Here is a 71629-nt window from a genome sequence, read left to right on the forward strand (position 1 = left end):
TATAAACTTACTTAATTACTTATTTGTTTACAGCGTAGTATATTTACATATTCTGTTGTGATGCTGCAAATACGAATTTAATCTGGGGCCTTCGACAATAAAACACTCGTGACTCGCTCTTCTTGAGTGTGCAGGTTTGCAAGACTAATCCCAATCCCAAGTGACATTTCACTCCTGAGGCTCAGTTTAAAATCCCCGCTCAGCTGTTTCCCGCGGGAAAAAAGGGACACAGAACGGAACGACCGCACTCGTAACGCAGGGAGTCTCCTTAATATCATTTACCCTGAACCAATGAACATTTGACCAGGAAATGTTTCTACGGGATAAAACAATAAAAAACAACATTTCCTAAGAAGATATTTATTTTGGTACTAAAACACCAGGTGGTTTTATTTGGTGCTATAACACTTTTGAAGATCACACTCTCCCCTTTCTGTCCCCCGATGGAATAACCCGGTGGGCTTGCTTTGTAAGGGCCACCGCCATTGGTGGAGAGGTGGGAGCGTGGGAGGGGGGCAAGGACGGGATGGAAGGACACATTCTATTGGAGAGTGTGTGACAAGCCGGGTAGCAACCGCAGTCTGATTGGTCGAGTGGAGGAGGCTGCGGAAAGGACTTATCCTATTGGAGGTTGGGTGACGTAGGCCGGGTAGCAACAGCGCCCTGATTGGTGGGGAGGGGAGGGGAGGGGACTGGGCGCGGTGTTGATTTTCGAAATAAAGGCGGCGGCTGGCGCTGGCGGCCTCGGCTCCTGCTCCCGGCTTCATGAGGTGGCGGAGGCCGTGGGGGCCGCGGACAAGCAGGGTGGAGGTGGTCAGCGAACGCGGGCCCCGCTGAAGCCTGAGCCGCCTTTTATTCCCCATCTCTCCTCCTCGACCCGACTCGACTCCGACCCGACTCCGCCGCCGCCGCCGCCATTTTATTGTTTGGCCGAGTTTTATTCCGGGTTTTGATTGTTTTTCGTCGTCGTCATTGTCGGCCATGGAGGAGGGAGTCGGCGTTGGAGACCCCGCTCACGGCGGCCCCGATCTAGGCACGGCCACGGTCGCCAGGCCGCACGGCGGTGATGGAGGCAGCGTCTGCAGCCTCGCCGCTCTGCACAAAGCCAGGCCGTGCAAAGCGCTCTTCCCCGGGGCCGCGCTCGGCATCGCCGTCGCCATCGCCGCGTCCCGCCAAGCGCCCGTGCTCAGCCCCGTCACCAACCTGGCCTTCAACATGGTCAACCTGCGGGGCCTGGGCAGGTGAGGCGATGGGTGTGAGAGAGAGACGGGGGGTGGGACAGGGGGTGAGGAGGAGAAGGGTGGGAGATGTGGAGGGGAGAGGAGGGAGGAGTGGAAGATGTGAGGTGTGGGAAGGTGGAGGGTGAGAAGGATGGGAAAGGTGGAGAGGAGGGGAGAGGGGGGAAAGGTGGAGAGTTGGATGATCAGCCATGATCACATCGTCAGGCCAGGACAAGGGGTCACAGCTTAAGGATAAGGGGGAAATCCTTTAAAACCGAGATGAGAAGAACTTTTTTCACACAGAGAGTGGTGAATCTCTGGAACTCCCTGCCACAGAGGGTAGTCGAGGCCAGTTCATTGGCTATATTTAAGAGGGAGTTAGATGTGGCCCTTGTGGCTAAGGGGATCAGAGGGTACGGAGAGAAGGCAGGTACGGGATACTGAGTTGGATGATCAGCCATGATCATATTGAATGGCGGTGCAGGCTCGAAGGGCCGAATGGCCTACTCCTGCACCTAATTTCTATGTTTCTACGAATGGCGGTGCAGGCTCGAAGAGCCGAATGGCCTACTCCTGCACCTATTGTCAATGTTTCTATGAAAGGTGAAGGGGGGGGTGGGAGGAGGAGTGAGGGTGTGAGGAGTGGGGAAGGTGGCGAGGGGAGTGGAGGAGGAAGGTGTGAGTTGGTATGATGGAGTGGAGGGTGTGAGGGGGAGTGGGAGACGTAGTGGGGGTGAAGGAGGAGAGCAAGGGGCAGGAGGACGAGGGGGGTAAAGGGGTAGGAGGTGAGGGTGAGAGATTGGAGTGGGCAAGGGGATGGATAGGTGGGTGGAGGTCTGTGAGGGAGGGTATGGGATGGGTGGATGGTGTGGAAGGTAAGAGGAGGGTAAGGGGTGGGCAGACGAGGAGGGGAAGAGGTTGGAGGGAGGGTGAGAGTAAGGAAGGGGTAAAAGGAGGGTGAAGGGTAGGAGGGCCAGCAGCATGAATGGTTAAAGGGAGGGTGAAGGAAAGGTAAGGGGTTGAGAGGGTGAGGAATGAGGACTATATGGGATGGGTGAGAGGCGAGGAGAAAGGGGTTGGAGGGTAAGAGATAGGAGAGGGTAAGGGGAGGGTAATGGGTTGGGGGGGAGGGTAGTAGAAGAGGGTAAGGGGTTGGAGGGAGGGTAAGAGATGGGAGAAAGGGTAAGGAGAGGTGGGGGGGGTGAGGAGGGTAAGGGGTTGAGAGGGATGGTAAGAAGGGGTGCTTAAAATAGGTTAATTGAGGGAGGAGGCTTGCACTAGGATTGTCTTGCATTGGATATGGTTATGACCATACGTGGATGGCATGGAGTATGGGCAAAGGCGTGTTGGGGAATGGAGATCATTGCAGGGAGGGAGGGTGGGTACTGATTAGATGGGGGTTAATTGGGCAAGGAGGGTTAGGTCAGGATTATGACCCAGCATGGAGTATGGACAAAGGTGTGTTGGAGAATCGAGATGATTGTTGAGGGGCAGGAGTGAGTTGAATAAGAGGGGTTTTATAGCAAGGAGGGTTGCAATACAGTTGTACATTGGGCAGGGTTGCGACCAGTGCAAAGGTGTGTTAGAGAATTGAGATGATTGTTGGGAGGCAGGGGTCAGCGTTGCTTAAGAGGCGGCAAGGGGGAGGGGGGTTACATTAGAATCTTGGTGCATTGGGAATAAGGGGGAAAGGTTGTGACTGCATGGATGACATGAATTCTGGGCAAAGGTGTGTTGGAGAATGGTTGTGATTGTTGGGAGGAAGGAGTGGATCGATTATAATCATGAATTGTCTTTGCAGACTGGTTAGCACGCAACACAAAGCTTTTCACTGTACCTCGGTACATGTGACAATAATAAGCTAAACTATAAACTGGATTGAGCGTGGTAGTGAGGGGGTAGGGTTGCATTAGAATTGGGAGCAAGAGGAAAGGTCTGGCTGAAGGGATGCGGGGGAATGGTGGTGATTGGGGGAGGGTATGAATGTTGTCAAATTCAATTATAAACCTGGATATAGTGAATTTCTTTGTTTCATTCGGTACAGCAGACTTTAATTTGGAAAATCATAGAGCAGACCACCTAGGCAGTATACAACAAGTTGCCACTTTTCTTTCAAAAAGGTTTATTGAGAGACAAGTGGCTTGCGTTCAGACTGGTGCTTCAGGAACAAGGGGACGGATTGTGAGCATGCATGGTGGTGTGTTGGAGAATGGAGGTGATTGTTGGGGAGGATGTTGGTTAAGACGGGTCTATTGAGGGAGGAGGGCTGCATTAGGATCGTGGTGCATTGGGAAGAGTGACAATACATTGAGGGCATGGGATCTGGGCAAGGGTGTGTTGGATAATCGTGGTGGGGGGGTGAGGAAGGAGAACAATGCCTTTCTTTGGTAATAGTATTTTTCTAACAGATCTTCAATGTGTTGAAATTTTGATGCGTACATGCAGAGGCACTTTTGATTCCAGTTGCTGGGAAATGGGTTGGGTCTATTGAGAATTTGAGGTGGTGGCTGGAGTGTAGGTCTGAGGCTTGGGTCATGTTTCCTGCAGTTTGTGCAAAGTCCACATCAACGCACTGTTTGTTGTAGAGGCACTAATGTGTTTGAATGGAAGCTGGTATCTTGAAATGTTTAATATAAACTGCATGGATAGGACAGGTTTAGAGGAATATGGGCCAAATGTAGGCAAGTGGGACTAGTAGATGGGACATATTGATTGGTGTGGGCAAGTTGGGCCAATGGGGCTGTTTCCACACTATGACTGAATTAAAAAAACGTCTTCAGTTGTAATTTTAATTATAAATGAAAGTGGAGTATAATTTGAGAAGCCTGAATAATTTCTCTTCCCATTTTATTAATCCTAAATTAAGCTACTTTAAATGTTTCTGTTTTGTATTTCCTTAATAGCAATAGTGATACCCCGAAACGCAAACCAAGTGGAACCCCGCTACTGATTAAGACACTCTCCTCTGATTCTGATGCAGGTAGGTGTGAGGAGGGAGATATTGTTCAGAATAATGCTTTGTTTCTAGTTCAATTCCTTGGGTTTACTGTAAATTATTGGAGCAAATGGCTGTAGGTTGTTTGTCTTGTTAAAAAGAGCAAAGAACAGGTGAGGGAAATGCAATCATTCTTTTTTCAGATTCTGTCCTGTTAGTCCTCTTCTGTTTGGGTGGCTATCTTTCAAGGTCAAATCAATTGTGTTTGGAGCAGGTGCTTAACTGTCAGGGATTTTCATTTGCTAAAGAAACTTAACAATCAGCAATATTTCTGTTAAAAAGAGTTGGGTGGTATTTTGGTTTCCTGTAGAGTGCCAAAAGGGAAACAAGTATGCATGCTACTGTGCGAACCAACCCAGAGCTGTGGTAGGCTCAGTTTGATCATCCTCTTCCTCACTGGATGACACTAACTGCTGTAGGTTTGCATTTCCTGGTGTGGCTGTGACGGTAAAGGAGATGAGGTGAAGAATGTCTTTCCTTTAAATGCCCCAACAGCCATGCAGCAAAATGTAACATGCCACTGGGAGATCCATCAGTGATGTTGTTGCACCCTGCTTCTTGCTTCCCCTATTCTGGGTAAAATACGCTGCATTTACTCTATGTTCTTGTACACCTCTATAAGATCACCCCTATCTTCCTGTGCACCAAGGAATAATGTTCTGACTTGCCCAACCTCTCCCTGTAGCTTAGGCCCTCAAGTCCTGAACATCCTCGTAAATCTTTGCACTCTCTCCAGCTAAACAACATTCAACCCATAGCAGGGTAATCTTTCTATTTATTTATCATTGCTCTATATATACTATTTACGTTGAGCTTCATGTGAATTAGGAATTTAATTGCTCCCTTGTGTATAAACTAATCAGAATCTGGATCAAATGAATTGAATGAATAGATCTTTCAACTGGAATTTTGGGCCCCACATCTAAGGAAGGATGTGCTGGCGCTGAAGAGGGTGCAGAGGAGGTTGTGAGAATGATCCCAGGAATGAGTGGGTTAACATGTGATGAGCATTTGATGGCACTAGGCCTGTACTTGGTGGAGTTTAGAAGGAGGGGGGGGGACACCTCATTGAAACTTATTGAATAGTTACTAATAAAGCTTGGATAGAATGGATGTGGAGAGGATGTTTTCACGAGTGAGAGAGTCTAGCACCAGAGGTCATAGCCTCAGAATTAAAGGATGTCCAGGAAGGAAAAGGCTGTGGAGGCATATGGATAATTTTAAGGCAGCGATAGATAGATTCCTGATTAGTATGGGTGTCGGGGGTTAGGGGGAGAAGGCAGGAGAATGGGGTTAAGAGAGAAAGATAGATCAGCAATGATTGAATGGCAGAGTAAACGATGGGCTGAATGGCCTAATTATGCTCCTATCACTTAGGAACATGAATTTGCATCCTTCTGAATACCCAAATTAGGCATTAATGTAATTGCTCTAATTTAAATATTTGTTATGGTTCCAGTTAGACCGTAACAGAAAGTTGTGCGTTGCATCCCCAATCTTACTCAAGAGTGGCATAGCAGTATAGTTGTTCCTCACAGCGCAGGAGACCTGGGTTCGATCCTGACCTCGGGTGCCTTCTTTGCAGAGTTTACATCGTCTCCCTATGACTGGGTTTCCCCCTTCCCACATTCCGAAGATGTATAGATTTGTAGGTAAATTGGGTTTGTAAATTGCTCCAAGTGTATAGGATCCATAGAATCGTTGTGTGGGTGATTGATAGTCGGCGTGGGCTGACGGGCCTGTTTTCCAATTTGCTCTAAACTCCTAAACTTGATACTACAAGGATCAAAAGAATCAGACTGGCATTAAGAGAAGGATTGAACAAATTTAAGTAGCATGTGGTATCTTGAATGGAGCATAAGGATCCTGCTGACAGTTGTGTTATTGTGCTGTGCACTCAGCATGTGCAAGCAGCTGGATTTTACAATGATGCATTGTAAAATTGCAGTGTGGCCTTGCCTTGTTGCTGTGGGTATGCTGGAGCAGGTGGGTTCTGTGGTGCAGTTCTCTATTGTAGCTGCTATTGTTCCTCCTTCTTCCCCCCCACTTCCCCAAAGGGTGAGATAGCAGCTGTGGTCACAGGTGAATGTACAGGGAGCTTATGAATTGCATTTTCAGCTGTTAACTTGTTCCCAGGAGTATGGGGCATGAGCTGCAATCAATGGTGTGCACTATCCCAAATAATTTACTTCCTCTTTTTACTGTAACTTCGCTGTCATTTTATAGTTTTGCCTGATTAATACTTGCACAAAAAGGCAAGATTTTAAAGGGGATTCAGTAAAGATGCAATCTGATTTTGGCTTGAGACAGATGCCTTGGGGCCAAATCTTTGGCATTGTCGAGGCCTTTGATCTTTGCTTGTATTCAAGGCAAGGCTTTTATTAAACTGTAATAACAAGGAACTGCAGGTGCTAGTTTACCAAAGAGCTGGAGTAACTCAGCGGGCCAGGCAGAATCCCTGGAGAACATGGGTCTGATGATTTCCGCCCTGTTCTCCTGAGATGCTACCTGACCCGAGTTACTCTGTCTTTTTGTCTGTCTTTTATTAATTCACCACGGGAATTAATATCCATTAGCAACTCAGCCAAACGTGCCAAAGAAGCTGAGAAAATTTATGATAGACACAAAGCTGGAGTAACTCAGCGGGTCAGGCAGCATCTCTGGAGAAAAGGAATAGGTGACGTTTCAGGTCGAGACCCTTCTTCAGAGTTGTAATTTTCCTTGGAGGCTTCTAAAATGTTTGAGCAAGATGGCTGATGCGTACCTGACAGAGGGCCAATTGTTCAATGGTGCGTTCATTGTCACATGTACCTACATACAGTGATATTCCCTTTTGCATCCAAATCAGTAGAAATCGTGCTATGTGCACAATCAAGCTTGAGTGGAAATATACACTGCAGTGGCGCAGTAGATTTGCTGCCTCACAATGCAGTGAAGAAAGGGAATGGCATGTTGGTCTTTATAACAAGAGGAGTTGAGTATAGGAGCAAAGAGGTCCTTCAGCAGTTGTATAGGGCCCTAGTGAGACCAACCTGGAGTATTGTGTGCAGTTTTGGTCCCCTAATTTGGGGAAGGACATTCTTGCTGTTGAGGGTTTACAAGGTTATTTCCCAGGATGGCGGGACTGTCATATGCTGAGAGAATGGAGCGGCTGGGTTTCTATACTCTGGAGTTTAGAAGGCTAAGAGGGGATCTTATTGAAACATAAGATTAATAAAGATTTGGACACGCTAGAGGCAGGAAACATGTTCCCGATGTTCGGGAGTTTAGGAATAAGGGGTAAGCCATTTAGAATGGATACGAGGAAACACTTTTTCTCACAGTTGTGAGTTTGGAATTCTCTGCCTCAGACGGTGGTGGCGGTTCTCTGGATACTTTCAAGAGAGCTAGAAAGGGCTCTTAAAGATAGCGGAGTCAGGGGATATGGGGAGAAGGCAGGAACGGGGTACTGATTATAATAATAATAATAATTTTATTTATAGAGCACTTTAAAAACAGTCATAGTTGCAACAAAGTGCTGTACATCACTAATCATTGACAAAAATGTTAATACACACCAATAATAACAATTAAAAGATGGAGTAAGTAAAGATATTCAAAATAAAGAAATATTAAAAACACTAAAAACAGGAGCAAAGTCTCATGCATGGTCAAAAGCCAGGGAGTATAAATGAATGGGGATGATCAGCCATGATCACATTGAATGGCCTTCTCCTGCACCTATTGTCTATTGTGCCAGTGACACAGATTTAATCCTGATTGAGGGTGCTGTACACTCCAAAGACGTTTGTAGGTTAATTGGCTTTGGTATTGTAAATTGTCCCTAGAGTGAGGATGGTCATAAGTAATAGAGCAGAATTAGGCCATTTGGCCCATCAAGTGCTCTGCCATTTAATCAAGGTTGATATATCTCTCCCTCCTAACCCCATTCTCCTACCTCTCACCATAACCATATGATCAGCCATGATCATATTGAATGGCGGTGCAGGCTCGAAGGGCTGAATGGCCTACTCCTGCATCTATTTTCTATGTTTCTAACCTCTGACACCCAGATGATGCAAGTGAAGGATGATCGCTGGTCGGCTATTTCCGCACTGTATCTCTAAAGTCAAAAGACCATCGAAATGATACACAACAGTCACCATGTTTCCGGTGCCATCTTGTTTGATTCAAGTCTAAAGTTATTAAAAATGTAGGGCCTTACCTTGGCAATAAAGGCCCATTGTGCTTGGGAATACATCTCACTGTAAATACAAAGGGAATGACTGGTCTTTGATGCTTGTTCTACACAGGGCTTTGTATGGATTCACCGAGCCCGATGGATGAAAAGGAAATCGATGAAACGTAAGACACCTATATAATGTTATTGTAACGTGTACTGATAATGAGGCCCTGAGCAAGCTTGAACAACAGAAGAAAGGATACAAACCCACTGACTCCCACAACCATCTAGACTACAGAAAATAGATGCAGGAGAAGGCCATTTGGCCCTTCGAGCCAGCACAGCCATTCATTGTGATCATGGCTGATCGTCTCCAATCAATAACCCGTGCCTGCCTTCTCCCCATATCCTTTGATTCCACTGGCCCCTAGAGCTCTACCTAACTCTCTCTTAAATCTGTCTAGTGATTTGGCCTCCACTGCCCTCTGTGGCAGGTAATTCCACAAATTCACAACTCTCTTGGTGAAAATGTTTTTTTCTCATGTCACTCAGTCTTAAATGACCTCCCCTTTATTCTAAGACTGTGGCCCCTGGTTCTGGCATCGCCCAACATTGGGAAATTGGACAATGGGGAGGGGAGTTAAACTAGTTAGCAACCGGGAGATGCACTAGGCCTTGGCAGACCAAGTGCAAATGTGCAAAACAGTCGCCATGTCTACGGAGCAACACTGTCTTCCGTAACTTCGCAAAATCTCCAACTTTGTGTCCAGAGAAATGTGCTATTTCTGTCTGTCATCTTTGGAGGTAAATGGACTGATGACATTTCAGGTTGGGACCCCAGCATTTTAGATCCACCAGGACCTGCAGATTCTCTGCTAGTAGTGGGCTTAAGGCGATAAAATGGTGGAGCAGAGACCTGTGTTCTGGAGCCTGATATGATTTGATCACAGCATAGGTTCTCTGTGATTTGGGATATTCTGGTGACCTGATTAGCACTGTCATTTTCGGGGAGGTAAGGGTTGCTATGGACAAAGATCTAGCATACTTTGTCATGGAAGCTGCCAATAACAGTTTGGTCTTTTTAATTGTCTTTTGGATCAGTTGATAACAGCTGCGGTGCAGCAAGGATGTCTTAAAATCTAGTCTGTGTTCTTGGATAACAGCTGTGCCACATATCTCTCTTAGATGTCTATGGATTTGAAGCTTTTATTGCGGAGTTTCTTTTTACCAGCCAGATACTTTGCTGTAGAAAGAAGCCAATTGTTAGCTAAAGCTCACTTGAAAGAAGCCAATAAATCTTGGCGGAGGCTCATAAACCTGTCATGTGGGGTTCGGACTGGACTTTGTCCAGTCCAAAAGAGATCATTGCTCGCAGCGACCTTTGCTTAGAGAAGCTTTGTGTTCAGTTATGCATGAACTGCTGGACGTTAACAGAATGACCTGTTGGATTCGACTTGTAATTGCCTTCTGTTCTGACTTTACTGTCCAGCCTTTAAATCCTCGTGCCTTGGAATAATGTTGTGACCCTCTGCAGATGCATGGCACACTGCTGCTTTGTTTCCCACCTGAAGTCATGCTCAACGCTGACTTGGAAATGCACAATTGTTCCTTCAGATCTGGGTTTAAATTCTGTAATGCTCCCCAGAAGCACTGCGTGTCTTCATTGGCAAGATTGCAGCTGTTCAAAGTGGCAACGCACTACCACCTCCTCAGGGAACATGAACTCTAATACTGGACTATACTGAAAAATAAGGACTCTAAATACTGGCTCAGCTAGCAGCGCTCAATTCCAAAAATGACTGCTTTATTTAAAAAAAAATCATTGTTTTCTCTTAATTCTTAGTAATCTGCGGTAGCTGCAATTGCTGCTTGTGTGGAACCTAACATTGAGTGGCAACGGCAATCTTATGCTATTTGGGTTTTTGTAGCTCCTAACTTAAATTGCCTGAGCAAGTGTTCCATTTTCTGCCGCTCAAATCTCTTCATCCTCCCTTAGCCGTTTGCTTGAACTCGAGGTATAGCTGTTCCTTTTGTTCAGGAACCTCCCATCGCTCCAGCTATTCTGCTGCTTTTTAGGCTTATTCTCCATTTAATTATATCCCTTTGTTGTGGCCTTTGTGAATTTGGTTTCTTACTGCAATGGAATCGACATGGATGTGTTGCATTAACACTACTGTGAAATACGTTTATTTGTGAACTTTACATTTCAATTGCTATATAATATAACTTTTTTTTTTTTTTAAAGCATCCTTTAAACCTCAAGCCAGCATGTTTGCAGTAACACGGGGGCTTTATGTACAGTTCCCTGCCTGAAAACCAGGCATAACATGTTTGGAATTTGCACCCACTGAACCTTTTGCAAAATGCCAGAATCCTTCAAGACTAGTATCTTCAATGTTAATGGAGTAAAGTTCTAAGACCTCCAGTTAATTGTGGGTGGGCGCTATTCCATCTGCGAATTCACCGGGTAGCATGTGTTGAGGAAAGAGCCTGCCCTTTCTGCTTGACCAGCTCCGTTCTGTGTTTGCTTTGTTATGCCACGCTTGTGTCTTCCTGATTGTGGCAATGATTAAATGGCAACAGCTGTGGGAGTCTCCGGATTGCATACGTTGGCTGGGACTATTCTCAGTGACAAAGAGCTGCATTTGCATACAGGTGGTGTGCAGGGAATCGGCAGTCTATCACTATGGAGATGGTAATGGCAATTTTGAACCCTTTCTGAGCTTGGAGTCCTATGTATTACTTTTTGCACAGACTGCCCGTGCTTTTGGCAGCGCTTTAGGGCTCGCATGCTGTTTGTGGGGCAGATGTGATATCGCCAAACAATTGTGCTCGAGATACAGCATTGAATGTCCATTCTGCACCCAGCCAGCATAGTATTTTACCCAGCAACAGTAACATGGGCTGTTAAAGATGACCAATCTTTATCTCTGGAAGTGTGATCCTAAAATGGTATACCTTCCCAATTATCTGCAAGGATATCTGTAATTTGAGTAGTTGAGCCACAGATCTCATTGCCTTTAGCTCTTCCTGGAGTTTTCAAACACTGGCTTCAATTTGGTTATTTGTGCTGGGATTAGTGATGCCTGCCATTCTGTCGTCTGCACTTCTGACTGAAAAATACCTGCTTTTCCAATTTATTTTTCTTTCAATCTCTTTTGTGTTAGCCGTTTAACTTTGATTTCTTGTCCTATTACAGGTTTGAAAAAGCAGTATTGGAATCTGGAAAAGTACTCAAGTAAGTCTATCCCTGCCGGTTGACGTAGCAGGTTTTAATTTGCATGCACCTGTCCAGTTAATGCATCTTTAAACGCCTTGAAGAAGGGTCCCGACCTGAAATGTCACCCATTGACGTTCTCCAGATAAACTGCTTGACCTGCTGAATTACTCCAGCACTGTCATTTTACTGTAAAGCAGCTTCTGCAGTTTTTTTTCGTGTCCACTTTAAATAACGCCTACTCTCTGGTGACATGATCTTTCTTGTTCTGCTCGATTATTTTAATAACCGTTTTGAATTCTGGCGTTTATCTAGAAAAGCTGATAACTTAGCACACAGTTGAGCAGGAGTTCTGTGATAATATTTAATTTATTTTCTCCTTGTCTCCTATTTCACCCTTTTTCCTATTTGGGCATTAAACTTTGAGCAGAAAGTTCAAACCACCTCTATCCATTCACTGCCCTTTAAAAAAATATATAATATAAAAGTTACCCGTTGGATTCCTATTAATCTTTCCCCCCCTCACCTAAACCTATGTTTCATGTGTTCCCCTACTCTGGGCGAGAGACTCTGTTTGTCCGATCTATTCCTCATATGATTTTGTACCTTGAGTCTTTTGAGCATGTATTCAAGAGTGGAACATCACTAATCTTATGGTGATACACAGAACCCAAGTGACTCTTGCCCATTCTGCTTTTTGAGCAATAACAGATCTTCATTTCCTGTTTTTCAGCAGGGGCCCCATAAGACGGATGAACTCCCTTCCGGTGAGTCACCTTTGTGGTTTTAGTACCGTTGTGCAGGCTTAGGTTTCCTGATATATTAAGGGATTGATATCTTTCTGAGCTGCATAATATTAGCATTGAGGAGACTCCCATTATATATGGTGCTTGCACTCCATCTTGGTGTGAACACAGGTGACACATTCATGTGCTGGTTATGCTGTAGACTAGCGGGTCAATCAACCAATTTTCAGTGGTAGTGCCTGGGACATGCTGCCAGGGGGGTTAGTGTAAGCAGGTAAAATAATGGCATTTATGAGGCTTTTAGATAGGCACATGGGTATGCAGGGAATAGAGATGTGGTTCACATGCAGGCAGAGGAGTTTAGCTTAACGGCGTCATGTTTGGCACACACCTTGTGGGTCGAAAAGTCTGTTCCTGTGCTATACTATGTGCTAGTTAGTTTATCGTCGTAATTGTGAGGGAGGTTAATGCCCAGATGAATTTCGAGCAGTAATTCACTGACCCCAACGCCATGTGTTTTATGGCACCATGTTATGGGAAAGATGTTGTCAAGACAGAAACGGTGCAGAGAAGGTTTACGAGGATGTTGTCAGAAATTGAGGGCCTGAGCTACAGGAGTGGGTGAACAGGCAAGGATTCTATCCCTTAGAGTGGAGAAGAATGAGGGATGGTCTTATAGAGGTATACAAAATCATGAGGGGAATAGATCTGGTAGATGCACAGTCTCTTGCCCAGAGTTGGGGAATTGAGAACCGGAGTTCATGGGTTTAAGGTGAGGGGGGAAAGATTTAATAGGAACCCGAGTGGTAACTTTTTTTACCCAAAGGTTGTGGGTATATGCAACGAGTTCCTGGAGGAGGTAGTTGAGGCAGGTATCGCAGCGTTTAAGAAAAATTTAGACAGGTACATATGACAGGTTTAGATGGGTCTGGTCCAAATGCAGGTGGGATTAGTGTAGAAGGTTGACGTAGGCAAGTTGAGCCGAAGGGCCTGATTCCACACTGTATGACTAATATTTCTGATGCTTGGTATATATTTGTGGAGTCGTTAACTTTGCTGCAAGTAATGCCTTTTCTGCATGCAGCTTTATCCAGGGTGTGACAAAGGTTCCTGGGTTTGTTAGATTTTAGACTAATTGTGTTGCATTGGCTGAGAGCAATAAGTCTTGAGCTCCCTGATTCCTCAACACTGCATTGTTGAGTGGAAAAAGAAGTTGCCCTGAGTCAGTCAATCATCTAGCTGCTAAGAATGCTGCAGATTTGGTGAGTCAGTTTTGAAAGGAAGCTGATGTGGTAGGCTGCACACGAGTTTTCTGAACAAGTTGTACTTGATTGCTGAGTCTTGTAGAACTCTTCACTCAGTGTGTTGACCTAGCCATGGGGAATGAGTTAAGAGACCAGAGGGGCAACATTTTCAGAGGGTGGTATGTTTCATTGACGCGAGTTGCCAGAGGAAGTGGTTGAGGCAGCTACTATAATAGTTGAAAGATACTTGGACAGGGCGGCCCAGTGGTAGAGTTGCTGCATTACAGCACCAGAGACCCCAGCTCGATCCCAACTATGAGTGTTGTCGGCATGGAGTTTGTACATTCTTCCTGTGGTCATGTGGGTTTTCTACAGGTGCTCCGTTTTCTCCCACACTCCAAAGACGTACGGGTTTGGGGGTTAATTGGCTGGTAAAATTACAAATTATCTTTAGTGTGTCGGATAGTGCTAGTATGCAGGGTGATCGTTAGTCGGCGCGGACTCGGTGGGCCTAAGGCCTGTTTCTACACTATTTCGTCTAAAGATAAAAGTATTGTAAATGTTGATTAAATGCAAGAAAATGGAACGCGCATAGATGGGGCATGGTGGTCGTCATTGGGCTAATGGGCCTGATTCTGGGCTGCATGACAGTTTTGGATGTAGTGTACTGAGATCAGTGCAAATACTTCACAATTGGTACCACTTTGAGCTGGCTCTTTGAAGCTAGACTTGTGTGGTCTTTGTGCATCAATTCCTCAGCTGTATAGAATCAGAACAATGACTTGCCACTGAGCCGTCTGGTTTTTATCTTACAGATCAGTCTTCTGGGATCAAGTCCCGCACTAAGGTCCAGCCATTGTCGCTCTCCAGATTCTGAAGTGTTTTTCCAAGAAGATGGCAGTCTCCGCTCGAGTAAAGGAAACAAAGAAAATGTAAGTGCATCTGTACATCAAAGAAATCTGGGCTCGGTTTGGGGGGCAAATCAATTGAGATGTGTCTTTAGTTTGCTGCTAAATACTGGACCATTTGGGACTTGCAAATTAAGCCATCATATCTTCACCATTCCTGCAAACCATTTTGGTAACTACTTTTGATTTTAACCAACTGGCTAACATATTAGCCTTAATGTTGAGTTGGGTTAATTGACTTTGGTAAAATTGTAAATTGTCTCTAGGGTATAAGATAGTGCTAGTGTATGGGGATTCCTGCTTGGTGGACTGAATGGCCTGTTTCTGCAATATTAAGTTGAAAGCCATTCAATCATGGCTTCCTGTGGTGTTGGTTTCCCTTCTCTCCGGGTTGCTTCCACATCCCCCAAATGTGTGGGTTTGTAGGTTAATTGACTACTGTAAACTGCCCCCATTGTGCAGATGTGTGCTACAATCTGGTAATGCTGGAGAATAAAATGGGGCTAATGTAAATGGGCTCTTGATGGTCAGTTCAGAATTGGTGAGTTGAAGGCCCTGATTAATGCTGTGACTCCAAATCCGAATGTTAATTTCCATTGAAATCTGCCCTTTTCTGAGTTTATTTCCACCTTGGAGTGATCAATATATTTTTTGCGGTTCTAAATCCTGATGTTTCCCAGATGTTGCTCTCTTGAAACTTGTTCCTCAGCTCCAGGTCTGGTAAAGCTATCATCACTCGATCAGAAAAGTGCTGATCGAGAACATATTTTGAGCAAACTTCAGAAACTCCTCTGGTGCAAATCTCTGCAAATTTGTTCGTTCTTTCCTATACAATGGCACCAGCAATGCAGCCACGTACTTCATATTCCTTTACTCAAAATGGATGTGGCCTGGCCTTGACATCCTGTTTCCAGGTGTAATAGTCTCCTAGTCACTTGCATTTGTTTTGATCACATGACTTCACAGGTTATTAAATGTGTGTATATATACACCCATATAATCCATCTATTGTGGGATGACGTAGAGCTAATGTACAGGTGCTTGATGGTCAGACTGGACTCGGTGGGCCGAATGGGCCGGTTTCCATCTCTAAATCGTATGTATCTTTTTATAGCCATTGGTCTCGGTACACAGTGGGCTGGCGCAGCAGTAGAGTAGCTGCCTTGCAGTGCCAGACACCCAGGTCTGATCCAGACTATGGGTGCTGTCTGTATGGAAGATGACACAAAATGCTGGAGTAACCCGGAGGGTCAGACGGCATCTCTGGAGAAAACGAATAGGTGACATTTCAAGGAGGAACCCTTCTTCAGGCTGTCTGTACAGAGTTTGTACGTTCCCAACGTGGGTTTTCTTTGAGTGCTCCAGTTTCCTTCCACATGTAAGGCGGCACGGCCTTACAGCAGCGGAGACCTGGGTTCGATGCTGACTATGGGTGCACAGAGCTTGTACGTTCTCCCCGTGACCTGCTTGGGGCTTCTCTGAGATTTTGGGTTTCCTCCCACACTCCCAAGACGTACACGTTTGTAGGTTAATTGGCTTGGTATGAATGTAAAATTGTCCCTAGAGTGTGTTGGGCAGTGTTAATGTGCGAGGATCGCAGGTCGGTGTGGACTCGGTGTGTTGAAGGGCCTATATCCACGCTGTATCTAAACTAAATCCCAAAGACGTGCAGGTCTGTAGGTTAATTGGTTTCTGTAAATTGTTGCTAGTGTGTAAGAGTGGAACTAATGTACAGGTGACTGTTGGCTGGTGCAGTCTCGATAGGCCTAAGGGCTTTTTTCGATGCTGTATCTCTAAACTAAACGCATAGAGTTGTTGCACTTCATTTGCTGTGGTCATTTACCCATTCTATCATCATTCCACCCTCCCATCCCTTACATTCTACGGAGTGACCATCTCGAGCAGATAAACAGCAATGACCTGTTGCTCAAACTTCAAAGCCCGACTACAGACTGAGTCTCGTTTGTTTGCTTTTCGCCTCTTTGCAGGAAATATTTGAATTCAAAAAGCCAGGTCGGCCAGTTTCTAGAAACCGGCTCTTTGGTGGAAGCAGACAAGATCAGCGACCCAGTTCTGCACCTGCATTGATGGCAAGTAATTTAGTGCCCTGTGAATTTAAGACTGTTAAAAAATAAAAGACCCTGGTATGTTTTGCATTGAGCTTCTCCCCAGCATGCACATGTAAGTATCGCATTTAGTTGCTCCAGTGGCTATTTGTTGTATTTGCTCTAATCTAGAGACTTTGCGCATATGTCCCTCTGAGCTAGCTTTGTCACCTTTCAAAATACTTGACAGCCCTTGAGCGCATCTCTTATTCCCCAAATATTTCGATAAAAATTGTAAATTGTCCCTAGCGTGTAGGAAAGGTTTAGTGATCATAGGTCAGTGTGAACTTGGTGGGCCGTAGGCACTGCCATTCACTATGATCATGGCTGATCATCCACAATCAGTACCCCATTCCTGCCTTCTCCCCATATCACTTGACTGGTATCTTTAAGAACTCTCTTGAGAGCATCCAGTGAATTGGCATTCACTGCCTTCTGAGGCAGAGAATTCCCCAGATTCACAACTCTGGGTGAAAATGTTTTCCTCGTCTCCATTCTAAATGACCTGCCCCTATACTTAAACTGTGGCCGCAGACCTAAAATGCACAGGTGCTACCTGCCGGGTTGAATGCTTCAAACATTTTCCCGGGCACATCTTATCTCTCCTTTCGACATTATGAAACTATTGGTCTGCTCCACTGCTTGTCAACCATTTCAGCTTGTAACACTTTCTCAGTCATCTCCTGCAGGTGCAATGCCTCACCTCTTCCCTCCCCACCATCCATCCAGGCAGGCAAAAAATCCCTCTTTCAGGTGAAGCTGTGTTTCACTTGCACTTCCAATATAGTACACTGCATTTGGTGTTGACACCATGGTCTCTGCATTGTAGGGACCAAACACCTACTAGAGTACATTGCAGAGATGACCCTAGTTTCCTGTTTTCTGCTGCTTTGATTCTCCTGGCCTTTTGCAATTTTGGAAGCCCAACCATGATTTGAGGCATAGCACCTCAATTATGAGAACATTGCAACCTTAGTTTATAACCAAACTAAATAGTTGTACTCTGCTGTTTATGGTGACTTGCTCTCTGCTTGCCTTGCAACTGGCTAATATTTGCACATTGCTTCTCTTCCTGTGAGCATAGCCAGATGTGAGCTTTTAATACAATGGCTTCACAGCTTCCATTCCTTTGTTCTCCGTTTCCAACTATTCACAATAACTGCAGATGCTGGAATCTTGAGTAAAATGCACAGTGCTGGAGTAACTCAGCTGGTCAGGCAGCATCTCTGGAGAGCATGGCCTGGCGATGTTTCAGGTTGGGGACCTTTCTTCAGTCTGAGTCTGAAGAAGGGTCCCGACCCAAAACTTCACCAAACCATGTTCTCCAAAAATGCTGCCTGACCTGCAGAGTTACTCCGTCAGCATTTTACCATATGTTTCATTTCTTGGATGCTGCCTGAGTGTTTTTATCGTATTGTTTTTGTTTCAGATATCATCAATGTATATGCATTTTGTTATTTGTTTCCAGCAAGCAAGGAAGTTCAACTTTTCTTCCTACTTTCCTATTGACTGACTTAGTGCAAGTTGTGAGTTTATATAGTGCCATCATTGGGAGAGGAATATATGAGTCATGGAGAGGTTTAGATATTAGGAAATCTAGTCACTAGTTTTGATTTTGAATATGAGTTGATGATTAATTTGGGGGAAGTTTTGTCCTAGTTTCTAACTTGGTGAGTGATTCGAGTAGCCGTTTGTATTGGGGAACCTGTTCATAGGCATAATTGATAAAATGTTCTCACCTTTCCTAGCCAATCAAAATCATTTTTTTCTAAGTGTTACCAATGTCTCATAACTTTTTGTTCATTACCCTAAATTTATAGGAAAAAAGAAGAATTGAGTTCTGTATTTCAAATCTCTTTTCAGAATTGTTTATCTCATTCTCGTTCCATCTCCTCTGGTTCCAACTTCCTGTTCTACTTGGAGAAGATGGGTTGGTGACGTTTTGGATCGGGGGACTTCCTGATCTGAAATGCCTGCACCTGAAATGTCACCTATCCATGTTCTCTAGGAATGCTGAGTTAAGCTGGCATGTCTGTTTTTTTGTAAACCTGCATGTGCAGTTCCTAGTTTCTCCAGCTACTGTAGTGACTCAATTATATTTGATTGACTCTGCGCTGAAGTGACTCAGTAGCTCAGGCAGTATTCCTGGAGACAATGGATAGGTGATGTTTATCACATCAATATCGCCAATCCATGTTCTCCAAGTAGAACAGGAACATACAGAACAACTCTATTCTTTACTTTTCCTTCAAATTTATAGAGTAGTGGGCAACGTTTGTAACACTTAGAAAATAATTGATTGATCCATGTATCCATGATGCTGCCTGACCAGCTGAGTTACTCCAGTATTTTGTCTTTCCTTGATAAACCAGCATCTGCAGTTCCTTGTTTCTATTAGTTGAGTGACTTGTGTTCATCTTCCCTCTTGTGAAGAGGTTGATTAAAAAAAAACCCCAATGTTTGTCACATTTGATTCAATGATACTTTGTCTCATATACCCAGATGCAATGAAATTCTTTGTTTTTGTATACAATCTGGTAAAATCATATAGCAGACTTCGCCTGGGCAGTACACAGTCACCTGTTACTGCTGAAAGTATCTTGTTCACCGTAAATGGAACTGTTCTATGTTGCGGATTTTGATCATCAGCTGGAGCTATGTGATTAAGACTCTTCTTTTTTTTCCTGTAGCTCATGTCTAATGTGAGCAGTGACTCTGATATTGGCAGCCCAATCTCTCTGCGCCGATCCTCGCTGACCTCTTCTGGTGATGAAGAAGATGATGGATTTTTGGAGCTGCTTGATGAAGATGTTGAGGTAAATCGCTCAGTTGTTTTTAAGCCACTGATTTTGCTGAATTGTTCTAAGATGGGACCTCTGGTGATAACAGCCCATTTATCCAAACTAGACTTAATAGGAACCCGTTGGTAATATTTTTTTTACAAAGGGTGGTGGGTGTATGGAACTAGTTGCCAGAGAAGGTAGTTGTGGCAGGGACTATTGCAACATTTAAGAAACATTTAAACAGGTACACGGATAGGACAGGTTTAGAGGGATATGGACCAAATGCAGGCAGGTGGGATTAGTATAGATAAGGTCAGTGTGGGCAAGATGGACTAAAGGGCCCGTTTCCACACTTTGACTATATCTAACTAGTCTTTTCAGTTGAATGAAGTTCCATGCAAGGTTTGTCCTTGAGCATGCCAGTGAATGCCAATCTAGTGCCATATTGCACAATGGATGCAGTCTTTTACCTCGTATAGGAGAATCAAGAACCGGGGGTTTCTTTTTCCACTCGGAGGGTGTGCATGGAATGAGCTGCCAGAGGAGGTAGTGCAGGCAGGTACAGTATTTAAGACACTTGGACAGGTGCACGCATAGGGAAGATTTAGAGGGGTATGGGCTGTACATGGACAAATTAGTGTAGCTTAGATGTGGAATGGGTGAGTTGGCTGAAGGGTCTGTTTTCATGCTGTATAACTCTGAGGTACCAATCTTCTGGTACCCTTGGTTCCAAAGCTCTTCTGGAGTATCTGGTTTTGCCGGACCAATAGAATTTGCCGTTTATGGCTAGGGTTCCAGAGCCCTGACCGCAGGTGGCAAATTCGACTAGCCGATCGGTGTGGAAATCCTAATGAAGTCAAGATTGGTTGCCTCAACCAGCCTGGGCACCACATTTTGAGGGGGTACTTCCGTGAGGGGATTTTGTCCAAATTAAATGGGGGGGTGGGGGGGGGAAAGGAGGGGGAGAGAGTATTCTTAATGAGTATTAAATTTTGCAACTGACTGGTTCTGCTGCCTGCCATATTTGCTCATGTGCATTACTGGTGAATTATGAGACTGGTGTTTGTCGTCAGCTCATGACCTTTCAGCCTGTAAATGTACGCAGTTCTGTACTTGATCTGTTTTTGAAGCATGACCTTGTCCCTTTTCTCTTGGCAGAATGAAACCGATGTACCTTCCGGCATGGCGAGTTTGCTGAACGCTCCAATCGTGACCAGAGAGGACTTCACACAGGTTGCGAGTCGCGTGAGTTTGCAGAGCTTGTAACTCAAATGTTGTGAAGCTTCGAAAGATGTGCCTGTAGTTTTGAAGAAATAAAATGCCATTTTTGTTTTAAATACAAGGTCACGCCAAATAGACTGTCCCGTGATATCAACTTCAAGTCTCCTGAGTCGGCCCTTGAAATAAGACCCATCCTGAAGCGACAGGATCGACCCAAAGACGATGAGACGCCCGTGAAGAATAAGCGCAGGAGGAGCCTTGCTGGCACGACTGTGGGGGCTGCAGGTGAAGAGAGAGCGGTAAGGAAACGATAAGTGAGGGACTAGCTTACAGCTGTAATGTGAATGGGCAATTTGAGTGCCTCCAGTCCAGTAGAGGTGTGGTATTTAAAGCTTGTATGCCTTTGTGGCCGGTGCAGTTGTTATGTGAAGAACCAATTTGTGAATTGGTCATTTTGATCTTCATGAGTTCGAGATATAGGACCAGAAGTCTTTGTCATTCAATCTATCTTTCCCTTGACCCCCCCCCCGTACTAATTAAGAATCTTGTCAATCTGCACCGTATAAATACCAAATGACATGGCATCCACAACAATCTGTGGCAATGAATTCCACAAATTCACCATCCTCTGACTAAGGAAGCGTAGTCAGATTTTGTCAATTTTGCTGTAGGGTGGCATGACTTCTGATTCCAGCGAGCAATTTTGGTGTACGGGTGGCATAGTGGCGCAGCAGTGCGCTGGCTTACAGCATCATAGACCCTGGGTTCGATCCTGATTGAGTGCTGTCTGCATGGAGCTTGTACGTTCTCCCTGTGACCACGTGGGTTTTCTCCAGGTGCTCCAGTTTCCTCCCACATTCCAAAGTAGCACATGTTTGTGATTTAATTGGCTTCTGAAAAATTTTCATTCCTGTCAATGCCTACACCATGGAGGCAATTCACAGCAACTAGCTAACCTACCAACCTGCACTACTTTCAGTTATGGGTGAAAACCAGAGTGCCCAGAGGAAGCCCCGGCATTCATGGGGGAACGTGTACACTCCGCACAGACAGGACTGCAAATTGGGATTGAGCTCGCATTGCTGGAGTGGATGCAGTAGCTCTGCTAGCTGTGCCACACAGCTATAATAATAATAATACATTTTATTTATGGGCGCCTTTCAAGAGCCTCAAGGATACCTTACAAAAATTTAGCAGGTAGAGGAAAAATTTAGCATGGTAGAGGAAAAACATGTAAGGGGAATGAAATAAATAGTAGAGACATGACTAGTACACAAAGTAAAGACAATACAATTCAAAACACAATATGAGGCAATTAATGCACAGATGAAAAGGGAGGGGGACGTGGGGCTAAGGATAGGCAGAGGTGAAGAGATGGGTCTTGAGGCGGGACTGGAAGATGGTGAGGGACACGGAATTGCGGATCAGTTGGGGGAGGGAGTTCCAGAGCCTGGGAGCTACCCTGGAGAAGGCTCTGTCCCCAAAACTGCGGAGATTGGACTTGTGGATGGAGAGGAGACCGGCTGATGTGGATCTGAGGGACTGTGAGGGTTGGTAGGGGGAGAGGAGGTCAGTGAGATATGGGAGGGTCAGATGGTGGAGGGCTTTGTAGGTGAGGATCAGGATTTTGTAGGTGATCCTACAATTGACTAAATACAGCTGCCCCCACCTGAAGGATGTTGTGTGGATCATGGTATGCCCAGCCTATCTCTAGATCTACACCTGCACCTAGAGTGATGAGAATTCTCTGTGTTTGCATGCAGAATCTGTCCTCTTCCTCCTTCCTGCTTTTACTCGTGAGTCGGTGACCATTTTCTCATTGCTATTACAGGGTTAAACCTCGTTCATTGTTTAAGTGTGAAATGTTAAATGTAAGGGTATATCGGAGAAAAGTACATTTGTCTGTTTAAAGCTCAAATAGTTTTGTGATTTGGTTAGCTTGATAAGGTAAAGGACACAAAGTGCTGGTGTAACTCTGGGTCAGGCAGCATCTCCAAACATCAGGCACAGCCCTGAAATGTCATAAGTTAACGTCATAGGAGCAGAATTATCCTGCAGCATTCTCCTGCCATCTCCCCATGATCTTTGATGCCCTTCCAAATCAAGCATCTGTCAAACTTTGCTTTCAAAATACATAATTTATCCACATTCTTCAGAGATGCTGCCTGACCTGCTAGATTACTCCAGCATTTTGTCCTTTTGTATACTCACATCTGCATTTCCTTATTTCTACATCTTGATGTAATGGTAACCTGGGCATGCTGTCAATTTCCTAAGTTGACACTCTTATCTTTTCTAGAATCAGCGCACTCTATTGCGATCCAAGTCTTTCTGCGACACCAAAATTGAAAAAGTACTTGCGATTGATGACGGCAGACGCATGATTGGAGACTTCTCAAAGGTATCAAACTAGTAATTTATTTTCCTGTGTCCTGGTGTTTGAGTGCCGTAGGTAATGCCTGTGGTGCCAGTTGAATTGGGTGGCCATCCCTGACCGTTGTTACCGACCATGCCCAACGTACTTGCCTTGACTAAGCAGACATAAGGCTTTCCTCCGCTTCAGAGTATACTCTGAACTGATTTGATTTAGTCAATTTAGAGATACAGCGTGGACACTGGCCCTTCGGCCCACCCAGTCCGCGCCGACCAGCTCAGGTCCCCCCCCCCCCCCACACTCCAAGGACGTACAGGTTTGGAGCTAAATTGGCCTCTGTAAAATTGTAAATTATCTCTAGTGTGTAGGATAGTATTGGTGTATGAGGTGATCTCTGGCCAGCACAGAGCTGCCAACTAGTACGGATTTTCCGTATTTTGTACGGAAATGCGATTAGAATACGGATGGATGATTTTGTGGTGTTAAATACGGAGTTCAGTTCAGCCTGAAGAAGGGTCTCGACCAGAAAAGTCACCCATTTCTTCTCTCCAGAGTCGCTATCTGTCCTGCACCAGGTTTAAACAAAGCGCTGTCAGTTTAACGTGTGGGAATTTAAACGAAGAGCTGTCAGCTGCAGCGCTATGGGTTCTAAAAATAGCGCTACCAGCTGGAGCGCTATGGGCTTTAAACATAGCGCCATGGGCCACAGCGCTATGGGTCACAGACTGTTCATGAAAATTCTCGTATAACAATGAGTCTTTTGAATTCTCTTTCTCAGTGGTAGTTGAGCCTTTGATTATTTTTCAGGCAGTGGTAGAATTCTGGATAAGCCTAGTGGTGAAATGTTACCAGTGGGATTGCAGTTACATTGGGATTGGCCTTGATTTTACAGAATGGTGTGCGCTCAAGGGGGAGAGAGGAAGGGGTGGCGAGGGAGAGGATGGAGAGGGCAGGGAGAGAGCCAGAAGGAGGGAGGAAGGGAATAAGAAGGTGAGGGAGGGTGGGAAGGAAAGGGGGGGAGAGAGAGGGAGGCTTCCAAAATGGCTTCTACATGGTCATCTTGTGCTAAAAGCAGGAAGTAGCCGTTCAAACAGCAGTATACAAAGAGATGGCAATGAATGCACTGTCAAGTAAGGTGCGTAGAAGACATGTCAATTGTTAGCAAAGTTATGCATTCTTGTACTGTTACATGGGTATGACGGCACATTTTTTTTAAAAAACATTTTTTTCAGCAAAATACTGATTTTCAGGTCCTAGTAGACTGAAATACTCTGACAAAACTTGGCAGCTCTGCCAGCTTGGTTGCTGAAGGTCCTGTTTCTGCATTGTATCTCTTAAATCTAAAGAGCTCCCTCGTTCTTCCAAGCTGTTGAGAATACCGTTCCTGCTTTACTAGAATGCTGCTCCATCCCAGGAGCCAGCCTGAATCTTAGTGCTTCTGGTATGACAAATACATACTTTTGAGCAAGGAAGCTAGAACTGTAGTCCACACTCTAGGTGTGGTCTCACCAAGGCCAATACAATTGCAGCAAGACAACTTCAGCACACAACTCCTCTTGTAAAAAAGGTCAACATTTACCATCCTAATTTGTTTCACCCGCAAAGTCCCTTTGGTGACGTATAGATGAATTCAGTTCCTGGAAACATCAATAGTTCTGAATCTTTCCCTTATAGTTTTGTTCACCAGAGTACGACTTCACGAATTAGTCTTATCTATATGTGGCTAGGTCCCCCCTTTAAAGTTAGTCATCTGTGGTTAACAAGTCATTCTGTTGCATTGAACCAATGTGTATGCATGATTAGATTTGCTGTTGCTACGTTAAATGTCAGTGAGCTTGTTGTGCAGCACTTGGCATTTTGGACTGCCCTAAATGGTATGTTTTCTCATGCATTGCAAACCACCAAATTTACCATTGCAAAATCAATCTGCTCAGTACTTCAAGCAGCATCTGTGAAGGAGGGAGGGGAGACAAATGCTCAACATTTTGGATTGAAACACGAAACATTGAACTTGGCTCGGACAAAACTCTGAACTTTAATAGCCCATTATCTGTTTTTTTTGCACATTGCACTGATAGTTTATTTATTCATGTATGTATATATTTATATAATGGTATATGGACACACTGATCTCTTCTGTAGTCATGCCTACTATGTTCTGTTGTGCTGAAGCAAAGCAAGAATTTCATTGTCCTATCAGGGACACATGACAATAAACTCTTGAATCTTGTATCAGGACTATTGCTGTTGCTCAAATTTGCTTAAGCCTGCTGTGAATGAGGCAGTGGCATACAGTGTACATTACTGGCTGGTGAAAGAACGTGAACGAAGGAAGTATTTCCTCACGCTTCAATGGTGCTACGTAAATGTGGTGTGATATTGCATTAGTTACGGATTGGTAGACGTCCTTGAGTAGCTTGGCCAAGTACACTAGTTGATCTGCCGACTAAAATGATCAATGGTTCAAAGGTGTTTTATTGTCACGTGTGTTCTGCACAGTGCAATTTTTGCATCAAACACACATGCATGAGTTGCCATATTTTGGTGCCATTTACAAAAAGTCCCAAGTCCACACGCTCTCTGTGCTGGAGCGGCTCCTGAACCAGGTGAGCCCCATGCCGCTGCAGGGCCTCCTCCATCTGGCCATCACGTCTCCTGGGCGGGTTCCCGACTCTACGAGACCCTTGGGTCCTTTGATTAAAATGTACCAGGATCATTTTGAATGGATGAAATGCACAAGATGCTGTAATAACTTGGTGGGTCTGGCAGTATCTCTGGAGAATGCACAGAGTGTTTAGAGTCAGCACCTTTCCTACTGATTGTGGGCTGGGGGCGGGGAGAAAGCTAGAAGAAAAGTGGGACAGGACAAAGCCTGACAGGTGATGGCTGCATATTTTGAGCTCATCCAGAGTTGAGTGTGTTATTGTCGTATGGCACTGAAACAAAACTATGGAATTATTTCTTGCAGCAGCACATTAGTTTTGTAAATATAGTATTCAGTGGATACTATAATGAACAAAAATACAATTAAAAATATACTCAAAATAGTGCAAAACAAATCCATGTCCCTAGAGCAACCCAGGCTGTAGTTCTGAGTTTGGTTGGAGTAATCACAGGCATGTTCAGAATGTTGTATCTGGATTTTAATTTTGGTTTGCTGTCTAGAATCACCAATTGTTCTAATTTCAAAGACCAGTCTAGTTGTGGCATGTGTTCAGCTTTTGTCGGATTGTGTTAATTGACCACGCCGGTTTCAAGTAACCACATAACGGAAATCGTTGGTTCTTGAGTATAAGTGGTATTAAATAAATATTCAGCTATAAGTCTTAAACTCCTCTGTAGCTGGATACCACTGCGCCCAGTTACCTGACAAATCTCACGCCATCCTGTATTGTCAGAATCCTGGACCTTGCTACACAAGGTACTGAGAGCACCTTCACAACTGAAATCTCTGAAGGCAGCATCTTGAAGCTGGACAAGTGTCTTGCCTATGATGCTTGTTTCCTATAGATTTTGAGAAAATTTCCGCAAACATGCTATTTAAACAAAAACATTCTAGACTTTAGAGATACGGCGTGCACCAACCAATTATCCTCCCGTACACTAGCATTATCTTACACACTAGTGCCAATTTACAATTTTACCTAAGCCATTTAACCTCCAAACCAGTACGTCTTTGGATTGTGGGAGGAAACCAGAGCACCCGGTGAAATCCGACGCCTTCACTGGGAGAAGGTACATGCTCCACACAGACAGCACCCGTTATTGGGATCAAACCTGGACCTCAGGCTCTGTAAGGCAGAAGCCACTGTGCCATCTGATTAATGCTTTTTTTGGGGGTATATCTAAACTTGGATGTGATGGATTATGCTATTTTGGATTCGGATAGATGGACAGGCGACAGTTGTTTGGAGGCCCAATGTGTACCCGCAATGGCTGTAATTGTGCATTGTACAGATCTGTTAATATAACGTATCCCTTTACTCTATTTGTGGCTTTTTGTCTTTCCAGCCATACATATTGTCCACAGTTGAAGGACGGCACCAAGAATTGCAATATATAATGCCAGAAATGGTAAGCCCCTTTTAACTTACTCTAAGGAGTTTTCTCTTTCATTGTAACTACCATTTGCTGCTGGTTTAGGAATATGCGTTCCTGAGATTAAACAATGTTTTATTTCAAGTTTAAAGATAAAAGGAATGCAACACTTTCACTGGGAGCCCTCTATTAAAATATTTGGAACTGGTATATGCTGTGATGAAATGTGCTTCAGAACATCCATATGTCTCCTTTTAAGAAGACCTTTTTCCAAGAGCTCCTAGCTCTTGTTCCATCAATGTCTCAGAACCTAGGCAGTCTATGGTGTGACTGTTCGAGTAAAGACAGCAATGTTGATTTGATCAAAGGCCAAAGTGTTGGCTTGCATTATGCTGAATTTGGGTGTGCTTTTTAAATATTTGAATTCATTGCATTAGTGGTGAATGCTGATGCTGAGCGATGAAGGCAATGTAAACGTGGAACATAAAGCAGTAAAACAGGAACAGGCCCTTCAGTCCACTATGTCTATGCTGAATGTGATGCCAAGCCCAACTCTTATCTGCCTGCACCCAAGCCATATCCCTCCATTCCTTGTATATCCATGTGTTGTCCAAAATACTCAAAGACCGCTATCATATCTGCCTCCACCACATGTATTCCAGGCAGTCACCACCTTGTTTAGAAAAAAAAATGACTGCACTCATCTGCTTTTAAACTGCTCCTCTCACCTTAGATCTATGCCCTCTCATCTTTGATATTTCCATCCTGTGAAAAGGTTCTGACTGTCTATCATATTTATGTCTCCAATAAATATGTATACTCGGCCCTCAACCTACGGCGTTCCAGAGAGAACGATCCAAGACGATCCACCCTCTCGCTGTAGCTAAAAATCCCTAATCCAGGCAAAGTTCTGTTCGATCCCTGCAAGCTTTTCAACTGCTTCACCTCCACCATCGGGGATAGTTTCTTCCTAGCTGATATTGGTCTACAGAACCATTCTACCACTAACGAGAGGTCCTGACCTCTCATCTACCACATTGGAGACTCTTGGGCTATCTTTAATCTCACTTTATTGGACTTTATCAATAGACAATAGGTGCAGGAGTAGACCATTTGGCCCTTCGAGCCAGCACCGCCATTCAATGTGATCATGGCTGATCACCCCCAATCAGCACCCCGTTCCTGCCTTCTCCCCATATCCCCTGACTCCGCTATCTTTAAGAGCTCTATCTAACTCTCTCTTGAAAGTATCCAGAGAACCCGCCTCCACCGCCGTCTGAGGCAGAGAATTCCACAGACTCACAATCTCTGAGAAAAAGTGTTTCCTCGTCTCCGTTCTAAATGGCTTACTCCATATTCTTAAACTGTGGCCCCTGGTTCTGGACTCCCCAAACATCGGGAACTTGTTTCCTGCCTCTAGCGTGTCCAAACCCATAATCTTATATGTTTCAATAAGATCTCCTCTCATCCTTCTAAACTCCAGAGTACACAAGCCCAGCCGCTCCATTCTCACAGCATATGACAGTCCCGCCATCCCGGGAATTAACCGTGTAAACCTACGCTGCACTCCATCAATAGCAAGAATGCCTTTCCTCAAATTATGGGTCCAAAACTGCACACAATACTCCAGGTGTGGTCCCACTAGGGCCCTATACAACTGCAGAAGGACCTCTTTGCTCCTATACTCAACTCCTCTTGTTATAAAGGCCAACATGCCATTCGCTTTCTTCACTGCCTGCTGTATCTGCATGCTTACTTTCATAGACTGATGTACAAGGACCGCCAGATCCCGTTGTACTTCCCCTTTTCCCAACTTGACACCATTTAGATAGTAATCTGCCTTCCTGTTTTTGCTACCAAGGTCGATAACCTCACATTTATCCACATTAAACTATCGTGCATTAAACATTCCCTGTATCGGTACACTGTAATCGACTTGATTGTAACCATGCATAATCAACCAGTACTCCAAATGTGGCCTACCAAAGTCCTGTAATCTTGTTCTTGCTGCCCTTCAGGTGATTGAGTTGGTAACTGGAAAACTCGATGGATTTGTGGAGCGTTTCTTGCTCTGTGACTGCCGATACCCGTATGAATATGATGGGGGCCACATTAAGGTAAGTTCAACTATCATAGAAACATAGAAAATAGGTGCAGGAGTAGGCCATTCGGCCCTTCGAGCCTGCACCGCCATTCAATATGATCATGGCTGATCAACCAACTCGGTATCCTGTACCTGCCTTCTCTCCATACCCCCTGATCCCTTTAGCCACAAGGGCCACATCTAATTCCCTCTTAAATATAGCCAATGAACTGGCCTCAACTACATTCTGTGGCGGAGAATTCCAGAGATTCACCACTCTCTGGGTAAAAAGGGATGGCACGGTGGTGCAGCGGTGGAGCTGTTGCCTTGCAACGCCAGAGACTAGGGGTTAATCCTGACTACGGGTGCTGTTTGTACGTTCTCCCTGTGGCCTGCGTGGGTTTTCTCCGGGTGCTCCCATTACCCCCCCACACTCCAAAAACACTCGGGCTTATAGGTTAATTTGCTTCTGTAAATTCTCCCAAGTGTGTAGGATAGTGCAAGTGTGCGGGGGTCGCTGGTCGGTGCGGATTCAGTGGGCCGAAGGGCCTGTTTCCGCACTATCTCTAAACAAGCATAGATATTGCAGCAAGCTTCAACGTCCAACATAGCAATGATTCATGACTGCATCTGTTTCTGTCTAACAGGCATTATCTTGCAGTGCCATTTACAACAGATGCCTGCAAACTGATATCCTAATGTAATTCCTCTCCTCTTTCCCACTGAACAAAGGACTGGTTCTAACTGCCCATCTGATTCTTGGCTTCAAATCTGCCTTGATTTCTGCTCTGAACCAGACATCTCTAGAAACAGAAACATAGAAAAATAGAAAGGCTGTGGAGGGCAAGTCGATGGATGATTTAGGTGGCGATTGATTAGTAAGGGTGTCGAGGGTTATGGGGAAAAGGCAGTAGATTTGGGTTAAGAGGGAAGGATAGATCAGCCATGATTGAATGGCGGAGTAGACTCGATGAGCCAACATATGAACTTATGAAGATGCTTTGTCTAAGCTAATCCCATTTGCCTATGTTTGGCCCATATCCTTCTAAATTTCCTGCCAATGTACGTTTAACTGGCTCTTAATTGTTGCAGCACCTGCCTCAACTATCTCCTGGCAGCTCTTTCTATATACGGACCACTCTGGAAAACATTGCTCCTCGGGTTCCTATTACTTCTTTCCCCTCTCATCTTATGCCTATGCCTTCTAGTTTTTAATACTCCTACCCTAGAAAAAAGACTGCATTCCCCTCATGATTTTATATGAGTATAAGATCACACCACAAACTTCTGCACTCCAAGGAATAAAGTCCTAGCCTGCCGACCTCCAGGTTAACCGAGCCCAGGCCACATTTTTCCTCTATCAGGGTGACCATTCTTTGCTTTGCATACCCTAGGCATGGAACTATTGCGTGTGCTTTTCTTGCAAGTATTGCTCCATTACTGACATTGTAAATATCATAGATAATTGGGTGTTGGGAATAGTTATGTTTTTGTTTAGAGATGCAGCATGGAAACAGGCCCTCTGTCCCACCTAGTCTGCGCTGACCAGCGATTCCCCAACACTAACACTATCCTACACACACCCGAGTGACAATGTACAATTTTACCAAGCCGATTATCCAACAAACCTGTTCGTCTTTGGAGTCTGGGAGGAAACTGAAGATCCCGGGGAAACCCCATGCGGTCACAGGGAGAACATACAACTCTGTGCAGGCAGCACCTATAGTTGAGATCGAACCTGGGTCTCTAGCTCTAAGGCAGCAACTCAGCCGCTGCACCACCGTGCCGCCCTTCAAAGTACTGCAGAAGTTCTACACGGTATCCTGCCGCATCTTGAACATTTGGGGTTGAGGAATACAGGATGCCTGCGTGCTGCGGCGGGAAATGGTGGTACAGGGGTAGAGCTCCTGCCTTCCAGCGCTAGAACCATATAACCATATAACAATTACAGCACGGAAACAGGCCATCTCGACCCTTCTAGTCCGTGCCGAACACATAATCTCCCCTAGTCCCATATACCTGCGCTCAGACCATAGCCCTCCATTCCTTTCCCATCCATATAACTATCCAATTTATTTTTAAATGATAAAAACGAACCTGCCTCCACCACCTTCACTGGAAGCTCATTCCACACAGCTACCACTCTCTGAGTAAAGAAGTTCCCCCTCATGTTACCCCTAAACTTCAGTCCCTTAATTCTCAAGTCATGTCCCCTTGTTTGAATCTTCCCTACTCTCAGTGGGAAAAGCTTCTCCACGTCAACTCTGTCTATCCCTCTCATCATTTTAAAAACCTCTATCAAGTCCCCCCTTAACCTTCTGCGCTCCAAAGAATAAAGCCCTAACTTGTTCAACATTTCTCTGTAACTTAGTTGCTGAAACCCAGGCAACATTCTAGTAAATCTCCTCTGTACTCTTTATCTATTTTGTTGACATCCTTCCTATAATTAGGCGACCAAAATTGTACACCATACTCCAGAATTGGCCTCACCAATGCCTTGTACAATTTTAACATTACATCCCAACTTCTATACTCAATGCTCTGATTTATAAAGGCCAGCACACCAAAAGCTTTCTTTACCACCCTATCGACATTAGATTCCACTTTCAGGGAACTGTGCACAGTTATTCCCAGATCCCTCTGTTCACCTACATTCTTCAATTCCCTACCAGAGACCTGGGTTCGATCCTGACTATGGGTGCTGTCCGTAAGGAGTTTGTACATTCTCCCCGTGACCTGCATGGGTTTTCTCTGATCTTCCCACACCAAAGACTTGTATCTTTGTAGATTAATTGGCTTGGTATAATGTAGAAAGATCCCTAGTGTGTTTCGGATTGTGTGCGGGGGATCGCTGGTCGGTGGGTTGAAGGTGCCTGTATCTCTAAAATTGAAAAATCCCTTGGTGGTTGAAACTTAGAAAAAAATGTTCTTGACCTTTCTTAAGGGTGCCCTTAATTTACACATGGAGAATGAAATAGAGGAACTTCTGAAGAAACCCATTGTTCCTGTAGATGAGGCGAAAAGAGTGATTGTTATTTTCCACTGCGAGTTCTCGTCCGAGCGGGGCCCAAGAATGTAAGTGATGGCTTTACCTGAGGAACTTGCTGTGTTAGCGAAATAAATTGTCTAAGATGTATCCTAACTTTGGATGTTAAAAGTTAGACAAACAGCATACATTTCCAAAAACTTTTATGTAATTATGGATTTATTTTTCGCCATTTGTGATTTTCCTTTGAGCCCTTAAAGTTGTAAGAGGCAGCCCGGGACCTAGGTTCGATCCTGACCTTGGGTCCTGTCTGGAGTTTGCACGTTCTCCCTCCCACGTCCTACAAGTGTGTAATTGAACTCTGTAAACTGCTGCACATGTGCAGGGAGTGAATGAGAAAATGGAATAACATGGAACATTTGGGACCCCATATCTGAGGATGGATGTGCTGGCACGATAGAGGGTCCCAGGGGAGCTTTATGAGAATTATCTCAGGAATGAGCGGGTTAACAGGATGAGCATTTAATGGCACTGGGCCTCTACATGCTGGAGTATAGAAGGATGAGGGGGAACCTCACTGAAACTTAGCGAATAGTGAAAGTCCTGGATAAAGTGGATGTGGAGAGGATGTTTCCACTAGAGGGAGAGCCCAGGACATGGGGTCATAGCCTCAGAATTAAAGGAAATTCCTTGAGGGAGATGATGAGGAATTTCAATAGTCAGAGGAAGGTGAATCTGGAATTGTTTGCTGCAGAAAGCTGTGGAGGCCTAGTCAACGGATATTTTTAAAGCAAAGATAGATTCTTGGTTAGTATGGGTATCAAGGGTTATGGAGAGAAGAGGGAAAGATAGATCATGCCATGATTGAATGGCAAAGTAGACGATCGTTCAAATGGCCTAATTCTGCTCCTATCACTTCTGAACTTATGAAGAACTAGTGGGAACAGGTGGTTGGTGGTCGGAGTGGGGCCGAAGAGCCTGTTTCAATCAGTCAATTTCCATCTAATTTGAGGGGAAGATGAAACCAATTAGGATGTGATATTAACCAAGTCTGCTTTTATAGGTGTCGTTTTCTACGTGAAAAAGACCGTGAGATAAATGGTACTGACTACCCAAAACTGCACTACCCGGAGCTCTACATCCTGAAAGGGGGCTACAAGGAATTCTTTCCAAGATTTAAAGTAAGTATCATGATTTCTGTTTGTTAAACACTTCCATAAAAATAAAGAGCATTGCTTCAAGAGAAATGAACTTCAGAGACCCTTTCTTCCAAGCAAGTTCACGTTTGCGTTTATTGTCACTTAACAAACTAAGGTACAGTGAAATTTGAGTTACCATACAGCCATACTAAGTGAAAAGAACACAATACACACATAAACCAAAATTGAATGTAAACATCCACCACAGTGGAATAACATTCCTCGCTGTGATGGAAGGCAATAAAGTGTTTAAGAAGGAACTAGATGCTGGAAAATCGAAGGTAGACAAAAATACTGGAGAAACTCAGCGGGTGAGGCAGCATCTATGGAGCGAAGGAAATGGGCAAAGTTTTGGGTCGAGACCCTCCTTCAGACTGAAGAAGGTCTCGACCCGAAACGTTGCTTATTTGCCTAAACTATCTCCTCTGGCAGCTTGTTCTATATACTTGCCGCTCTCTCAAAGTTGCCCCTCGGGTTCCTGTTAAATCTTTCACAAACCCACCCCCTCACCCTAAACCAATGTCTGCTTCTTGATTCCCCTACTCTGGGTAAAAGACTCTTTTTCATCTGCCCTCGTGATTTTGTACATCACTATAAGATCACCCCTTATCCTCCTGTGCTCCAAGGATTAAAGCTCTAGCCTGCCTAACCTCTCCCTATAGCTCAGGCCCTCGAGTCCTGGCAACCTCTGTAAATATTCTCTGCACTCTTTCCATCTTAATGACATCATTCCTCTAGCAGGGTGACCAAAACTCAACCCAACTCCAAATACGGCCTCACCAATGTCTTGTACACTGTAACATCACATCCCAGCGTCTATACTGAATACCCTAACTGATGAGGGCCAATGTACTGAAAGCCGTCTTGACCACCTTATCTATCTGATGCCACTATCGGGGAACTATTTTCATGCACTCCTAGATCCCTCTATTCTACATCTCCAGTGCCCGGACATTCTGCCCTGGTTTCACATCTCTGAATGAACCACCTCACAGTTATCTTCATTAAACTCCATTACCTGTTGTTGTACCTCCTCCTTGCTCCAATTTGGAAGAAGGTACAGAAGCTTGAAAGCTTTCACCACCAAATCTAGGAACAGCTGCTTCCCTTCTGTTATCAGGCTTCTGATGGTCTTTCCGTAAGCTGGAGGTACTGTCCGATTTGCCCCTCTCTTTATGGACATTGTGCTTTGTCAAGGAACTGTTGCGCTAAAAAGCTGAGAACGGGTGTCGGAGGTTATGGGGAGGAGGCTGGAGAATTGGGTTATGAGGGAGAGATAGATCAGCCATGATTGAATGGTGTAGACTTGATGGACTGAATGGCTTAATTCTACTCCTTTCACTTATGCTCTTATGAACTATGTTCTGCACTCTATATTCCCATTTGCTCTACCTATTGTACATGAGTTTGACTTGATTGTAGACGTGTATAGTAATCTGATCTGTTTGGAAAGCATGCAAAACAAAGCTTTCCACTGTATCCTTGGTACACGTGACAATAATAAACCTAAACACCAATATTTATCTTTGTATTTTAGTTATATTGCGAGCCTCAGGGTTATCGTCCAATGAATCATGAAGACTTCAAAGATGACCTTCGGAAATTCCGCTTAAAGAGCAGGACGTGGGCTGGGGAACGAAGCAAGAGGGACATGTACAGCCGTCTTAAGAAGTTGTGAAGACCGTCTTATGATAGACGAGGTTTCTTCGTTTTGAACTTACAGGCTAGTCAGTATTATACGTTACGCCTGACATTGGTCAGCCATGGGGACTGCTGTTAATTGGGATGTGCCACCAAGTTTCTTCAGTGGTGTCGAATTACACCTACTGCACACGGAGTTAGTGACGTGGGCAGGGACCACAGTATTACAAATGAGTCCTGTGTACGGTATGAAAGTCGGTTATCTTAACAGCATGTTGGCATAAAACTGGCAATGAATGGAAACTAAACTTGCTTGAAGGATCGGTTGCCATAATGGGTTTCCAGTTGTCTGTTTTATAGCCAGCATGCTCCTGTGACTTGGGCCTTTTATTCCTGTCGCCAGATAATTGGTTAATGGTGCTGTTGCAGACTTGTGGGCTACTTACATGAATAATGATGGAAAAAATGGGGGAACTAAGTGGTCTTTTGCACCCATTGTGATCTTTGATCATGTAAATCCGCTCATTGAAGCCGCTGCAACAAATGTGGGCCTGGAAACTTTCTAAATTTTTAAACGATTTCATCATCACTGCGAATTTGCAAATCCATATTCCTTAATTGTGCGTAACAACGTTTTATTTGTGACTAGGTTGAAGTAATCAGGCTGATCTTCACTTGGAGCTCCTGGTCGATTTGTGGCCATCGCACTGACCCATTGTATATTTTTCCAAGTGACTTGTCTTTAATTTGTGTTCCGCGCGCAAGATGACTTTACTGATCTGCCAAATTGTTTTAAAATTGCTCTTTAATTGTCATTTTTAACAGCACTTAAAATTTAGTTTAATCCTGACATTCCAAACTTAAACGTGAAAATATGTTGATACTCTTAAACTTCCAAACACCTGGTGTAGAAATATCCAATTAAAAAAAAAAAAATAAGAGTCAAAAAGTGTAATAGAATAATTTCTATCGAGGCCACATTTGATACTTGGCAATTCTTTTAAATTTTTATTTTGGTTTAATCAGGTGAATGAGGTTAATGGAAGCTGAGGTTTTGTATACCCAATTCCTGGCTTTAATTAACACAGGTTGTTCTAAACAGGCACACGGCAAGTTTTTGGTTAAACCTTGCTGTTTTAGTGCCATGGAACTATTATAGGATTTTGTTCTTGGACGATTCAAAATCATATTTGCTAAATTTCCATAATTTTCATACTTTTTGATATTTTACATTTTTTCGTATACCATGGTGAAGAAAAATCAGTGATAAATAGAAGATTGACTTGTAGTGGAAAGAAACTGAGAGATTTGGCTTAATTCAATATGTTTTCAACACCAGGAGAATGGTCTGGTTGGACTGCCTGTCTCCAGAGCCATTCTGTTACGGTTTCTGACAACAAGTCTTTCAGGCAATGTGTTTTTTAAAAACATTTCCCTTACTAAAAGATAAAGGATGTGGAACACTGATTGCTGCACCCTTTATATAGGAACCCATCTCATTCCTGTGAGATCCTGTAAAACCCGTGCTGCTGCCAGGTCTAATGTGCGGGGATCGTTGGTCGGCGCGGACTCTGTGGGCCAAAGGGCCTGTTTCCGCGCTGTATCTCTAAACTAGCCAGCCTGTATGTTGCAGTGGAGTAGTTGCTTGACCCGACACAGAGGCCTGGTATTTATCAGCAGTAGCGGTTTAAATTTAGCCATTGCATACAATCTCAACAGTCGAGTTAATTGTTGACCTTCCACTGCTTTTCAGTTCTTTGCAGCACTCGGATTTGACCCTTTGGGGTCATCTTACAATTTGGACATTTAAGCACATTTAGTTGTTCATCAACAGACCAACTTATTCTACCCATAATGTACATTAAGTCCAGTACTCAACCAGTTACCACAAACCATGCCTCAAAGTATGATTACAATACACCATGTTAAGCTGTCGATTATTTTTATACTGCCTAAATGATCTTTGTAATCCAAAAGCTTGTAAAAACATTTTTTGTACATTGGTCATTACTGCCTTTGAAATTGAGAGCAATGCAAATTGTGTGGATCATGGGGTGGGAGTTGGTGTGGTTTGATACTTGTTTTGCATGTGGCTGTAATAAGTGGTTTAATTGTATACTGTGCAAAGATGTACCTACTTTAGCCAAGCTGCCTGAATGCAGAGAAATAAATGGCTACAGATAAGGAAAAAAGTTTCTTTGCATCAATGATTGAACAGCAAGGAACTGTAGATGCTGGAATCTTGAGTACTCGTTGGGTCATGCATAATCTAGGGAGGGAATAGATGGGGTTGGGACCCTTGTTCATACTTGAGGGTCCCGACCCGAAAAACTGTGCCTGTCCAATGTTTTACTGCCGCAATTTTTGTACAAATGTTACTTTGGATTAGACCATTTGAACAATGTTACCTTTTTTTCCTCTTTGAAGCAATTCGAAGCATCCTGCTTCAAAGATTGAATGCTGAGATGTTCCTAATTAAACCCTTTCCCTGCTCCCCAAAAGTCACCAGGAAGGAGGTTATGACCCAATATTTCTGCATTCGCGTTGCCTCCAACTAATGAGGAAATGTAAGCAGCGTGTCTAACCTGTTTTCGTCCATTGCTGCTGTGCTTCCAACATTTTGCAAGGATGTCTCCTGGTTTTCCGATGTTGGGGGAGCCTAGAACCAGGGGTCACAGTTTAAGAATAAGCGGTAGGTCATTTAGGACTGAGATGAGGAAAAACGTTTTCACCCAGAGAGTTGTGAATCTGTGGAATTCTCTGCCATAGAAGGCAGTGGAGGCCAATTCACTTGATGTTAACAAGAAAGAGTTAAATATAGCCATTGGGGCTAATGTAATCAAGGAATATGGGGAGAAAACTGGAACGGAGTACTGATTTTGGTTGATCAGCCATGATCGTATTGAATGGAAGTGCTGGTTCGAAGGGCCGAATGGCCCACTGCACCTATTTTCTATGTCTGTTTCAGTGAATTGTGGACGCCTACAAAGTGTTTAATATAGTCCTAATGGTCCCTCTTCATTCTCAGCGTCCCCTCCCCACGCCGGGGGAGGGATGTTTGATAGCAACCATCTGGTCTCTGCAAGGTTGGTCAGTCTGCCAGACCCCAGCAGCATCGGTCTTGTCTACAAGTTTGATGGTATTGAGATTGCTGTGGAGGGAGCAGAGAACTTGATTAGCAAGGGCATCATTGGTCATGGGGCAAAGGGAGGAGAATGGGGTTGAGAGGGAAAAATAGACCAGCCATGATTGAATGTCGGAGCACACATCTAATTCTGCTCCTGTGTCTTACGGCATAACTGAATTTCAGGGTGGGGAATGGGTGAAGGGAGTTAAGACATCAATGCAAATTAGATGCAAATGTTCTCTTTTGGGGCAGTTGACAAAAAAACACTCTTGACGCTCGAATGGTAGATGTCACGTCGGGTTTCAGAAATGAAAAGGTTAGTAGGTGGTAAAGGGCCAAAGGGGTTAGTCCAAGATGAAAAGGACGATGGAGGTGGGAGAGAAGATAATCAGTGGGGGTGGGGAAACGAACAAGGTCTCTTTGCTGAAGAGACCTTGGGCCTTTCTCACACTCCCCTCTCCATGACCATTGATGCCCTTGCTAATCAAGTTCTCTGCTCCATCCACACCAATCTCAACACCATCAAACCTGTAGACGAGCGGTGCTGTTAGTTTTTATAAAATAGTTTTTTCTCAAGTCTTATCTGAGTTCTATTACATAGTGTTATCAACTAATCTGGTGACAGTGGGTTCATACCCAGTAGGGTGGGGCACCTTGTTCTGTAGAAACCAACATGGAGACTCTTTCTGCAACTAGCTTCTCATAAGAAAAACAAATTACCAGAGAGCAATCAAATGAAAACAAACCACACGCTGTGGTGAAGCATGGTGGAAAAATCAATGTACTGGTACTTTCATTGAAAAGGGCAGCAAGTGTAAGTTGGTTAAATTGGCTTGATGGTCAGTAACAGAGGGCGATTGTGGGAAGCAGATGGTGATGGCGAGAGGCTAATTTTGGACTGGAGGCCCATGACTAGTGGTCTGGCTCGGCGATCAGTTCTGGGCCCCATTGTAGTTCATTTATAGCAATCATCCAAAATGTAGATGGCATGATTTGTAAGTTTGCAGATGACACTGAAATAAGCGCTTTGTGGACAGTGAAGGAGGGTGTCAACAATTACAGCAGCATCTTGGTCAACAGGCTGAGGAATGGCAAGTTCTTTCAATTCAGATATGTGCAGGGTGCTGCATTTTGGGAAGTAGTTCAAGTTCAAGTGAGTTTATTGTCATGTGTCCCTGATAGGACAATGAAATTCTTGCTTTGCTTCAGCACAACAGAACATAGTAAGCATTGACTACAAAACAGATCAGTGTGTCCATATACCATTGTATAAATATATACACACATGAATAAATAAACTGATCAAGTGCAAATAACAGATAATGGGCTATTAATGTTCAGAGTTTTGTCCGAGCCAAGTTTAATAGCCTGATGGCTGTGTGGAAGTAGCTATTCCTGAACCTGGTTGTTGAGGTCTTCAGGCTCTGGTACCTTCTACCTGAAGGTAGCAGGGAGATGAGTGTGTGGCCAGGATGGTGTGGGTCCTTGATGATACTGCCAGTCTTTTTGAGGCAGCGACGGCGATAGATCCCCTCGATGGAAGGGAGGTCAGAGCCGATGATGGACTGGGCAGTGTTTACTACTTTTTGTAGTCTTTTCCTCTCCAGGGCGCCCAAGTTGCCAAACCAAGCCACGATGCAACCGGTCAGCATGCTCTCTACTGTGCACCTGTAGAAGTTAGAGAGTGTCCTCCTTGACAAACTGACTCTCCGTAATCTTCTCAGGAAGTAGAGGCGCTGATGTGCTTTCTTAATAAATTGCATCAGTGTTCTCGGACCAGGAAAGATCTTCAGAGATGTGCACGCCTAGGAATTTGAAGCTCTTGACCCTTTCAACCATTGATATAAACGGGACTGTGGGTCCCCATCCTACTCCTTCCAAAGTCCACAATCAGTTCCTTGGTTTTGCTGGTGTTGAGGGCCAGGTTATTGTGCTGGCACCATATATGGACAGTTGCTCGATCTCTCTTCTATACCAAGTAATACCAAGACTGAACTTTGAAAGAACAGACAGGCAATGTAGAGTGTGGTAGAACAGTGACCTAGGAGTAGATAACTCAAACAGGCATCACAAGGTGACAAAGACGGCATTTGGTACATGGGTAGATTGGGTGGTCAAAAAGGATTTTGACACATTAGCCTTCATTAGAGTATTGAGTATAGAAGTTGGGGTGCCATGTTGCAGTTGTATAAGATGTTAGTGAGGCTGCATTTAGAGTATTGTGTTCAGTTCTGGGCACCATGTTATAGGAAAGATGCTGTCAAGCTGGGAAGAATGCAGAGAAAATTTACATGGATGTTGCCAGGACACATGGGGCCTGAGATATAGGCTAGGGGTTAAGCAGGCTAGGACACTATTCCTTGCAGTACAGGAGGATGAGGGGTGGTTTTATAGATGTACAAAATTTTGAGGAATGGATTAGGATGGTATACCCTTGCCCAGAGTAGGGAAATCAAGAACCAGTGGGCGTAACTTTAAAGTGACGGGGAAAGACTTGGAAACATAGAAAATAGGTGCAGGATTAGGCCATTTGATTCTTCGAACCAGCACTTCTTTTGAAAGTAGCTCCTCTTGAAAACATCCAGTGAATTGACCTCCATTGCCCTCTAGCAGAGAATTACACAGATTCACAACTATCTGGGTGAAAAAGTTTTTCCTCATTAGTCCTAAATGGCCTACGCCTTATTCTTACACTGTGACCTCTGGTTCTGGACTCCCCCAACACTGGGAACAATTTTCTTGCATCTTGCCTGTCTAATGCCATAAGAATTGTATGTTTCTATAAGATCACCTCTCATCCTAAATTCCAGTGAATATTGATTGATTGATTGATTGATTGATTATACCTTTAATAATCCTTTACAGGAAATTACAGTGCCACGACAGCTTCAAGACAGACATAACACCACACATTTCCTCAAATAGCTTCCATACTTAACAAGTTAAAATACAAGTTAAAATACAATGAATGAAAAAAAGTGCAGTTATTTATGCGCATTATATAACCTTATAGCAGCTGGTATACAAGACTTCCTATGTCTCTCAGTTTTGCACATTGGTGCAATCAGTCTCTGACTGAAGATGCTGTTCTTGATCACCTTCAGGGCATGGAGTGGGTGAGTGGGGTTGGTCATTATTGAACCCAGTTTGTTCAGAGTTCTGGCCTCTGCCACCTGCTGGACCGTTCGTTGCTCAGCCCCGACCACTGAGCCGGCCTTCCTGATCAGCTTGTCCAGTCTGTTTTTGTCTGCTACGCCATCTCCCCAACAGGCCACAGCAAAAAACAGAGCACTGGCCACCATTGAATACAAGTGGGGGAGCCTAGAACCAGGGATCACAGTTGGGTGTGGAAAACATCTTGCCTGGTACCTGTCCCAAAGAAGACCCATCCCACTCACCACAATGACTACAGACCAGTAGCGCTCACTTCACATATTATGAAGACATTTGAGAGACTTGTCCTTTCCTACATCAGGACTAGTGTCAACTCAAATGGATCCTTTACAGTTTGCATATCAGCCTAACATCAGTGTCGATGATGCCCTCATTTACATGCTGCAGAGGGTGTACACACATTTGGACACTACTGATGCATCTGTGGCGGAAGTGGCGGCGCTGGGAACGGCTGCGGCTCGCCTGCAGACCGTTTGTTTTTACTTTTTTGTGTTGTTTTTTTTCGTTTCGTCTAGTTGTGTTTTTGGTTTTCAGGTTGTGTTTATGTGGGGGGGGGGGTTGAAACGGGGTTTGCTGTCTCTCCCTTGGGGGGAATACGACTTTTTTGTCGTATCCCCCCTCTCTGCCTCCGTCTGCGCTGAGGCCTAATGGCGGAGCTGGCAACCTCGGGACTCCGGAGCAGCCTGTCAGGACTTGCCCTGGGTTCGCTCCCGTGAGGACGGCCCAGCTCGGGGCTGGAACTGCGTTCCCGTGAGGACGGCCTGGCGAGGGGCCGAGACTCTCCCGTGAGGGGCTGTGGCACTCCCGTTGGAGTGGCCCAGCCCGAGGGAGGAACGGCACTCCCGTCGGAGTGGCCCAGCCCGAGGGAGGAACGTCACTCCCGTCGGAGTGGCCCAGCCTGAGGGAGGAACGGCGCTCCCGTCGGAGTGGCCCAGCCCGAGGGAGGAATGGCGTTCACGTCGGAGTGGCCCAGCTCGAGGGAGGAACGGCACTCCCGTCGGAGTGGCCCAGCTCGAGGGAGGAACGGCACTCACGTGAGGGCGATCCGGCTCGGGGCTGGAACGGTGCTCCGGTGGCTGGGACGGCATTCTGGTGGCGGTGACCTGAGTCCTGGGTTCAGCTGCGGGCCAGTGGCTGCGTACGCTGGACTGGAGGGCGGCAGCTTCGACCACCCCGGGCCGCGGTGTTTGAGCCGGCCCGTTGCGGGGTTCGGTGAGCCGCGGGACTGATTTACCATCGCCCGGTAGGGTATCGCCTCAGCGCAGAGGGAGAAGAGGAGGGAAGAGACTGCAGCCCTAAGATTTTTGCCTCCACCACAGTGAGGTGCTTGGAGGACTCACTGTGGTGGTGTTAATTTGTGTTTATTGTTGTTATTATTGTATGATTGTATGTATGACTGCAGGCACGAAATTTTGTTCGTGCCTGCAGTCATAATGACAATAAAGGCACTCAATTCAATTCAATTCAATTCAATCTGTAAGGATTACATTTTTTGACTTCTCAAGCGCCTTTAACACAATTCAGCCCCGACTGCTAGGGAAGAAGATGGAGAAGATGAAAGTGGATCCATCACTGGTACTGTGGTGTTTGGATTACCTTTCCCTCAGACCACAGTACGTGCGCCTACAGAACAATGTCTCAAGCACCATCTTGAGCAGCACAGGGGCTCCACAAGGAACTGTGCTGGCTCCATTCCTGTTTACCATCTACACCGCGGATCTCCAATATAACACCAACAGCTGCTTTTTGCAGAAATTTTCGGATGACACAGCTGTTGACGACCTCATCAAAGGGGGCAATGAGGAGGAGTATAGAGACATAATAAGCAACTTTGTGGAGTGGAGTGCACACAATAACCTCCATCTTAACACCGCAAAAACCAAGGAGATAGTTGTGGACTTCAGGAGGTGGAGGAGGAGGACTCAACCAACACCAATCACCATTAAGGGCACTGAGGTGGAGGTGGTCGCTAACCACAGGTACCTTGGTGTGTTTAAGACCAGTCTAACCAATTACCCTCTGCTAACCTTTCTCCTTCACCTGGGGAAGAACTTGTTTTCATTAACAATCATTCTTTTCAATCCTCCCACTTCCTCCAAATTAATTCACTAGCCATTCATGCATGCACGCACGCACATACACACCTCTACTTCCACAGGCTCTGGAGTTTAGAAGGTTGAGGGGGAGGTGAAGGATGGGTGGGGGAGGAGGAAGGTGGAGGGGAGAAGGACCTAATTGAAACAGAATAATGAAAGGCATATTTCATAGACGTGGAAAAGATGTTTCCACTGGTGGGAGATTAGGACTAGAGGTCAGAGGCCTCAGAATTATAGGGGGCTCTTTTAGAAAGGAGGGAAGGAGGAACTTCTTTAGTCAGAGGGTAGTTAATCTGTGGAGCTCATTGCTACAGAGGTCAAGTCAGTGGATATTTTTATGACAGATAACAAATTCTTGATTAGAAACGGTGTCAAGGGTTATGGGGAGAAGGCAGGAAAATGGGATTAGGAGGCAGAGATCAGCCATGATTGAATGGCAGAGTAGACTTGATGGGCTGAATGGCCTAATTCTACTTTTTGTTATGATCCTGCTAAGCCCCAGGGTGCAACAGGACCTCCTCTGTCACCCTCGACCGGTTTGGCCCGCCAACCCACGTCCCTCTTCTCCCTCGATCGCCTTTGCATCCCGGCGGAATAACATGAATGTAAGGCTGTAACTGTCTGTCCATGAATAAGGTGGACAAATAAGAGACAACCAGGTTGGTGGGAATCTGCAGTATATAATTGAACTTCCAAATATATCATCCATTCCTTCTCTCCAGAAATAATGCCTGTCATAGAAACATAGAAACATAGAAATTAGGTGCAGAAGTAGGCCATTCGGCCCTTCGAGCCTGCACCGCCATTCAATATGATCATGGCTGATCATCCAACTCAGTATCCCGTACCTGCCTTCTCTCCATACCCTCTGATCCCCTTAGCCACAAGGGCCACATCTAACTCCCTCTTAAATATAGCCAATGAACTGGCCTCGACTACCCTCTGTGGCAGGGAGTTCCAGAGATTCACCACTCTCTGTGTGAAAAAAGTTCTCATCTCGGTTTTAAAGGATTTCCCCCTTATCCTTTCCTGTCCTGCTGAGTTACTGTAACCTGTCCTGCTGAGTTACTCCAACATGTTTGTGTCTCCTATCCGATTTAAACCAGCATCTGCAGTTCCTTCTTACACATTCCAAATAGGCCCTACATCAGTCTGAAGAAGGGTTTTCGGCCCGAAACGTTGCCTATTTTCTTCGCTCCATAGATGCTGCTGCACCCGCTGAGTTTCTCCAGCACTTTTGTCTACCAAATAGACCTGACATTTGTGACAGCTATGTGGCATTTGATCAATAAGGCAGCGCCTGAAAACTGCGCATAAGTGGTTTGGGGAAGGTGGGGATCGAACCCTCATCACACAGGAGGTGCGACACTCCCCAGGCACCCAAAGATCGTAACTTTGCTGGCACCTGCGTCATCAGCCCAAAACAAGCGCCCGCGCGGCACCCCCTGGGTAATGTAGTCCGTTGTCTGGGGCTGCCCGCGCACGCGCGAGCCAAGGTCATAGGGCGGAGCTCCGCGCGAGAGGCCGGCCACTTCCGGCCGCTGTCGTTGGCAGTTTGCTGCAGTTGCCATGGTGCGGGGCTTCGTGCTGCTGGCGCTGGGGCGCGCGCGGAGCCGAGTCCTCTACTCGCGGCTGTTCGCGCCCGAGGGGCAGCGGGAACCCGAACCCGGACCCGAGGCCCAGCCCGAACCCGAACCCGAACCGCCGGCCGAGCCCCAGCCCCAGCCCGAGCCCGAGGCCCAGCCCGAACCCGGATCCGGACCCGAGGCCCAGCCCGAACCCGAACCCGGATCCGGACCCGAGGCCCAGCCCGAACCCGAACCCCAGCCCGAGCCCGAGGAGCGGCTGCCCTCAGCCGAGCCCGACCAGGCCGGCCCTGCCCTCGGCCCTCAGCGCTGCCGGCTGTGGGGAAAGGAGCAGCTGACGGCCGTGGCCAGGTGATGGAGGGGGAGGGTTTGTGTGGGATGGCTGAAGGTTATGGGGTGAGGGTATGAGGGAGGGCGACAATAGACTAGGTGCAGGAGGAGGCCATTCGGCCCTTCAAGCCAGCACCGCCATTCAATGTGATCATGGCTGATCTTCCCCAATCAGTGTTTAAGAAGGAACAGCAGATGCTGGAAAATCGAAGGTACACAAAAATGCTGGAGAAACTCAGCGGATGCAGCAGCATCTATGGAGCGAAGGGAATAGTCTGAAGAAGGGTTTCGGCCCGAAACGTCGCCTATATCCTTCGCTCCATCGATGCTGCTGCGCCCGCTGAGTTTCTCCAGCATTTTTGTGTACCAGCCACAATCAGTACCCCGTTCCTGCCTCTCCCCATATCCCCTGACTCCACTATCTTTAAGAGCCCTATCTAACTCTCTCTTGAAAGTATCCAGAGAACCTGCCTCCACCACCCTCTGAGGCAGAGAATTTCACAGACTCACCACTCTCTGTGAGAAAAAGTGTTTCCTCATCTCCGTCCTAAACGGCTTACTCCTTATTCTTAAACTGTGGCCCCTGGCTCTGGACTCCCCCAACATTGGGAACATGTTTCCTGCCTACAGCGTGTCCAAGTCCTCAACAATCTTATATGTTTCAATGAGATACCCTCTCATCCTTCGAAACTCCAGAGTGTACAGAATGGGGTGAGGGTTGTGTGAGATGAGGGTGGGTGGGATGGTGGGGGGAATAAAGGGGTGGTGGTAGGGCAGTGGGTGGCTGAGGAATGTGGGGAGAGGAGGAGAGGGCGGAAGGTGAAGTGTGTGTGGAGGTGGTTGGGAGAAGGAGGGGGGGGGGTGAAGGATGAGGGAGTTGGTGTAGGCTGAGGGGTTGAGGGATATGGAGGGGAGGGGGCGGGGGGGGGCTGAGGATTGCATGTGCGTTGGTGGGGGGAGGTGAAACAGGGAGTGAGGGTATGAGGGAAAGAGAGGGTGTCTGAGGGTTACATGTGCGGAGGGGGGTGAGGGAGAGGGGATGGGCTGATGGCTGAGTGTGTGGGAAGGGTGGGCTGGGAGACGGGGCGGTAAGGTGAGTGAAGTGAGGTTTGGTGTGAGGGGAGAGGTGGGGTGTGAGGAAAGGGCAGGGTGGTGGTGTGGGAGAGATAGAGGGGGAAGGGTGGTGGAATCCTTTATCTGTGTAGTGTAGACGGCTTGATTGCATTCAGTCTTTGACTGAATAGCATGCAAACACAAGCTGGTCACGGTACCTCGATACATGACAATAATAAACTAAACTGTGGCAGGATAGGAAGGGGTGACGAGTGGGCTACTTTATGAAGTCAGGGAAAAGGAGTAATGTGTATACATTAGAGATAGCACAGTGCAGGAAGGCGTGATGAAGGGAGAGGTTGAGAGAGTTCCTGTTGAAATGTGCAGCTTGATCTCCTTACTCTTTCATTTCACTGCACATCTCGTATGTGTATGTGACAAATAAACTTGACTTGACTTGACTTGACTTACTCCATGGCCGTAGGAGGGTCATAGTCATACAGGGTGGAAACAGGCCCTTCAGCCCAACTTGCCCACACCGACCCACTTTGTAACATGTCCCATCTACACTAGTCCCACCTGCCTGCGTTTGACCAATATCCCTCGAAACCTGTCCTATCCATGTAACTCTCTAATTGTTTCTTAAATGTTGCGTGGTACCTGGCTCAGCTACCTCTTCTGGCAGCTTGTTCTGTACACCTACCACACTTTGCTTGAAAAAGTTACCACTTGGGGTTCTATTAAATCTTTCTCCGCTCACTTTAAACCAATGTCTTCTGGTTCTCGATTCCCCGGCTCTGGCCAGTAGTCTGTGCATCTGCCCAATCTAATTCTCATAATTTCCCACACCTTTATAAGATCACCCCTCATCCTCCTGCTCAACCTCTCCCTATAGCTCAGGCCCTCGAGTCCTGGCAACATCCTGGTAAAACTTCTGCACCTTACAGCGGGAGTAAATGGCAGTGAAATGTAGACTGTGTGTAGTCATATAAAGTCGGTGCACTCTGGTTGAGAGCTCACTGTGCCTTTTGATTGCAGGCAAGTGTCTTCCTCCTGTATTTTGGCTCGACAAGCAGCAGATAAGCCACTCTTTGACTCTGGGGCAGCGGTAGGCGAGGAATCCGTTCGGTCTCAGGAGCCGGATTTGGGCGTGTTCCGACTCTCTGCCGGCGAGATTTTCAGCGAAGAAACGGTAGTTGTATGGCTGGGTGTCCTTTCTCTGGGCTTTGCCCTGGTCTGTGACCCTCACGAGAACCTGGCGCTGGCAGAAAACACCCTCCGACTGCTGGTGAAGTACCTCAAGGAGCATCTGAAGCTGCTCGTCCAAAGCAATGACATTGTGCTCAAGACCGATAGAATTGAGGCCATCCTGAACACGTTCTTGCCACATGGCCAGCTGATGTTTGTTAACTGCTGTTTCATTCAGAGTCTGGAGAAAGAACTCAACGCTTCCATATGCAAGTAAGACCAAAGCAGTAACTGCTGAAGATGCTCAGCGGTTTCAGAGAGCCCAGAGTGTTTTAGGCTTATTCATACCTGAAATGTTTAAGAAGGAACTGCAGATGCTGGTTTACACTGAGGATAGACACAAAATGGTGGAGTAACTCAGCAGGTCAGACAGCATCTCTGGAGAGGATGGGAAGGTATGATGAGTGGGATAATTTGGGAAGTCAGGGAAAGGGAGTAATGTGGTAGATATCTATGTTGGAGGGATGTGGGGAGAGGTCGAGAGAGCTCCTGTTGAAATATGTAGGAAGGAACTGCAGATACTGGTTTAAACCAAAGACAGACACAAAAAGCTGGAGTAAGTCAGCGGGACAGGCAGCATCTTTCGACAGACGAATGGGTTATGTTTCGGGTTGAGATTTAGGGGAGAGGGAGACCCTAGTCTAAAGAAAGGTCTCGACCCGAAATGTCACCTTTTCCTTTTCTCCAGAGACGCTGCCTGTTCTGTTGAAATGTGCTGCTTGATGTCCCATCACAATAGGAGTGTGAGCATTATTACAGAGTCATTCAGTGTGGAAACAGGCCCTTCGGCTCAACCAGCCCACATTGGCCAACATGTCCCATCTACACTAGTACCACCTGCCTGCATTTAACCCACATCCCCCTAAACTTGTCCTATCCATGTAACTGTCTAAACGTTTCTTAAACTTTGCGATAGTACGTGCCTCAACTACCTCCTCCGGCTGCTCGTTCCATACACTTACCACACTTTGCTTGAAAAAGTTACCCCTCAAGTTCCTATTAAATCTTTTCCCCTCACCTTAAACCCATGTCTTCTGGTTCTCGATTCCCCAACTCTGTGCAAGAGGCTGTGCATCAACCCAATCTAATTCTCTCATGATTTTGTACACTTCTATAAGATCACCCCTCATCCTCCAAGGAATAGAGTCCTAGCCTGCTGAACCTCTCTTGCTCAGGCCCTTGAGTCCTGAGAAGGAATGAATAACATTTCGGGTCAAGACCCTTTTTCTGAAAGCACTGAAATGTTAACTGTTTCTCTGATCAAAGATACAACCTGACCTGCTGAACATAGTCAGTGTTATTTTTGATATGTATTAGCAGATGCCAGGTGTTATCTTTGCAAAGCTCCAGCTTTCCTGCCTGCTTTACTGTTGCTGTCCCACCCTGTTGAATGTACGGGCCTTTCCTGGCAGGTAGATCACCTCATCAGTTGCTCGTTCATCCTGAACATGGACAAGATGTATGATGTGGGATAACACATCTCATAAGTTCATAAGTGATAGTAACAGAATTAGGGCATTCGGCCCATCAAGTCTACTCCACCATTCAAACATGGCTGATCTATCTCTCTCTCTCCTAACCCCATTCTCCTGCCTTCTCCCCATAACCCCTGACACCTGTACCAATCAAAAATCTGTCTATCTCTGCCTTAAAAATATCGACCTCCACAGTCTTCTGTAGCAATGAATTCAACACAGATTCACCACCCTCTGACGAAAGAAAGTTCTCCACATCTCCTTCCTAAAGGAACATCCTTAAAATTCAAAGGCTATGACCTCTACAGCCTTCCCTGGCTATGAATTCCACAGATTCACCACCCCCTGACTAAAGAAATTCCTCCTCATCTCCTTCCTAAAGGAATGTACTTTTATTCTGAGGCTATGACCTCCGGTCCTAGACTCTCCCACTAGTGGAAACTTCCTCTCCGCATCCACTTTATCCAAGCCAATCCAATCCAAGATAGACACAGGGTGCTGGAATAACTCGGAGGCTCAGGCAGCATCTCTGTAGAAAATGCTTTTTACCAATACCATGGAGGCTCTTGGCATGGAGCTGAGCCTGGATCTCAGGTGAGCCGATGGCTCCGGCCTGCTGGTGTGCTCCTTAAGAAAGGTCCTGACCCGAAATGTCACCAATTCAGAGAGGTGGAGGAACTCAGCGGGACAGGCAGCATCTCTGGAGAGAAGGAATGGGCAACGTTTCAGGTCGAGACCCTTCTTCAAACTGAGGGGAGAGAGAAACTAGAGATATGGAAGGGTACAAAGTCCATGTAAGGTGTGAAAAGGACAGATCAAAGCAGACGATGATCAAGGAAATGTACTGAGGGGAAGGTGTCAACGAGGCATGCAAACAGTAAAATTAACCAGGACGACAGTGAAACTAGTCGGAGAACTAGGGTGAGAGGGATGGAGAGAGAGGGAAAGCAGAGGTGCTGCCTGACCCGCTGAGTTACTTCAGCACTTTGTGCCTATCTTTATCACCTTGCTGTTTGTCAGAACCTACTGTGCAGATTGGCTGCTACCTTTCGTAGAACAATGGCCGTACTTCAGGAGTGCTTTATCGGGTGTGAAACGGCTCTGGGATCCTGAGGCTTTTGTCACCAGCAAACACCAGCACATGCAATTGTTCAGTTTTTATCTGTGCAGCCAGATAACAGAAAAAGCAACAGAAGTATGTAAAATCAATTTTCTGCAAGGTGGCGACTAAATAAGTGCAAAGTAAAATAAAAATCTGCAAGAGTCATGAATTATTTAACACGGGTGCTTTTTCCAAAAAGGAATCACAAGAGATAGAAAGCGAAGATGACATTGTGGAACAGGAAGGTAGATAAAAATGCTGGAGAAACTCAGTGGGTGAGGCAGCATCTATGGAGAGAAGGAATAGGTGACGTTTTGGGTCGAGACCCTTCTTCAGACTGATGTGGGGGTGGTGGGGGCGGGAAGAAGAACGGAAGAGGCAGAGACAGCGGGTTGCGGGAGAGCTGGGAAGGGGAGGGGAAGGAGGGAGAAAGCAAGGACTACCTGAAATTGGAGAAGTCAATGTTCATACCACTGGGGTGTAGACTACCCAAGCGAAATATGAGGTGCTGCTCCTCCAATTTATGGTGGAACTCACTCTTGCCATGGAGGAGGCCCAGGATAGAAGGGTCGGATTCGGAATGGGAGGGGGAATTGAAGTGCTGAGCCACCGGGAGATCAGGTTGGTTATTGTGAACTGAGCGAAGGTGTTGGGCGAAGCGATCGGCAAGCCTCCGACCAGGAACATGTGTTTGTGAGGTTGGGGTCTGGTGCGTCTGGATCCACAATCACCGTGTATTATTGCTCATTCCCCAGCAACTCTTATTAGTTCCATTGCTGCCTGTCCCTAATTAATTATTGACATTTTGAGGAATTGTTTCTTCTCAAACTCAAAAGTGACTTTGCATTTTTATGCAAAGTAACTGAAGAAGGTTCTCGACCCAAAACATCCATAGATGCTTTCTCACCTGCTGAGATTCTCCAGCTTTTTTGTCTACCTTGCATTATTATGCGCAGCATTGAGTGTGGACAGAGTTTAGAAACCAGAACTGCAGATGCTGGTCTACACAAAAGAACACAAGGGGCTAAAGTAAACAAAGGGTTGGGCAGCTGGAGAACATGGATTAATGACATTTTGGATCGGGACCCTTCTTCAGATTCCTGACCCAAAACGTCACTTTTCATATTCTTCAGACATGCAGCCATGAACCCATGAACTTGTTCCAGCATTTTGTGTCCTTTTGTGCACACTTTGCACTGAATCCACTTTGAGTCATACAGCGTGGTAACAGGCCCTTCAGCCCAACTTGCTCACATCGACCAACATGTCTCATCTACATGAGACCCACCTGCCTGCTTTTGACCCATATCCCGTTAAACCTGTCCTATCCATGTACCTGTTTAAGAAAGGAGGGAGGGAGAAAATGGGAAGTTGTAGAACAGCTTGATATCAGTGGTGGGGATGATGCTGGAGTCAATTATTAAAGATGTAATAGTGACACATTTGGATAGCAGTAACAGGATTGGTTCAAGTCAGCATGGATTTACAAAGGGGAAATCATGCTTGACAAATCTTCTGGAATTTTTTGTGGATGTAACAAGTAAAATGGACAAGGGAGAGCCAGTGGATGTAGTGTATCTGGACTTTCAGAAAGCCTTTGATCAGGTCCCACACAGGAGATTAGTGGGCAAAATTAGAGCACATGGTATTGGGGGTAGGATATTGACATGGATAGACAATTGCAGACAGGAAGCAAAGAGTAGGAATTAACGGGTCCCTTTGAGAATGGCAGGCAGTGACTAGTGGGGTTCCGCAAGGCTCGGTGCTAGGACCGCAGCTATTTACAATATATTTTAACGATTTAGATGAAGGAATTAAAAGTAACATTAGCAAATTTGCAGTTGACACAACGCTGGGTGGCAGTGTGAACTGTGAAGAGGATGCTATGAGGATTCAGGGTGACTTGGATAGGTTGGGTGAGTGGGCAGATGCAGTACAATGTGGATAAATGTGAGGTTATCCACTTTGTTGGCAAGACCAAGAAGGCAGATTATTATTTGAATGGTGTCAGATTAGGAAAAGGGGAAGTGCAACGAGACCTGGGTGTCCTTGTACATCAGTCACTGAAAGTAAGCATGCAGGTACAGCAGGCAGTGAAGAAAGCTAATGGCATGTTGGCCTTCATAACAACAGGAGTTGAGTATTGGAGCAAAGAGGTCCTTCTGCAGTTGTACAGGGCCCTAGTGAGACCACACCTGGAGTATTGTGTGTAGTTTTGATCTCTTAATTTGAGGAAGGACATTCTTGCTATTGAGGGTGTGCAACATATGTTAATTCCCGGGATGGCGGGACTGTCACATAATGAAAGAATGGAACGACTGGGCTTGTATTCACTGGAGTTTAGAAGGTTGCGAGGGGATCTTATAGAAACATAAAATTATTAAGGGATTGGACAAGCTAGAAGCAGGAAACATGTTCCCGATGCTGGGGGAGTCCAGAACCAGAGGCCACAGTTTAAGAATAAGGGGTAGGCCATTTAAAACTGAGATGAGGAAAAACGTTTTCACCCAGAGAATTGTGAATCTGTAATTCTCTGCCTCAGAAGGCAGTTGAGGCCAATTCACTGGATGCATTCAAAAGATAGATAGAGGTCTTAGGGCTAGCAGAATCAAGGGATATGGGGAGAAGGCAGGAACGGGGTACTGATTGTGGATGATCAGCCATGATCACATTGAATGGTGGTGCTGGCTCGAAGGGCCAAATGGCCTACTGCAACTGTTTTCTATGTTTCTATCTAGAAGAAACTCCACGTGGTCACAGGGAGAACGTACAAACTCCATGCAGACAGCGCCCGTAGTCGGGATCGAACCCGGGTAGCAGCTCTATCACTGTGCTGCCCCAATGCCCATCAATATTCTATCAATGCCGCCTCTTACCCTCGGAGCAAACAATCTAAGCTTGTCCAATCTCCTTATGACTAATATTCGCTTATTCAAATAACATAATGGTGAATCCCTCCTGCACCCTTTCCAAAGCCTCCATATCCTTCCTATAGTGGGGCGGCCAGAATTACATGTAGCATGCCAAATGTAGTCTAACCAAAGAAGGGTTTCTGAAGAAGGGTTTCGGCCTGAAACGTTGCCTATTTCCTTCGATCCATAGATGCTGCTGCAACTGCGGAGTTTCTCCAGCATTTTTGTGTACCTTTGTAGTCTAAGCAAAGTTTTGTGCAGATAAAATTTATTTTTATTAATAACTTTAAAAAAAAGAACCTCCAGCCCAAGTACCATCGACACAAGGATAATCCTGCAGAAAACCTTTTGTTTTCTCCTGCTGTGTCAACATGCCAAGAGATTTAAACCACAAAGACCTGTCAGGTCTAGGACATTAAGGAATGGATAAACCGATTCAAGGAACTAAATGACAATCTGCAGTGCAGTCCAAGAACAGGCTTTTCAGTCCACAATGTGCTGAACAGGATGCCAAGTTAATCTCTTGTCAGTCTGACAATCTTTGAAGGGTAGTCAAGCCGAAATGTTAATGCTATTTCTCGGTCCACACATTCTGCCCTAGCTGTTATTTTATTTTCAGATTTGAATCCCCTGTTTCGATTTTCATTTGAACATGTAGAAAAGTACAACAGAGGATACAGTCATGGTCATAGATTCATAATCTTACAGCGTGGAAAAAGGCCCATCTGCCCAACTTGCCCACACCGACCAATATATCCCATCTACACTAGTCCCACCAACCTGTGTTCAGCCCATATCCCTCTGAACCTGTCCTATCCATGTACCAATCTAAATGTTACTTAAACGTTGCGATAGTACCTGCCTCAACTACCTCCTCTGGCAGCTCGTACCAGACACCCACCACCCTTTGCGTGAAAAAGTTACCCCTCAGATTCTTATTAAATCTTTCCCCCTCACTTTGAACCCATGTCCTCTGGTTCTCGATTCCCCTACTCTGGGCAAGAGACTCTGTGTTTTCCTGATTTTTCCTCTTATGAATTTGTACACCTCTGTAGGATCATCCTCCTGCAATCCTCATCCTCACTCTCCTGCGCTGCAAGGAATAGTGTCCTAGCCTCCTCAATCTCTGTAGTGCTGACCCTCAAGTTCTGGCAACATCCTCACAAATCTTCCCTGCAACCTTAAGGAACCTTTTGAAAAAAAAAATTGAGAATTTACGATGACAATAAAGTATTATTATTATTATTATTATTATTATTATTATTCCAGTTTAATAACATCTTTCCTATAACCAGGTGATCAACCAGGTTTCCTCTCATGATTTTACACACCTCTAAGGATCAGGCCCTTCGACGCACAATGTCCACGCTGACCTTGATGCCAAATTAAATTGTCCCATCTAGCTGCACATGATTTATTTCCCTGCATTCCCTCTCCATGTGCCTCTCAAAATGCCAGTGAAACGTCATGATTGTACATACATCCACCATCTCCCTTGGCAACGGCCACCACTCTGTGTGAAAATAATGAGCCTTGTGCATCTCCTTTAAATGTTGCGTAAGAAGGATCTGCAGATGCTGGTTTACCACGAAGATAGACAAAATGCTGGAGTAACTCAGCGTGTCAGGCAGCATCTCTGGAGAGAAGGAATAGGTGATGTTCCGGGTTTGATGAAGGGGCCTCGACCCGAAACGTCACCTGTTCCTTTTCTCCAGCGATGGATGCTGCCTGACCCGCTGAGTTAATCCAGCACTTTGTGTCTATCTTCCATTAAATCTTCCCCCTGTCACCTTCAAGTCAGGCCCTCTGGTATATGACGTTTCGACCCTTGGGAAGAAGACTACCTCTCCTAATTTTATAAACTTCTATTCACATTGATCGAGTCTAGCCTGGTCCTTGATTAGTATCGGTCCACGCATCTCAGCCGCCTGTGATGTGAGAGTGGGGATTCCAGATGCTTATTGTTTTCTAAGCATCCTACTTTTCTAGATTAGTTTAGAGATACAGCACAAAAACAGGCCCTTCGACTCACTGAGCCCGTGCCGACCAGCGATCCCTGTATACTAACGCTATCCCACACTCCAAGGACAATTCACAATTTTTACCAAAGCCAATTAACATACAATCCTGTACTTCTTTGGAGTGTGGGAGGAAACCAGAGCACCTGGAGAAAACCGAAGTGGTCATGGGGAAAACGTACAAACTCTGTACAGACGGCACCCGTTGTCTACTTTGAACCCGGGTCTGGTGCTGTAAGGCAGCAACTCCACTGCTGTACCACCGTGCTGCCCTAATACAGTAGCATTGTGAGAGACACAAGGAACTACAGATGCAGGTTTACACAAACAGCATTGAGAGAGATATTCCTAATGTCTTTAAGGCAACCAATCAGGTGATATCAGGGTAGATTAAACTAAATGAGCATATTATTTCACCCTCAATGGCCTGGAGGATATTTGAGGTGAAGCAATGCTGTCCACATCCTTTGAGTCAACCCAAAAAATATTATTGGTGTTACCAGCTGAACCTTGAAGAAAAAATAATTTGTTTCCACCTAGAAAGGTAGGTGGATTCCAACGGGTGGCGCTTCGATGGCAGCCTCGCCTGCAATCTGTCTGTCCTTTTTGTCTTTTCTTTGGTATTTTTAGTGTGTTTAAAAAGTTTGTATTAATGCTCTCTGGTTTGTTTTATGTGGGTGGCGGGGGGAGGTTGGGGGAAACTTTTTCTCAATCTCTTATCTTGTCGGAGATAGGATTGTTTTCTGAATCGTATCTCCGGTCGCTCTGCGGCCTACCATCGTGAACCTGAGGCCTTGCTCGGGACAGACTTCGAGTCCCACTGTGGGGCGTGGACTTACCATCGGAGCCAATTCCTTGCCTGGGATCGACGATCCATCTGCGGCCTGCGGATTTCACCATCGGGCGCTCGCAGTCTCGGGTAGAGACCGACGTTGGGAAGCTCCAAAAGCTGCACGACGTTCGACTGGCCCCGATCCGGGATCCCGTCGCCCGGCGCGGGGGAGCTGAGATTCCCCCTCGATGCAGGAGCCGGCTGCGGGAGTAAGATCGTCCCGTCAACGGAAGGTCAGAGGCCCCCGACCGCTGGAAGACAAAGAAGGGAGAGATTTAACTTTTTTTCACCTTCCATCACAGTGAGGAATGTGGGGGAGTCACTGTGGTGGATGTTTATGTTAAAATATATTTTGTGTGTTCTGTTGCTTTTTATTGGTATGACTGTATGGCAAATGAAATTCCTGTTGCAAAACATACTTGGTTAATAAAATATGGTTATGATTATGAGAAAGGTCATAAGTGATAGGAGCAGAATTAGTCCATTTGGCCCATCAAGTCTACTCCACCATTCAATCATGGCTGATCTATATCTCCCTCTTAACCCCATTCTCCTGCCTTCTCCCCATAACCTATGACACCCGTACTAATCAAGAATCCATCTCTGCCTTAAAAATATCCACTGACTTGGCCTCCACAGCCTTCTGTGGCAAATAATTCCACAGATTCACCAGCCTCCGACTAAAGAAATTCCTCCTAATTTCTTACCTAAAAGAATGTCCTTTAATTCTCCCACTAGTGGAAACATCCTCTCCACATCCACTCTATCCAAGCCTTTCACTACTCTACGTTTCAATGAGGTCTCCCCTCATTTTTCGAAACTCCAGCGAGTACAGGCCCAGTGCCGTCAAACGCTCGACATATGTTAATTTACTAATTCCAGGGATCATTCTTGTAAACCTCCTCTAGACCCTCTCCAGAGCCAGCACTTCCTTCCTCAGATATGATGTCCAAAATACTCACAATATTCCAAATGCAGCCTGACCAGCACCTTATAGAGCCTCAGCGTTACATCACTGTTTTTGTATACAAGCCCTCTCCAAATATATGCTAGCATTGCGTTTGCTTTCTTTACTACCAATTCGACTTGCAGATTAACTTTTTAGGAATCCTGCACCAGCACTCTCTTTGCCTAGCAATACATAGAAGATAAATGGAAGGAGGGAAAATGTGGGGATGGGAAGATGTGATTAATGGTGAGATCAATGCTGGAGATGGCAGAAATGTCAGAGAATGATGTGTTGGATGCGGAGGCTGGTGGGGTGAAAGGTAAGGACAAGGGGAATACCCGTACTTATTCCATCTGGAGAGTGGGGGAGCGAGAGAAGAACTACGCAACACAGAGGACATGTGTGTCAGGGATCCAACTATAACAGCAGCTGGAAACCATGTTTACTATAGAGGACGTCTCAGATGTCCTAGAATGGAAAGCCTTACTTTATAAGTCATGTTATAGCAGCCTAATTAGGCCATTCGGCCCTACAAGTCTACTCTGCCATTCAATCATGGCCGATCTATCTTTCAACCTCTCAACCCCATCCTCCTGCCTTCTCCCCATAACCCCTGATACCCGTACTAATGAAGAATCGGTCAATCTAATGAAGAATCTTGACATATGATGAAAGAAAGGAAAGACTGATTCGACTGGGCTTATATTCTCTGGAATTTAGGATGAGGGGACCTTATAGAAACATATAAAATTTAAGGGATTGGACAGGCTAGATACAGGAAAACTGTTCCAGGTATCGGGGAGTCCAGAACCAGGGGCCACAGTTTAAGAATAAGGGGTAGGCCATTTAGGACTGAGATGAGAAAAAGCTTATTCACCCAGAGAGTTATGAATCTGGAATTCTCTACCACAGAAGGCTGTGGAGGCCAATTCACTGGATGTTTTCAAGACAGAGTTTGATTTAGCTCTTGGAGCTAACGGAATCAAGGGATATGGGGAGAAAGCAGGAAAGGGGTACTGATTTTGGAAGATCAGCCATAATCGTATTGAATGGCAGTGCTGGCTCGAAGGGCCGAATGGCCTACTCCTGCACCTATTTTCTTTGTTTCTAATCTGCGCCTTAAAAAAAACAATGACTTGGCCTGCACAGTCGTCTGTTGGAAACCTATACGGTGGAGATGGTGGAAGTGAGAGTAGGGGATAACGTCTTTGCGAGAGGTCGGGTGGGAGGACATGCAATCCAGATAACTGCGCTTTGTAGTGGACATTGGTCAAAAGTTCTGTTCCCTGTGATGGAAACAGACAGATCAAGAGAGGTGAGAGAAGTGTCAGATGTGGTAGCAGTATAGCTAATGGTAAAGTTAACACAATCAATGAGGTCTGCAGAAGGCAGCCATTGCGGGGGATAGCAATTGGAGGGATAGCAGGCTGACCTCTACTGAACAGGCACAAGCTCTCGGTCACAAAAGTCCACTATCTGCCCCTTGACCATGACCCCATAGACGAACACCAGCTCTATAAGGCGCTGGTCAGGACGCATTTGGAGTACAGTGAGCAAATTTGGGCCCCATATCTCAGGAAGGATGTGCTGGCTCTGGAGTGGGTCCAGAGGAGGTTTACAAGAATGATTCCAGGAATGAGTGGGTTAGCATATGATGAGCGTTTGACAGCACTGGGCCTGTACTCGCTGGAGTTTAGAAGGTTGAGGGGGCACCTCATTGAAACTTACAGAATAATGAAAGGCCTGGAGAGAGGCCATTAGCCTACAAACCAATTAACCTACAAACCCGCACGTCTTAAAACTCCACGCTAAAAATACCCATTGACTTGGCCTCCATTGCTGTCTGTGTTCAGCGTTCAATCTGAAAGCCGCCACCAGGGGTCAGTATTCATTCATCAATGGGACACATTGGAAGGGATGTGTGATGCAAATTGTTTTATTTTCATCCCCAACTTGGTCGTAAACTCTAGTTTAAGATTGGCTAAGAAACCATCTGGGCTAAATAGGTTCCTGAAATATTTATGCTAAACATTATTAAAGCACACAAGTTTCAGCCATTAATATTGAACTGTAGGTCAGTGATCCAGGTGTCCTGGGACCCAATTATAGGTGTCACATTTGGTTGGATCTGGTGTTTAAAAAAATTACGTCCTCCCTCTTTATGAAGAGCCAAGGCCGTTCTTTATAAATGTAGCCAGGGCCCATTACTCTACTTGGAACTCTGCTAAACCATATGAGCACACTGCACGCCCAGTCCGCCATGACCTACGCGATCTCCCGGTTACCAAACTCCCCTTCCCATTCCCATACTGATCTTTCTGTCCTGGGCCTCCTCCATGAGCGGCACGGTGGCGCAGCGGTAGAGTTGCTCCCTTACAGTGCCAGAGACCCGGGTTCGATCCTGAATACAGGTGCTGTCTGTGCGGAGTTTGTACGTTCTCCCCGTGACTGCGTGGGTTTTCTCCGGGTGCTCCGGTTTCCTCCCACTCTCCAAAGACATACACACTTGTAGGTTAATTGGCTTTGGTAAAATTGTAAATTGCCGCTAGTGTGTGTAGGATAGTGTTAGTGTACGGGGTGATCGCTGGTCGGCGTAAACTCGGTGGGCCAAAGTGCCTGTTTCCGTGCTGTATCTCTAAACTAAACTAAACATCGTCAGAGTGAGGCCACACGCAAATTGGAGGAACAGCACCTCATATTTTGCTTGGGCAGCTTACATCACATCAGTCTGAAGAAGGGTTTCGGCCCGAAACGTTGCCTATTTCCATCGCTCCATAGATGCTGTTGCACCCGCTGAGTTTCTCCAGCATTTTTATGTACCAGCGGTATGAATATTGGTTTCTCTAACTTCAAGTAACCCTTACATCCCCTCTCTCTCTGACTCTCACCCACCCTAGTCCTCTTGCTAATTTCACTGTTTGTATTCCTTCATTATCACCTCAGCCCCAACCAACAATGGACATAGAAACATAGAGAATAGGTGCAGGAGGAGGCCATTCGGCCCTTTGAGCCAGCACCGCCATTCATTGTAATCATGGCTGATCGTCCCCTATCAATAACCCGTGCCTGCCTTCTCCCCATATCCCTCGACACCACTAGCCCCTAGAGCTCTATCTAACTCTCTCTTAAATCCATCCAGTGACTTGGCCTCCACTGCCCTCTGTGGCGGGGAATTCCATAAATTCACAACTCTCTGGGTGAAATTTTATTTTCTCACCTCACTTAAATGACCTCCCCTTTATTCTAAGACTGTGGCCCCTGGTTCTGGACTCGCCCAACATTGGGAACACATTTCCTGCATCTAGCTTGTCCAGTCCTTTTATAATTTAATATGTTTCTATAAGATACCCCCTCATCCTTCTAAACTCCAGTGGACCATTGTGGGCTCCACCTTTCCTGAGTCATCGATGCAGGCTCTGCTTTGCTCTGTACCTTCCCATACCTCTAGTGTCCTCCTCCCTGACTCTCAGTCTGATGAAGGGCCTCGACCTATTCCTATTCCCCAGAGATGCTGCCTGACCCGCTGAGTTGCTCAATCTTTTTGTGCCTATCTGGAGCGTAATGCAATGTGACTGTATGCCACATATTCAGGGCAGGTATCTAAACACCAGAAACTTCAGCCTCATGTTGGGTATGGCATTGCATTTTAGTTTAGTATTCAAGGAAATCTTGTATCTCGTCCCTCACGGTGTGGCACAGTGGCACGATGGTAGAGTTGCTGCCTCACTGTGCCAGAGACCCGGGTTCGATTCCGAACTCGGGTGCTGTCGTCGTGGAGTTTGCACGTTCTCCCCATTTCATCCAGATGCTCCAGTTTCTTCCACATCCCAAAGACATGCAAGTTTGTAGGTTAATTGACCTCTTTTAAAAATACAATACTCCTCCTGTGTAGGGAGTGAATGACAGAGGGATAATATAGACCTAGTATTTGATAAGGTTCTGCAGGTTAGAGCGCATGTAATCCAGGGAGAGCTGTTATCAGCCAACTGAATCATCCTACCACAACCAGAAAGCAGTGCTGAACTATCTACCTCTTTGGTGACCCTTGGACTATCCTTGATTGGTTTTACCTTTTATTCAACGTTATTCCCTAATCATGTATCTGTACACTGCAAATGGCTTGATTGTATCATGTATTATCTTTCCACTGACTGGTTAGCACACAACAAAAGCTTTTCACTGTACCTTGGTACACGTGACGATAAACTAAACTGAACTAATCTTCATGGGTATTCCATAATGGATCACCACACATTTATCACGTTAAATTCAATGTGCCATTGCTTTGCCAGTCTTGCTAACTAATCAATATCACAGGGTTCGGAAAAGATTTACAAGGATGTTGCCTGGACTAGAGGGTGTGAGCTATAGGGAGAGGTTGAGTAGGCTGGGACTCTCTTCCATGGAGCGCAGGAGGATGAGGGGAGATCTTAATGAGGTGTACAAAATCATATGATGAATAGATCGGGTAGATGCACAGAGTCTTTTACCCAGAGTAGGGGAATCGAGGACCAGAGGGCATAGGTTCAAGGTGAAGGGGAAAAGATTTAATAGGAATCCGAGGGGTAACTTTTTCACACAAAGGGTGGTGGGTGTATGTAACAAGCTGCCAGAGGAGGTAGTTGAGGCTGAGACTATCCCATCGTTTAAGAAACATTTGGATAGGTTAATGGATAGGATAGGTTTGGAGGGTTATGGACCAAGCGCAGGCAAGTGGGACTAGGGTTGCTGGGACATTGTTGGCCGGTGTGGGCGAGTTGGGCCGAAGGGCCTGTTTCCATTCTATGACTGATTATCCACCGCACTATCAACCATACCACCAATTTTTGTGTCATCATAAACTTACTAATCATACCTCCGACATTCCTAGCTAAATGGCTGATATGTATAAAAGAAGCTACTGATTCTGATCCAGCACTGATTCTGATAGTACTTTACTGATGTCATAGAGTCAGTACTTTACTGATGTCATAGAGTGATACAGTGTGGAAACAGGTAATTCGGCCCAACTTGCCCGCACCGGCCAACATGTCCCAGCTACACTAGCCCTGCCTGCTCACGTTTGATCAATATCCCTCGCAACCTGTCCTATCCATGTACCTGTCTAACTGTTTCTTAAATGTTGGGATAGTCCCTGCCTCAACTACCTCCTCTGGCAGCTTGTTCCATACACCCACCACCCTTTGTGTGAAAATGTTACCCCTCAGATTACTACTAAATCTTTTCCCCTTCATCTTAAACCTATGTCCTCTGGTCCTCGATTCCCCTACTCTGGGCAAGAGACTCTGTGCATCCACCCGATCTATTCCTCTCATGATTTTATACAACTTATGATTTTATTCACAAAATGCTGGAGTAACTCAGAGGATCAGGCAGCATCTGTAGAGATAAGGAATAGGAATAGGTGACCCTTCATCAGACTGAGAGTCAGGGAGGGGGATACTGGAGGTATGGGGAAATACAGAGAGTCTTTACTGATCACAGCCTTCCAACCGAACTATCCTACCAACAACTAGAGAGCAGTCCTGAGATAACATCTACCTCATTAGAGACCCTCGGACTATCTTTAATCGAACTTTACTGGACTTTATCTTACATTAAACGTTATTCCCATTATCTTGTATCTGCATACTGTGAATGGCTCGATTGTAATCATGTATAGTCTTTCCGTTGACTGGTTAGCACGCAACAAAAAGCTTTTCACTGTACCTCAGTACACGAGACAACGAACTAAACAAACTCACTAACATTTAAAAGACATTCAGACTAGTATGTGGAGAGAAAATGTACAGAGGGACATAAGACAAACTCAGGAAGATGGGATCAACTCACACAGCTCTGTTAATCATATAGCCCAGCATGAATGAGTTGGACCGAAGGGCCTGTTTCTGTACTGTATAACATTATGACTCTTCCGAGAAATGGAAATCAATGTGGATATTTCGATTTTCTTCTCCATTCAAAGTGAATTAACCAGCAGAACCAGGGGGTTTGGGCCAGTTTCAACACTGAATGTGTATGTCCACACTATGTGACTCCATGACCCTCTACCTTTGAATTTGTGAATCGGCCTTAATGTTATTCAAACAATGGGCTGGGCTGCTGGCCCTCAGATGATTTAATATTAAGTGGGTGACGGAACATTTCATGGGGTCTTGCCCCCCCTGAACACACTGTGGAAACCCGTATACACGAGCAAACGTGAGCCCCGTTTCAAACGGCACGGTGGCGCAGCGGTAAAGTTGCTGCCTTACAGCGCCAGAGATCCGGGTTCGATCCTGACTACATGTGTGGAGTTTGTACGTTCTCCCTGTAACCGCTTGAGTTTTCTCTGGGTGTTCCAGTTTCCTCCCACACTCCAAAGACGTACGGGTTTGTAAGTTAATTGGCTTTGGTAAAGATTGTAAATCGTACTTATTGTGGATGATCAGCCATGATCACAATGAATGGCGGTGCAGGCTGGAAGGGCCGAATGGCCTACTCCTGCACCTATTTTCTATGTTTCTATGTAAAGGGTGCTCCCCAGTCGGTGAAGACTCGCTAGGCTGAACGGGCCTGTTCTGCACTGTAGAAGATTGAGGGGGGATCTTATAGAAACAGAAGATTGAGGGGGGATCTTATAGAAACTTACAAAATTCTTAAGGGGTTGGACAGGCTAGATGCAGGAAGATTGTTCCCGATGTTGGGGAAGTCCAGAACAAGGGGTCACAATTTAAGGATAAAGGTGAAATCTTTTAGGACTGAGATGAGAAAAACATTTTTTACGCAGAGTGGTGAATCTCTGGAATTCTCTGCCATAGAATGTAGTTGAGGCCAGTTCATTGGCTATATTTAAGAGGGCGTTAGATGTGGCCCTTGTGGCTAAAGGGATCAGGGGGTATGGAGAGAAAGCAGGTACAGGATACTGAGTTGGATGATAAGCCATGATCATATTGAATGGCGGTGCAGACTCAAAGGGCCGAATGGCCTACTCCTGCACCTATTTTCTATGTATCGCTTTAAGAAAAATTACCCAGTTCCTGAAAAAAGCATCAACTTCTTGAGACTGTAGCACAATACAGGAAATGTAAAATAAAACATGCCAAGCACTAGATCCAAATGAAATATGACACAGCGCTGGAGAGATTAATAGGCTTGATATTTCCAGGGAAGCAGAACAAAGCAACTTTCTGTCTTAGCAATTGTAAAATACTGATGAGGTGTTTCTTCCAGGTCCTTCTAAATTTATTGGTGAGTTCTGACGCCAGAGTAATATGCTTTTTGTTTAAGACTCAGAGACACCGCGTGGAAACAGGCTCTTCCGCCCACCGAGACCGCCCCGACCATCGATCACCCATATGCTGTGATCCACTGGGATAATACTGTGTTGTTCTACTTTCCCATCCTACACACTAGAGGCTATTTACAGAAACCAATTAATCTACAAACCTGCAGGTCTTTGAAGTGTGGGAGGTAACCCTCTTTGGGCGGCACGGTGGTGCAGCGGTTGAGTTGCTGCCTTACAGCGCTTGCAGTGCCGAAGACCCGGGTTCAATCCTGACTACAGGTGCTTGTCTGTACGGAGTTTGTACGTTCTCACCGTGACCTGCGTGGGTTTTCTCTGGGATCTTCGATTTCCTCCCGCACTCCTAAGACGTACAGGTTTTTTAAGTTAATTGGCTTTGGTATAAGTGTAAATTGTCTCAAGTATGTGTAGGATAGCATTAATGTGTGGGGATCGCTGGTCGGCGCGGACTCGGTGGGCCGAAGGGCCTGTATCTCTAAAACTAAAATTAAAATTAAATAAAACAGAGCTCCAAAAGAGAGCCGACGTGGTCAGAGGGAGAACGTACACACCCACAGTCAGGATCAAACCCAAGTCTCTGGCGCGGTGAGGTAACAACTCTACTGCTGCACCACTGTGTCGCCAAGACAATGACCACTCCCTGAAAGCAGTGAAATGAAGGAAAAGGACATTGACTTCAAGAAGTGCGGTGGTCCACACATCCTAGTCTGCATCAAGGATGGTTTGTTTAGTTAAATTTAGTTTAGAGATACAGCACAGAAACAGTCCCTTCAACCCACTGATCATCACTATCATTGTTTGTTTTTTGAGTACGTGTGTATGTGTATATATATATATACTAGACGAAGTATATGTATATACAGCTTCACACGGGAGGGCTGGTCCCCCAACACAATATTCCACCTCTCCACCAATTCCAAGATTGCTTGGGGGGGGGGGGGGGGGGGGGGGGGCTTTCTGGAGTGCTAGCATGGGTGTTGTGGGCCGAAGGAACTGGTTATGGACATTGTGGGACAAATGGACTCTTGAGCTGGCAGCTCAGTAACTCAAGCCTGGCAGCCTGGCAGCTCAGATACTGCAAGAAATTCAACCAAAAACAGGTGAGAGTGTGAGAGAGAAGGGGGAGAGGGTGGAAATCAATTTTAGACATTTTCATCTTTTTCTACAGTTGCAAAAGGCACACAGTTGCAAAAGGCACAGTTTAAAAACACATAACGGGCACCCACAGGTCAGTATTTTCCGTGTTCTGTACATTTCCAGCTCAGACTGAGAGTCGTGACCCTCTCCCTCCCCCATCTTGCAGAGACTGAGCCATGTACACACTTCTGGTTTCATAGCCCCTCCCCCTCCCACCAGAAGGGGTGTGGCCTTCACAGCGTGATTGGCAGGAGAGAGAATCTTAACATTTTTTAAACATTAATAAGTCTTTTATTTTTCATCGATGGGAAAAATCCTCTGGCCCTGATAGCTGGAGGGGGACTCTGAGTAAGGTGGCCAAAAATCACAGCCGTAAGTGGTCGCGATTTTTCAAAAGTCAATATACAGTGCAAACAGGAAGTGGTCAAGTTTAGACTTTTAATTATATAGATGTATAAATATATGTGTGTGTATATTGAATACACTGCCAGTGAGATGGATGGATAGGGTCCGTGGGGAGGGGAAAGAGGGGAATGAAATGAAATATGAGACTTGGTGATGGGAGATGAGCATATGGTGGAGGGGAAAGGAGCAGCGTGACTGGGATGGTGTGTATATGTACACTGAACTTTTTTTTTTCTCACTCTCATTTCTCATATTATTTACAGTGTATTATGTTTATATATTCTATTGTGCTGCAGCAAGTAAGAATTTCATTGTTCTATCTGGGACATAAAACACCCTTGACTCTTGACAAAGCAAGGTGAAAACGCACACCTCCAGATTCAGGGACAGTATCTTCCCAGCTGTTATCAGGCAACTGAATCATCCTAACGCAACCAGTGAGCTGTGCTGAACTACTATCTAACTCTTTGATGACCCTCGGACTATCCGTGATCGGACTTTTCTGGCTTTACCTTGCACTAAACGTTATTCCCTTATCATGTATCTATACACTGTAAATGGCTCGAATGTAATCATGTCTGTTCGTTCTACTGACTGGTTCGCGCACAACAAAAGCTTTTCACAATTCCTCGGTGCACGTGACAATAAAATAAATTAAACTAAACTAAAATCACAGAGACGACCAGTATAGCACGTAAACTGCAGTAGGACCTTGCTCCTAAACTCAAATCCTCTCACAATGAAAGCCATTAGCTTTCTTCACTGCCTGCTGCACCTGCATGCTTACTTTCAGTGACTGATGTACAAGGACACCCAGGCCTCGTTGTACTTCCCCTTTTCCTAATCTGACACCATTCAGATAATAATCTGCCTTCCTGTTCTTACCACCAAAGTGGATAACCTCACTGTCCTTTGAAACTGCTGAAGTCCGCAAAATCCTGGAGGGTATTGACCCGCGAAAGGCAGCCGGACCGGATAACATACCGGGGCGTCTGCTTAGGGGATGTGCCGACCAGCTGGCTCTGGTTCTGACAGACATTTTTAACATCTCCCTGAACCAGGCCATTGTTCCATCATGTTTCAAGACAGCCACCATCATACCAGTTCCCAAAAAGTCTACAATAACCTGCCTGAATGATTACCGCCCCGTAGCACTCACACCAATAATAATGAAGTGCTTTGAGAGGCTTATTAAGCAGCACATGGTCTCTAAACTCCCCTCCAGTTTTGACCCGTTCCAGTTTGCTTATCGCCCTAACCGCTCCACAGAGGATGCTATTTCCTCTGTAGTCCACCTGAGCCTACAACACCTGGAGGAGAGGAACACCCACGTGCGGATGCTGTTTGTTGATTTCAGCTCAGCATTTAACACGATAATCCCCCAGCATCTGGTGAGCAAACTGGCACCCCTAGGTTTCAATACCATACTATGCAACTGGATCCTGGATTTCCTTTCTGAAAGACCCCAGTCTGTGCGGGTGGGGAAGAACACCTCCTCGGTCATCACACTGAGCACTGGATCCCCTCAGGGCTGTGTCCTGAGTCCGCTGCTCTTCACATTGGTGACACATGACTGTGTCGCCAGGTCCACTACTAACCATATCATCAAATACGCGGATGACACAACAGTAGTGGGCCTCATCCGCAATAACGACGACCAGGCATATAGAGAGGAGGTGGAACAGCTCGTGAGCTGGTGCAGCAGGAACAACCTTCTCCTAAATGTGAACAAAACCAAGGAGATTGTCGTCGATTTCAGAAGGAAAATTCAGCCCAGTCACACTCCACTTTGCATCAACAACTCAGCAGTGGAGCAGGTGAAAAAGATCAAGTTCCTGGGGGTGCATATAACGGACACCTTAAACTGGTCCACAAACATTACATCTCTGGCAAAACGGGCACAGCAGCGGTTGTACTTCCTCCGCAGGTTGAGAAGTTTACACCTCCACCCTCCCATCCTCGCCACCTTCTACAGAAGCACATTTGAGTCGGTCATGACCAGCTGCATCTCTACGTGGTGCGGCAGCTGTACAGCTGCGGACTGGAAGTGCCTTCAGAGAGTGGTGAGGACAGCGGAAAAAATCATTGGGACTTCTCTTCCTTCAATCATGGACATGGGGTACAAGCGCTGTCTGATTAGAGCTAAGGGCATTACCAGAGCCCCCACACACCCACAATTCGGACTGTTTATACTGCTTAACTCTGGGAGGAGGTACCGCAGCATGAAGAGCGGGACAACCAGGTTCTGCAACAGCTTCATCCCCCAGGCCATAAGATTACTGAACAATCAAAAAAACCGAGGCTAGAACTTTTAAAATATCGACACTTTAAAAAAAAAACTTTTTATATATATTTATTTTACAGAACCATGCACATGAGGCATTTTTATGGACGCACCTAGCACTTTTACTTTTACTATTTACCTGATTGGAGAGTCAAATGCAACGAAATTTCGTTCAAGGTGCACTGTGTCTAGGTGTATATCTGAATGACAAATAAAGTTTTCATTCATTCATTCATTCATTCATTTCATTCATTCATTTATCTATATTATACTGCATCTGCCATGTATCTGCCCACTGACCCAACTGATCCAAGTCACCCTGCATCCTAATAGCATCCTCTTCACAGTTCACACTGCGTAAAGCCTGGCAAGTGATAGGTGGAATTCACCAGGCTTTGTCCCATCCCTCCTCTCTTTCAGCTTTCTCTCCTTCCCCACCACAATCAACCTAAAACATCACCCATTCCTCTCCAGAGATGCTGCCTGACCCGCTGAGTTAGCTCAGCTTTTCGTGTCTATCTTTGGTTTAAATCTGCTGTTCCTTCCTCCACAAGTGATAGTTGGATACAGGTGAGGGAAGGGATGAATGGCAGCAAGTGACAAAGGGCGAGGAGAAGGCAGAGGGATGTCAGACGGGGATAGAAGAGGAGGAATGAAATGCAAAGCCAGTGAGATGGATGGATAGGGTCCGTGGGGAGGGGAGGGTAAAGAGGGGAATGAAATGAAATATGGGACTTGGTGATGGGAGATGAGTGTATGGTGGAGGGGAAAGGAGCAGCGTGACTGGGATGGTGGGAGAAATAGAGTGCGCGGCAGAGTCTTAGGGGGATGGGAAGTGCTGTACAGGGTGGTTCAAGTATCTGATGAGGAAGAATGTAGAACGATCCGATACAATACAATAGAACTTTATTTATCCCGGGAGGGGAATTGATCTGCCAACAGTCATGAAACAACAGGTACATAAAATATGAAATTAAAGTGGCGAGTGGAAACGATTGGGGATGTGCACAGATTTGTGAATGGGGGGGGGGGGGGGGGAGAAGGAAGGGATGGAGGGGAAGGGGATTCAGTCTACCCCACAACAAAAGGGGGAGGAGTTGTGGCCACAGGGAAGAAGGATCTCCTGTGGCGTTCTGTGCTGCATCTTGGTGGAACCAGTCTGTTGCTGAAAGTGCTCCTCAGGTTGACCAGTGTGTCATGGAGGGGATGTGCTGTATTGTCCAGGATGCTCCGCAGTTTGAGGAGCATCCTCCCCTCCAAGACCAACCTCCCATGAATCCAACTCCACCCCCAGGACGGAGCCAGCCTTCCTGATGAGTTTGCTGATCCTATTGGCGTCCGCAGCCTTCGCCCTGCTGCCCCAGCACACGGCTGTGAAGCAGATGGCGTTGGCTACCACCGATTGGTAGAACATCTGCAGCATCTTACTGCAGATGTTGATGGAGCGGAGCCTTCTCAAAAAATACAGCCGGCTCTGTCCCTTCTTGTACAGGGCCTCAGCGTTCCTGGACCAATCCAGTTTACTGTCCAGGTATTTGTACTCCTTGATAAACTGCACATCCACACCATTGATGGGGACGGGGTACAGGGAACTGCAGATACGTGTTTACAAAAAAAAAGACACAAAGTGCTGTAGTAACTCAGCGGGTCAGGCAGCATCCTTGGAGAACATGGATAGGTGACGTTTCAAGTCAGGATCCTTCTTCAGACTGCAGACGGTTAATGGGAAGAAGATGATCTTGAACCTGGAGATACAAAAAAAAAGTAGATCAGCCGTGATTGAATGACGGAGAAGACTTGATGGTTCGAGTGACCTATTTCTGCTCCTAAAACCTATGTGGGTTTTACCGGGTGCTCCGGTTTCCTCCCACACTCCAAAGACGAGCAGGTTTGTAGGTGAATTGGCTTTCTAATAATTGTAGATTGTCCATAGTGTGTGTAGGGTAGTGTAAAGGGCCTGTCCCACTTAGGCGACTTTTCAGCGGACTGCCTGCGACCTTCAAGCTCTCGGCACTCGCCTGAAAAACTGCGAACTGGAACGGCGACCGTCAGAGTGGAACACTCTCTCACACACACACACACACACACACACACACATACACACACACACACACACACACACACACACACACACACACACACACACACACACACACACACACACACACACAGACACACACACACACACACACACACACAAACACATCGCAAAGGCGGGGGCCAGGGAAAGCGGGGGGAGTGCTATCTGAAATTCACACGGTGCAAAACCAAGGTGATACAGACACACACCACGATGAACAGGAAGGTTAAAAGGCTAGCACGGGGGGGGGGGGGGGGGGGGGGGGTGAGAAGGAGTGGAGATACTTTTAAGAAGCCAGACAACTTTTAATAAGCCAGAGATACACAGCTGTGAGATTTGGCGGGCATTTAATATTACCGGTCGGTTCTCCTTGATTCTGAAAACTCGTGCTTACGTTTTATTTCCCCCAATGAGCCAATGAAAATGCCCGGTCAGCAAAGGAGATTAACTACAACTACCTACGACTACCTCGACTACCCACAACGACATGGCGACCCCACTACCACTGCACCTACGAATACAGGATTATCGATTTTCTCCCTGGCGACCAATTTTTGGTCGCAGACAAATTTTCAACATGTTGAAAAGTTTGCTGCGACCCTACTGAGGTCGCAATTGGTTCCCAGAATGCGTGAACTCCTCGCAACCATGAAGGAGACTCACCAGAGACCACCAGCGAACATGTGGCGAACATGTGGCGACCATGTGGTGATCATGAGGCGAGCGCAGAGTCTCCTGCACTCGCCTAAAAATTCGCCTAAGTGGGACAGGCCCTTAAGTGCGCGGGGATCGCTGGTCGTCGCGGACTCAGTGGGCCGAAGGGCCTGTTTCCACGCTGCAAATGCTGCTTTTTCAGGTTGGCTGCCTGTGATTAGTAGAGTTCCACAACGGTCGGTGCTGGGGCCGCTTCTCTTCGCGTCGTATATTAATGATTTGGATAAAGGGATTGAAGGCTTTGTGGCCAAGTTTACAGGCAGTGCAGAGGAAGCAAAGACTCTACAGAAGGACTTGGACAGGTTTGGAGATTGGGCAGAGAAGTGGCAGATGAAATTCAGTATAGCAAAGTGCAATCATGCATTTTCGTAAATTGAATAAAAGAGTAGATTATTTTCTAAATGTAGAGAGAATCCAGAAATCGGAGATGCAAAGGGACTTGGGAGCGCTGGTGCACGACTCCCAAAAAGTTAATTTGCAAGTCGAATCGGTAGTAAGGAAGGCAAATTCAATGCTAGCATTTATAACTGGACTGGAATACAAAAACAAGATGTAACGCTTGGCTCTATAAGGGGCTGGTCAGGCCGCAATTGGAGTACTGTGACCAAATTTGAGCCCCATATCTGAGGAAGGATGTGTTGACTCTGGAGAGGGTCCAGAGGAGGTTTACATGAATGATTCCAGGAATGAGTGGGTTAGCATATGATGAGCGTTTGACAGCACTGGGCCTCTACTCGCTGGAGTTTAGAAGGTTGAGGGGGGGGGGGGACCTCTAAAACCTACAGAATAATGAAAGGCATAGATAGAATGGATGTGGAAAGGATGTTTCCACTGGTGGGAGAGTCTAGGACCAGAGGTCATAGCCTCAGAATTAAAGGGCGCTCTTTTAGAAAGGTGAGG

The 71629-nt window shown here is 45.7% G+C and overlaps 2 protein-coding genes across 4 annotated transcripts; both read left to right on the plus strand.

Moving 5' to 3' along the window:
* The first annotated feature begins 691 nt into the window (after nucleotides 1–691).
* Nucleotides 692–45453, plus strand: cdc25b (cell division cycle 25B). 3 transcript variants are annotated; one of them, XR_004414418.1, is made up of 17 exons: nucleotides 698–1241; nucleotides 4124–4200; nucleotides 8508–8559; nucleotides 11577–11615; nucleotides 12328–12361; nucleotides 14400–14516; nucleotides 16481–16582; nucleotides 19288–19413; nucleotides 20539–20625; nucleotides 20724–20900; nucleotides 22901–23002; nucleotides 26987–27049; nucleotides 29032–29130; nucleotides 32041–32171; nucleotides 33146–33263; nucleotides 34819–35246; nucleotides 45411–45453. XR_004414418.1 is itself a non-coding variant. In XM_033035540.1 (16 exons), exons 1-16 carry the CDS (start codon nucleotides 982–984, stop codon nucleotides 34957–34959), a joined length of 1725 nt encoding a protein of 574 aa, XP_032891431.1. In that variant the 5' UTR covers nucleotides 692–981; the 3' UTR covers nucleotides 34960–37114. The 3 variants fall into 3 exon arrangements, 2 of the variants coding, with proteins under 2 accessions (XP_032891431.1, XP_032891440.1); XM_033035540.1 differs by lacking the exon at nucleotides 45411–45453 and having other exon boundaries at nucleotides 692–1241; nucleotides 34819–37114; XM_033035549.1 differs by lacking the exon at nucleotides 45411–45453 and having other exon boundaries at nucleotides 697–1241; nucleotides 12331–12361; nucleotides 34819–37114.
* Nucleotides 44889–49143, plus strand: ap5s1 (adaptor related protein complex 5 subunit sigma 1). The gene is made up of 3 exons (XM_033040632.1): nucleotides 44889–44996; nucleotides 45039–45256; nucleotides 47327–49143. The coding sequence occupies exons 1-3, from the start codon at nucleotides 44889–44891 to the stop codon at nucleotides 47751–47753; spliced, it is 753 nt and encodes a 250-aa protein (XP_032896523.1). The 3' UTR covers nucleotides 47754–49143.
* The last annotated feature ends 22486 nt before the right edge of the window (nucleotides 49144–71629 follow it).

This window comes from Amblyraja radiata, chromosome 1, assembly GCF_010909765.2.
Source record: "Amblyraja radiata isolate CabotCenter1 chromosome 1, sAmbRad1.1.pri, whole genome shotgun sequence".
Taxonomy (NCBI): Eukaryota; Metazoa; Chordata; class Chondrichthyes; order Rajiformes; family Rajidae; genus Amblyraja; species Amblyraja radiata.

Excerpts from the sequence above, each read along its gene's own strand:
- cdc25b (XM_033035540.1), top strand. The coding sequence starts at position 982 with ATGGAGGAGGGAGTCGGCGTTGGAGACCCCGCTCACGGCGGCCCCGAT. Across the intron at positions 20,626-20,723 it reads TCACACAGGTTGCGAGTCGC|GTCACGCCAAATAGACTGTC; the intron begins GTGAGTTTGCAG and ends TTTAAATACAAG. Across the intron at positions 23,003-26,986 it reads TGATTGGAGACTTCTCAAAG|CCATACATATTGTCCACAGT; the intron begins GTATCAAACTAG and ends TTGTCTTTCCAG.
- ap5s1 (XM_033040632.1), top strand. The coding sequence starts at position 44,889 with ATGGTGCGGGGCTTCGTGCTGCTGGCGCTGGGGCGCGCGCGGAGCCGA. Across the intron at positions 44,997-45,038 it reads AACCCGAACCCGGACCCGAG|CCCCAGCCCGAGCCCGAGGC; the intron begins GCCCAGCCCGAA and ends GCCGAGCCCCAG. Across the intron at positions 45,257-47,326 it reads CAGCTGACGGCCGTGGCCAG|GCAAGTGTCTTCCTCCTGTA; the intron begins GTGATGGAGGGG and ends TTTTGATTGCAG.